The following is a 72089-nucleotide window of genomic DNA, read 5'->3' as shown; positions in this document are numbered from 1 at the left end:
AAAGTTGTTTGAAGACAAGCAAGATATGGTTGTTGACAAATGACATCAACAAGAATTACCAACACATACACAATTAATGAAATACATTGCATTGATAGAGAAATTCCAATTACTTCTAAGATTTATGTGGCATCCAGGTATATTAAAATACACATGTTTCACACTATTCTAATATTTTGTGTTATCTACATCACCATTCCATGGTAATACATAGTTAAAAACCATTGTGTTTTTCACATGACCAGACTAGATATATGCAAAACACTCAGGATTCCTACCAAGCCAATCCATATATGTACAAAATCGTCATGGGTTTTCCCAAAACACCCGATACTACATTGTGCAAAAGCTATGTGCCTTTTAACATTCCTCGTTCTGACAAGTGCTCTAAAAATGCATATACACAAAACAAACATACAGACTAGGTAGAATTCAAAATTTCCAAATTTTTTCAGTGTTCACAAAAAACCTACTCCGCTCCCCAAGTTTATTACAATCCCTAGAAGCAATTTGAAACATTACAGAAACCATCGTGAAATTTATTGCAATCCCTAGAAACAATTCAAAACATTACAAAAACTGTCATGATTTTTAACAACCCACACTAGATATTGCACTCTGAAAAAACTTCCATGTCCTTTAGCATTCCCAGTCCTGACAAGTGGTCCAAATCCACGCAAAATAGACATACAAACTGAGCATAACTCAAAATTTCCAATTTTTTATAATAGCTATAAAACCCTAGTCTACTCCCCAAATTTATTACAGACTCTAAAGACATTAGACAACTAAACATTCCTCTTCCATAGTCCCTACCAACATGACAAAATGGCAAAAAGTATTGTAAAATTTACATACCTCCTAGGACTCGGCCTTGCTTCAAATCCTCCATGACTTGGCCTCCAAAACCCCAAAGCCAACTTTGTTTCCCTGCACTGCGAACAACACAAAACAATGGTGTAATTACATAAAGCAAGCCAAGCCAATGCATTTTTGAAAAAGAAATTGATTAAACAATTATTTTGCACACTTACCGCACGTTTCTGTAGAAACCGTGAAAGATATTAAAATTTCCCAAAGATTGGAAATATTCAACAAGATTCTCTAATTGCATGGAGAAATTTTCCAAGTCCAACTATCTAAAGACTCTCTAGCCACCACCAACTATGATATAAAAGCTTTGGTCTAGAACTAATCCTTAACCAGTTGGAATACATGCAAATCGACCACGCACCGTGTATTTATCCCTCCTCTTTTCGTTGTGGCTTTTCTTTACCCCATTCACAAAATCCAAAAAACAGATTCTCTTTTCAAAAAAGTTTCAAAATTGTTTTACGTTGTCGTATGATGCCCCGATTGGAAACTCACATACTGTCGGTCACTGCCCCATTCGTCATTTTCTCATCATCGCCACCTCATGCTTCTTATCTGTGGGCTCACTATGCTATGTCATGTAATCTACTACATACCACGAACGTGCCATTTTATGTGGAGAATATTTAGAGCCGAGGATAATTATTCTATTTAGCAATTTTCATCCCATCAAAATGACCATTACCACATTACACATTCCAAGTCACATTGTCTGACGCTGACCACATAGCATATCTTCGCTCATTCAATACAAGGGAAAGAAATGGATTGGGTAAACTTATTTGTTCTATGGAAATATCTTACAAGAGGAGCAAAGATTTTATGAGATTTTATAATCCTTGCCTGCTGACAATGATTCCTCTACTGTGCTTCCAATTTTCCCATTCTAGCCTTTAACAAATATGTGGGGGCATTCAAAGAACCCTTGAGAAAAAAGAATGCAAACCTCTCATTAACATCCACTCCATTACTCTTCGAAGAAATAAACCCTTCTCCAAAACAAAAATTGCAATAGTCCAAGTAATAATTTACATCTATTACATCGAGGTGACTTTTTGACAAATTCAACATCACTTTCCCCTTTCCTCCTTGCGCTCCTCACTCATCCATTACATCACCTCCTAATTTACACAATCAACACATAAGGGTCATTGTTCACTAGGGGAGAGGTGTCAATACATGCACATCCTAACTTCGGAGGTCCATGTGGCTTGCCACGTGGACCACATAACCTTTGTTTTGCCCTCCAACTGGATAGTTGATTTGACCAACGAAAAAAATTGATTTTTTCCCTTGTCGAATTCATACACCAAGTGTTCCCATCCCATTCATCCTACATGTCCAAAAATGCTCCAAATTGTCTGCTAACTGAAACGTGGGAGGCCCCACATTGACAACTTGCCCCTAAAATATCCCATATCAAATAGGGTGGCTGAGTTGAATCCGATACCATGGCCACCTTATTCACCAACTTGCCTATTTTTACTACCTCTCACCACCTTACATTCCTTCTCTCTCTCGCATTAACTTCATGTCACTTCACCTTACTACCATTGCATAGTTGAACCTTCCCGATCAAGATGACATTGAATACACCTGCTTTTACTCCTTTCCTTCAGTTTTCTCTCGCTTCTTCTCGAGTCTTCAAGAGTTTATAGACTAGAATGTGTTCATCCAACATACCAAAACATGCTCACCTTAGAAACTGCTCTGCTTTCTTCATTGGCATTGGCTACCACTTTCCCTGCATGTCCAATGACTCCACTCTATGACATTTCTTTCATAGGGCTTGGAAGTATTGAGGTAACCAAGTAAAAGTGCTTTCCCTTAAACATTTTTTTTGATGGGTTTTTTGGATTGTAATACTTGCAAGTGTGTGGTTACTTCCCTATCTCACCTTGCAGGTAGTCACAAAGGGGCTTGAACGCGGTCGTGGAGCTCAGAGGGGTGGATTTTGGGTCTTCATAGTTCGACCCAGGTGAGGAATAATCCTCACTAAGGCCTTCCATTGACCAATGTTTTCTTTTTTTTTGTTGTTTATGTGTTTTACGTGGTTGTGGTTTCTTGTTCTTCATCTTTTATGTGGTCTGTGGTTTCCGTAAAGTGTAAAGATGCATAATGTATAACAATGTTAGTAGCTTGTGCCCTACGTTATCATAACGTGATCTATATTTTTTGATTCTTCCTTTGTTAATTGTAAAGGCACAAGTTATCATATTGTGATTTATATTTGTGGATTCTTCATCTGTAAAATGTAAAGTTGTAGGTTGATTATTGTATTCAATCGTAGTGATGATTAATCCTCCCTAGAACCTTCCATTAGCAATTATTCAATTCAGAGGGTTTTTTTATTGCAGCCTTTAATGCATATTTTTTTTATTGTAAATTGTAATGCACTCTATATTTATGGGTACTTTGTCTTTAAAATGTTATGATGCATAATATTTAACGTTTTCATGTTTCCTTTGTTGTGGCTCGATATTGGTCAATTTTTTTCGAGGGATTGTGTTTTTGAATAGTAAATATGTGTTCATGAACACAAATATCTCCAAAAGGGAAATGTAGTCTTTGGTTCAACCTTCTTTGGTGTTTCGCAAATGTATCTAATTTTTAGACAGAGTCTCAAATGTATAAAATTGTATAAATGTTCCCTTGACTCTGTAGAGGGGTTTCATTTTATTATCTTCTCAAAAAATGACCTATTTTTTATTTGTTGTATCTATGTGGCATAATTTCAAGCGATCGAATACAACAACCAACCACATATTTTACATGATGTGGGAAAATTTATGTTCAATTAGTATATGAAATTTAAGTGCATTTTAATTTCTTGTTAAACATTTTAACTTTTAACAAATTGAATTGTTATGGTTAATTGTTATATGAACCGAATCATATAAGTTAACTGTAACAGTTAAATTATAATGATACCATGACCATATAGACACAGTTATAATGGTTAACTATTATGGTTAACTATTGTAGTAACATGAAAATTACTATAACTGTAAACCATAAACATTGTTCAACATTCAGCCTACGCATATCCTGTCATTAATTATTGAGCTTGGATGTGAACTAAAAATGTTTTATTTTGGTGCTTAAGGGTTGAAGGCTTTAATTGGATATATTGCAAGCACAAGCATGTATTGAGTCATGTGGTAAGGGTTTAAGGGCCTACATAATTTGTTAATATTGCAACCATAAACATATATCTACCATACACTCTAATAATTTGAGAAGCCATACATTTCACAACCTACAAAAATTGTTAATATTGTCTTCATAAACTGTTAATAGTGCAAGCATAAACATATAAATAACATATAGTCTAACAGTTTAAAAAAGTCATCGACTTGATCTTGCAAGCATAAACATGTATTGAGCCATGTGGTAAGGGTTTAATGGCATGCAAAAATTGTTAATATTGCAACCATAAACATATTTCAACCAGTCTAACAGTTTAAGAAGCCATACACTTCAAAGCCTACAAAAAGTGTTAATATTGCCTTCATAAATTATTCATAGTGCAAGCATGAACATATAACTACCATATTATCATACAAATTAAAAAGCCATACACTTAATAGTGCAAGAATAAACATATAACTATCGATAAGTCTAATAAATAGGGATTTTAGTAATAGAGGTATTTAATACCCTCCCCTATTTCTTTCAGTCTATCTACTATTTCTTCAAGGAGAACATCCTTGTTTTCCTGAATGAAAGCATCGAACTCATCCAGACTGTACATTTTCCCCACTCCATTTTTAAATAGCCTCCAAGCCTTTGGCATTTTTGTTTTTTGCCCTTCGGCATTGAGATCAAAATATCCCACCATTACACTTGATTTGGGGATGGTTTCTAAAGTCTCTAAGGCCATCTTAATGCCCTCAATATTTTCCTGTCTAACCACACAATCGACAATGACATATGCATACAGAACATTTTCTAGAATTTGAACTATGAGATCAAATAGTCTCATATAGTTGCCCATCATGGGCGTGCCCATTTGACCAGAAATCTGGTCCCAAAATCTCGATCACTGTCGTTTTCTCCTTCTCCTGTGCTTTTTGAAATAGTCTTTCCACCTGCTCCTTAGGTGTCTCATTAGTTACCCCTCGTGATGCACATATGCACTTCACTCTATCATTTCTATGTTATGGGCTTCTTCACAGTTACCCTTGCATAAACTTATGTTTCTTTCCTCTACTTGTTTCCTTCAAATTTATAGACATGTCATCACTCCCCTGCCTTTTCTGCACATTTACCTAAAGATGATGTGGAAGGATAACATTTTGATCCATTGTCCACACAAATCTCAAATTGGATTCAGTCAGGATTGTTTTCACATCACTTGTTATTTTTTTAGTTATGCCTCTCATGTTTCTAATCATAGCCTTTTTTGTGGGACTTCAACTTTGACCTTCCATCATGCCTTATTATTCTTATTATCCTAGGTGTCCTATATTCTTGTTTTCTTCAAAGAAATTGTGCAGTTTTACATCCCTCTCTCAGCATATTTTCATTTGATATTGAGGTTCACGTGTTATGTTTTTTTAGTCATCCCACCCCCGCTTTATTTGTGTTTTGGATTTGCAAATGATCACATGTGATTATCTCTAATTATCTTATTTCAAGGAATTAGAATCGAAAATCATCATCTGCAATTCTCTTCACACCGCTGATTCTGTTACATTACAATCAGAAATGTCATCATTGTCGATTGTTTATAAACTATTGAGTCTGTTGCATCCAAAATGGAAATGTTATCATGTGTGGATCACACACACACACAAGTGTATGTGTGTGTGTATGCATGTATATATATGTATATGTATACATATATATGCATATATGTATATGTATGTGTATAGCCATATACGTATATGTATATACATATACATACATATATATATATATATATATATATATATACATATATATATATATATATATATATATATATATATATATATAGGTATATGTATATATACGTAGATTCCATTTCTAAACCCAATTCTAATTGGAATTCCAATTGTAATTCTAATTCTAATTTGTGTGGTTATAAAGGTGGCCATGTGTTCGGATACCATGCGGCCACCCTATCAACTACGAGATGTTTTAGGGGCAAGTTGTTGAGGTGGGGCCTCCCACATTTTGGTCTGTGCACAATTTGGGTTTTTTTTTGGACATGTAGGATGAATGGGATCAAAACATGTGGTGAATGCGTTTGACAAGGAAAAAAATCAATGTTTTCCGTTGGTCCAGTCATCTGTGCAGTTGGAGAGCAAAAAAAACCAGTTTACATGTATAAGTATTTGTATTTGTATATGTGTGTGTACATATCTGTAAAGCAGAAAATCGCGGTCGAACCCTAGTTGGTCTCCCCTCTTCCAACTTCGAGGAGAGAGAAGGGAGGTTCACTAGGATTCGATGGGTTTTCACTTAGGGGGAAGACTTTACATTCAAAAGAGGGGTTGAAACTCATAAGATTCAATCCCACACAATGTAAGATTGGATGCTAAATGAATTTCAAGGGTTTGGAAAGCAAAGCTACCCTCTTTTGTAAAGAATGTTGATTAAGGAAATTAAGCTAAGGATGCATAGAAAGTCATAAAGATTCGCTTATAAACTGAGTTTAGGTTATAGGATGAAGCTGCGGACCTGGAATTAGCAGTAGAATGTCGATACGGCGCTGTCCTGCAAATTTGAGAAAAAGTTGTCGGGACGATGGCGTCCGGCGCCACGGTCCTCCAAAAAATCCGCGAAACGAAGTGGGATCGGTTCGTCTCTGCACAAGGATTCCAAATCTTCGATCTCAGCCGCGTACCTGCAACCTACACACAGAAAAGCGAAGACGATTGGGGGGTTAGGGATTAGGGGTTTGCCTTTAGGTCAAACCCCGGTTTTGGAATTAACCAAGAAATGAGCAAGAGCTGTAAATGTAAATGACTGTAAAACAAGTACTAATACCTTGTTCTAAGGATGTTTGTATCCTTATGTGCGAAGGTTTAGATGTTGTATGTTGTAGTAGCATGTAGTAAGTGATCTCCTCTTCAATGGTTGAATCCTTGACTTGAATGCAACACTTAGCCTTGAATGGAGACTTGAAATGATCAATTGCTTGAAGGAATGCTTGAATGCTTGAGTGTTTGAGTATAGTTTCCACGCTTTGTACACATATCCTCTTCATGCCAAATGAGAGAGAAAAAATGTAGTTTATATACTTGTCAATTAGGGCTGATAGACTGATTTTCCCGACCTTAGGCCAACCAAGGAAGTATATTTCCAAATTGCAATAAAAAAAGACCCGATATCACTTAGGAAACCGGGCCCAAAATAGGACCCAGGGACCAGGGCGCTGGGCGCTCTAGTCCCACCTCCAGGACAGCGGGGTGCAAGGGGGTTCAGGCCAATGGTGCTTGAAAAATGCAGTTTTTAGTGTCGTGAGCAAGTTTTGGGGTCTCCATTCAGGTTGCGTGTTGCGTCGCCATCGTGAAGACCGAAATGCAGTCGAAATTGCAAGTGTCACAATTTTAGGACGCTACATTTAGCCCCCACTTTAGTGGGAGTATGTATGCTCATACTTCCGGTAAAGTACAAGGAAACAACATTGAAAGACTTTCACCACGTCAAGGAGGCAAGACACACCGAGCCCCCAGTGGACTAAGGATCTTACGACTTCGATTGACAAAGTAAAAGGGAAGATCACGAGGGAGAACCATGACTGTCAGTAGTAAGGTTCCCTCGCTATGAGTCATGCAAAAGAAAAACCAAAAATTTTCAAGACAAAGCTAAGTTTGCCAAGAAATTTTCAAGTATCTTTGAAAGGATAGACAGGGTGTATGCCCCCCTACGTTAAAGCGATCACACACGCCTCAACGGGGGTGATTGTTTTAACGTAGTGATACACATAAGAAATGAGAAGGGAAAGGAGCACGTTATCGCAAAGATTTAGCCCCCAAGTATGAGATAAACCTAAGGATAATAAACACAAACACAAAGCACGAGGTGACTTCGCTTTCCTCGGGGTCAGTATGCTGTATGATAAGTCATGTATATATCATATGTATGTATGCATAATTGTTCTTCATTCCCCAATCAAGGAAGGTCACCTAGAAGAAGGGAACACATGTGTCTTTTGAGTCAACATGAGAGAGACCAAAAGAGATCTCAATGCTTTGCATCGTCCTCAAGTAGACAACACTAAGGATGACAAATAGAAGAATGAGAATAACATATAGAAGAAGTAACAAAAGAGAGGGGGAGAGAATCTGCCATGCTAATGTAACTAGTCTAGCATGTCATCTACCCCCCGATCTTGCTGATCAATGTTTCGGGAAGGCAGGGAACACGCTAGAGGAGGAACATCCAACACAGCAGATGGAGCTATCACAAGATCCAAACAAGGGCTATGTTCATGTTCCAAGCCACGTTGTTCTTGTCTAGGAGCGAGGATGAGTGCTTTTGAAAATTCATTAGATAAATGGTTATCAACATCAACAAGTTCATATTCGCTATCAGAAGCAAGAGGAGTAACATTTTCATCATGAATAACATTTTCATCTATATCATCATCAAGATTTATAAAAATAGGATCTTTAACTCGCACAGGATCAAGACCATCATGCATCTTACGTTTAGGAGATTTAGGCTCAATATCCGGCTGAGGAGAAAATGGAATAATGCTTGTTGAAGGTGTTTTTGGAGATTGCAAAGTTTGAGAAGCAACTGCTTGAGCTCTAAGACGACGCTTTCATCGACGTTCGCGTGCAGAACGATTACGTCTAGTCTTAGTAGGAAGTGTAGAAGATAGAGGAGGAGGAATGTTCTCATCCTTATCACTTGGGTGTTTAGGTTGTGGTCTCTTAGGCTGGATAATAGGAGAAGAAGAAGGTCTCTTCTCTCTATAAAAGGAAGGAGGAGGAACTGCTCCATATAAAGGAGGAATTTTTGGTTTAGGGAGAAGACCAAGTCCATCATGACGAGGAGGTATAGATCTACTCTTAGAAGATTTATTAGGCATAGACATAGTCACATCCATGGGGACGGGTTGGGAATCTTCTTGGGGAAAGACATTAGTTTTGTCTTTCAAAGGAAGAATTTCCTTCTCAAGAATGATAGGAATGTCAAGTGTAGGTGTTCTAGGTTCACTTAGAGATAGGATCATATCTGTTTTCCACTTTTGATAAGATTTAAAAAGATGATCACTTCGCGGAGGAAGAGATTGGAATTGTTTAGGCCAAAAGTAATCAATAGGAACACTAGAGGTTCGTTCGGCTGGTTTAAAGAGACTATGATTGACAGTAACAACTTCACCATTATGGGGAAATTTTAAACACTTATGAATAGGAGAAGCAATAGCTTTCATGGAAGATAGCCAAGGATAGCCAAGCTTCACACGAAATTGTTCGGAAGAAGGAATAATAGCAAAGTTCACATCAAGGGATTTGTTATGGACTTCAATAGGCAATGTAATAGAACCAATTGCAGGAGAAGAAAATGCATCAAATAGTTTCACAATCACATCTGTTTTGTCATAGATTACTTGATTCAATTGCAAAGTAAAAAGAAATTCTTCAGTAATAACATTAACCATGCACGAAGGATCAATAAGCACTCCATGGCAAGGTGTATTCTTGATTTTTGCAACTATGTATAAAGGACCATCAGGTGCTCTAATGGTTTCACTGGAATCAAATGTGATGGAAGGTTCTTTAGGGACTTCTTGCTGCTCTACAAAGTTAATCACATTCAGAGTCATAGACACAAGACCATCAGATGAGAAAGAGGAATCATTAGCCTCAATCGCATTAGAGGTATGAGAGGTATGAGAAGGTAATGGATCAGTAAAAATCTGAAGATTTTGGTTAGGAGGAGCTACAGATGTGTTGCCTTTATCATTCACTCCAGAAATAGAAATAGTATTATTATCAATCAAATCTTGAATTTTACCCTTTAAAGAAAAACATTTTTCAGTATCATGCCCAGGCTGATGATGAAAATGACAAAAGGCTTTGTGATCAAAATAAGGTGAAGTAATCTTTGCAGGATCAATTTGTCGTACAGGAGGAAGAGTAAGCACATTTTGTCCCAATAACTTATTCATAATATCATGCAATGATTCATTCAAAGGAGTATACTTTCTTTCTTTCCTGAAAAATTTAGAAATAGGAGGCACACCTGATGCTGCATTCACATTGTTGTTGATGATGTTTTCATTGAATTTGATGGAATCTCTGTTCGGTTTAAACTTCCCAAATGGTTGTTGACTGCTATCACCCTTATCACTCGGAGCCATAGGATGCGATTGTTCCATTTGACTCACAGTCAGTTGATAATTGTGAAGAGTGGCACACAACTTTTGGCAACATCAAATGTGGGCACACTAAACTTAGATTGATTCATAGAGGCAATTTGTTGCTGTAAAGAAGAGACAGTTTGTGCAAGATTGTTAATGGTAGCTTCAGTCGAAGAATTCATATTAGGTGTGTTAGATTGAGATGGAGGTGTTATGTTATTGAAAGAAGGTAAAGAGTAAGGTGGTGGGACCCTATGATAGTCAACCATAGGGGATGATTGGATAGGAGGAACACTACAAGGAGGAATGGAATGGTTAAATGAATTGCCCCCTTGCGTCATGTTCATTTGTGAAGATGTAATAGGAACACTCATTGAAGGAATGTACGAAGAAGTTGGATTGAATGAAGGAAGAGGATTAATTGAAGAAGGAGGATTGCCCCCATGACTGGTAATCATAGGAGGAATGTCTTGTATAGAGGTAGCCATGATGTTTGATGTAAAGGTAGGTATACTAGCAATAGGAGTGGTCAAAGGAATAGAATGATTGACCTGTGTAGGAGGTTGTGTATAACCTAAAGATTCAGCACAACTCTTCATAGGCATCACATTCGAATCCACAATGTGTGCAATACCATGCAAAACATCAATTCCATTCTTATCACTTTGAAGCATGCGTTTTAGACCCTCAATTAAAGGAAGAGCTTGACTATCGGGATACTCATGAGACATCCATTGGTGAAAATCGTCAAATTGGTTATCCAATTTGGAAATTTGTTCAACAGAAATTTCATGGGGAGCTTCTTCATCATTAGGAGGATTAGAGGGATTACCCATGTCCTCGTTAAAAAGGCTACTCAAATTAGGTTCCGTCTCCTCGGTAGTTAAACCTCGGACAGACTTAATTCTACGGCTTCGTCTAACAGGAATAGTGTAAGTAGGGCTTATTGTTGTAAAACTCATGCACTAGAGAGAGAGAAAAGATTTTGATCTTAGAGGTAGCAATTTTCAGTAAAACCAGCCAATCTTCCAGATTTAAGCTGTTAAATGCAATCACGACAGTCTCCCGAAATTTCGGAAAAAATGTTCGGGACCGTGGCGCTCGGAGTGCAACACGGTCCTTGCAACTTTTTTCGAAATTTGCAGGGATGAAAGGTATGATGATTTTAGAGCTAATCTGAAAAAATTGAGTGATTTTACGATCTGTAGATAGGCCAAATTAAAGTTGCAATCTCAAAATTGAACCCTATCAAGATTGTCGAAAAATGCAAAATTTTGAATTTTGAAAAAGAGAGGAAAACTGAAATTTTGAATTTTATGATTTTAGAGGGAATGTCAAAAGCAGTGCAAGTTTTGAATTTTAAAAATTGACTCAATTTCACGCAAAATTCAATTTTGAAAGCGGAAATCAAGGTTGTTGTAATTAAGCACTTAATTTCAAAAGTCACAAATTGCAAGGATTTGAATAAAGCACTGAAATTTTGAATGAATGCAAACACAATTTTCAGATTTAGGACAGTAAGAACACAATTTTGACACAAAATTTCAATTTCCACAATTTTTGAATGATTAGGAGCCTTAAACCAAGCAATCACAAGACCAACTTTGACTGTAATTTTGAAAGTGTTATAATTGACAAAATCAGCCAAAATTCTGGATTTTAGCAGGAAAATACAGCAAGATCTCGCTCCCGAAATTTTGGAAAAAATGTCGGGGACGATGGCGCTCGGAGTGCAACATGGTCCTCGCAACTTTTTTCCAAATTTTCAGGGATGAAAGATATTGTGATTTTATTACAGAATCCAAAGTTACAGCTGATTTGGAGATGTTTTGATCGGTCAAATTGTCGGACAAAGGTTGAATTAAGAGGGTTTCAAAAATTAGGGTTTTGACATTTAACCACTTAATTTTCAAAATTAAAGCATAGATATGAATTGATAATTTATAATAGAAAAGTAGATCTGAAGCAAGCATTAATAATTAAACATTTCGCAAGTTCAATGTTCAAAAAAGAAAATTTAGGGTTTTTATGCAATTACCTCTAAAATTTTGCAAAAGATCAAACATGGAAATGTAATCAAGGAATCAATTTTCAGATCTAATCATGAATAATCAGAAAGGATGTTCACGTCAGGTTCACCAAAATGTAAAGCGGAAAATCGTGGTTGAACCCTAGTTGGTCTCCCCTCTTCCAACTCCGAGGAGAGAGAAGGGAGGTTCGCTAGGATTCGATGGGTTTTCACTTAGGGGGAAGACTTTACATTCAAAAGAGGGGTTGAAACTCATAAGATTCAATCCCACACAATGTAAGATTGGATGCTAAATGAATTTCAAGGGTTTGGAAAGCAAAGCTACCCTCTTTTGTAAAGAATGTTGATTAAGGAAATTAAGCTAAGGATGCATAGAAAGTCATAAAGATTCGCTTATAAACTGAGTTTAGGTTATAGGATGAAGCTGCGGACCTGGAATTAGCAGTAGAATGTCGATACGGCGTTGTCCTGCAAATTTGAGAAAAAGTTGTCGGGACGATGGCGCCCGGCGCCACGGTCCTCCGAAAAATCCGCGAAACGAAGTGGGATCGGTTCGTCTCTGCACAAGGATTCCAAATCTTCGATCTCAGCCGCGTACCTGCAACCTACACACAGAAAAGTGAAGACGATTGGGGGGTTAGGGATTAGGGGTTTGCCTTTAGGTCAAACCCCGGTTTTGGAATTAACCAAGAAATGAGCAAGAGCTGTAAATGTAAATGACTGTAAAACAAGTACTAATACCTTGTTCTAAGGATGTTTGTATCCTTATGTGCGAAGGTTTAGATGTTGTATGTTGTAGTAGCATGTAGTAAGTGATCTCCTCTTCAATGGTTGAATCCTTGACTTGAATGCAACACTTAGCCTTGAATGGAGACTTGAAATGATCAATTGCTTGAAGGAATGCTTGAATGCTTGAGTGTTTGAGTATAGTTTCCACGCTTTGTACACATATCCTCTTCATGCCAAATGAGAGAGAAAAAATGTAGTTTATATACTTGTCAATTAGGGCTGATAGACTGATTTTCCCGACCTTAGGCCGACCAGGGAAGTATATTTCCAAATTGCAATAAAAAAAGACCCGATATCACTTAGGAAACCGGGCCCAAAATAGGACCCAGGGACCAGGGCGCTGGGCGCCCTGGTCCTGAGGGACCAGGGCGCTGGGCGCTCTGGTCCCACCTCCAGGACAGCGGGGTGCAAGGGGGTTCAGGCCAATGGTGCTTGAAAAATGCAGTTTTCAGTGTCGTGAGCAAGTTTTGGGGTCTCCATTCAGGTTGCGTGTTGCGTCGCCATCGTGAAGACCGAAATGCAGTCGAAATTGCAAGTGTCACAATTTTAGGACGCTACAATATCATACATACATACATACATATATATATATATGTATGTATGTAGATGAGCTTGCTTATATAGGCAAGGCTAGGGATATGTGAGCACACAAACATGACATGTGGCTCAATAAGAAACAAGGGTAGGTAGGAAATAGGTGTGGGTAGGTAGGAGAAATAATATAATAGTCCACATGAGGTGGATCACCCACTGAATGTGGAGTGTAACAACAAGAGTGGAGTGTAACAACAAGATCAACACCATAAAAGGTGGAATTTCTCCTACACACACTATCCCAATGTGGCACAAACACCCAAGTGTCTCATACCCAAACAACTATGAAATGCATTATCCTAAGTAAACTTAAGTAAGTGTAATAATATCCATGATGAATAATTATTTACACCAACACCCCCCCTTAAGTGCAACTTAGGGGAATGCACTTAAGTTTACAATGCAACTAAGCAATGCAAGATGGGTCCTGGCTACGAGGCCAGTTAGGTACCCATGTACAAATGCAAATGCATGCAAACCAATGCAATGAAATCTCTCACAAAGTGGGGAAAGAGAGAAAAACCCAATGAGAAAAAACCCTCCCCCAAAAGAGAGATGAAAAACATACAAGAGAACTCTCATAGAAGAATGTGAAGGACAAAACCCCATGTGAGGAAAAAGTCCCCCCCATATGAGAGAAGAAGAGAAGCTAGGAAGCCCCCCCTCAATGTGGAATCTGCACCAATGATAGAAGCTCGATGTATGAAGAAACTGCTCCACGAACGTCGAACAACTTTCCTCCCCTTAGGAAGAAACAAAACCAAAGGTGTATCCATGAAGTCTCCTCAATCATGAAGGGAAGATGTATGAAGAAAACTCATGATGAAAGGAATATCTGAAAACTGCTCAAGTGTCCCCATGTCGATGCTGAAAGATACCCCCTCCAAAGGTGGTAAACTGTGCCACACTGCTGAAAAAGGCACTCCAAGATCTAGTGGAGATGGATGTAGAACATGTTCCAAAGACTCACATGTCTCCTCAAAACATAAAGAGACCTCCTCCAACTGCTATACATAAGTATCCACAATCATGTCAACCTCTAAAGAATGATCATGTAGAGAATGAACAAGAGGGTCAGAGTGTGCCCTCGCAACAATCGAAGAAGGATCACCTTCATCAAAGAGAAGATGAATGTCATCAATGATGTCTCCCAAATCTGCAATGTAGGATTCCACAAACAAACCTGTAATATCTGTCAAGTAATCATCCCATGAATTTGAAGCTGGAAGATAATGAATATCCTGCTGCACTGAATCACATGAAGGCAAAACTGTCGCACTATCCGCATCATCAGGTGCAATAGGTGATGTGATATCAATATGAGGAGATGAAGACTCAAGAACGGGGTCACATGTGAGAATCCCCATGTTCAAGTGTCCAAAGTTTTCCTCAAAAACTGAACCATCACAAGAAGTGTGATCATAATGTGTAGAATCATCAAATGTGAACTCATCAACATCAACAAAATCTGAAAAGGAGTATAATCGAGATGCATGATCAACCACCCCAGTCCCAATGATAGCTCTAGTCTCCATGTCTCTAATGAAAATTGAGTCAGGTGTGAACTCCACAACTCTCTTAGTTGCGCCATGTGTGATTTGATAGATAGAGAGGAGATTGTTTGTCAAGTGGGGTACACACAACACATCATTGAAGGAGTTATCCCCAATGTCAATAGATCCTTTCCCAATCACATCCATGTATGTATGATTGCCCATCAAAATCTGTGGCATGGTGCAAGGCTCAAATGTAGAGAATGTAGACTGCGAAGATGCCATATGATGAGAAGCCCCTGAATCTAGAAGCCATCTCTCTGAATCATGACTGATAGTAGCACATAGAGATTTTCCTTTTCTTGTTCCAAAAGAGTGAGTCTTTCCACTTGTAGAAGCCATGAATGCTTTCCCTTTTCCTTTTGAATGTGAGGAAGTGGAAGTTGATGAATCATCCTTCTTGTAGACTTTAGGCAAATCAATGTTATGCTTTTTGATGATATGTGTGAGCTCATCAATCTTCTTAGAATGGCAACGATGCTCCTCATGACCAATCTTTTTACAATAAGCACAAGTAGGTCTCTCCCTCTTTGGTGAATTATCTCTCTTGGAAGAGGATGAATCTCCTTGTTGTGGAGAAGATGATGCTTTGTCCTTAGGCTTTGATTGCCATTTCTTCTTGTTTGAGTTGTCCTTTCCTTGATTTCCTTTGTTCCCTTGATTTGCCACTAATGCTTGAGACTTAGAAGCCTTAAGAATGCCCATGCTTATCAACTTAGTTTGTTCCATCATCAACATTTCATTGAAAGCATCAAATGTAGGCATTTTGTAGCTTGAACCCATTGTCATCCTATGGGTTTGGAAACTAGAAACAAATGTTGCATATTCTTGTGGAAGCTTGCCTATCAAGTTGAATATCAATTGAGTATCCTTTTTATCAATGCCACAATCTTTGAGTTGTGCCCTCAACTCATTTGCCTTAGTGACATAATCTTGTATAGTATCAAAGTTCTTGGGATCTAACATGGTGAGATCACTATCAATTTGATATCCCCTAATCTCATCAACTTGACCATACAAGTCTTGAAACTTTTGTCAAACATCCTTGATTAGAGTACATTTCTCAATATGAAAAATGAGATCCTTTGATACATACTTTCTTAAGGTACCAATTGCCATGATATTTTTAGTGAGCCAATCTAAGTGACCAACTGGATCAACCTTAGGATCAGCGAGAGCAACAATAGTTCCATCAATGTAATGAGTGAGTCCTTTTTCCATAAGTTTACTCCATGCATCAATTTTCCAAGTAGCATAATTATGTGGAGTTAAGAGAGGAAACTTAGAAGAACCCATAGCAGCAAAAAGGAAGGAACACAAGAGCACAAAGCACAAGAGACACCCCCCGAAATTCACTCAATCAAAGTACCCCCCCAAAGTGATGATTTTGGCACTTTATACTTAGTGCGATTACAATGAGCCACTTGCAAAACAAGGCAAAGTGGACTTATGATGCAAATTTTACAACTTCTCAAATGAGATACAAGAGACTTCAATCAATAGTGCAATGAATCTAACTGAGATTCAAGCAAATATACAAGTACCAAGAGAGCCAAAATGGCCAAAATCTGAAAGTACAATTTCTACTTACAATGGCATCAATCTGATAGCATCATGTGAAAGTAGAAGAAAAAATACGCACTTTCAAAAAAAAACGGCACCTGAAAAGCAGGTCGTATGACCCCAAATGAAGCCTCTGAAATTGCAAAAACTGGGATTACTCAGGTATAGTCACCAAAAACTGCATTTTCTAAAAAATCCGTGCATCAAAATCAAAAAATTTCTTCACCACTGCGGAGAGCACAAAATTCTAGTCCATTTCAAAAAAAATTGCTTTAAAAAAGGAGCAAAAATGAGCAAGTTATGGCCATTTGAAGTTGAACTGCAAAATCAAAAATGCAAATGAGAGGGGCCTGCCAAATTTTTAAAAAATGCTGACGTGGCGCTGATGTCAGCAATTCACTGTGTTAAATTTTATGGTCGTATGACCGTTGCAAAAACTTCGCCCACTGCTGACTGGGCGTCCGTACTGTACGGACAGGTGACGTGGCACTGTACGATGGCATACGGGAAAGCTGACTGTGCAGGTTTGCGTGGCATATGACGTGGCAGCCGTACCGATGACTGAGCTATACAGTTGTACCCATGAGCCAATGGCCGCTTGCCACATGGCGGGCGCGGGTTCGCCGGTCTGTGTCAGTTGCCGGTGATGGGGCAGTGGGGCCCGCCAAGGTGGACGCGTGGTGCTTTTTACGGGGCCCGGGAGAGCAAGATCCCGGCTGGCCGGGAGCCGAGGTCGCCGGGAGATCTCTGCTGGCGGCGTGCAGGTGAAGCGACCGGTGGGAGGTGACCCAGATGCCGGTGACTGTGGGTGTCGGTGGGGACAAAACGGCCGGTGGTGGCGTCATGGCGGCGACGGGCGCCGGACGAGGCGCAGGATGGGATGCAGTGCGCAGACCTGCAACACAGACTGCAGGTACGGGGTACAGCAGACCTGCAGGGTACGGCAGGTCACGGGGGGGGCTGCGGACCCCCCAAAAAACTTGCTTTTTGATTTATTTTTTCTTTCGACTTTTCAATAAAAATTTTGATTTTTTTGATTTTTGATTTTTTTTTTTCGACGAAATTTTTTTTTTCAGAAAAATGAATTTTTTTTTTCGAACAATATATAAAAAATTTCGAAAATCCATACGATTATGGTAAAATTGGAGAAATTTTTTTTCTCACCAAAATAGGTCGACTTTATAACCAAAATCCATGGAAACGGCCTTCTGGACGCAATGGCGGGGTCGGATCTGGTCTAGGACGCCTCCAAAAGATGCTGCTCCTCAGATCTGCCTCTTGACGTCGCAATAATGCGTCTTCAAGATGAATCAATGAAGCCCCAATGGCTTTGATACCATGTGAGATTTTGCCAAGATCAAGAGCTCAATGAAATGTACAAAATAGAGACACAATATGGGACAAGAATAAACTGTATTCCCATCAATAGAAAATGATCAATAATAATGATTCAATAGTTACATACAATGTAGATGAGCTTGCTTATATAGGCAAGGCTAGGGATATGTGAGCACACAAACATGACATGTGGCTCAATAAGAAACAAGGGTAGGTAGGAAATAGGTGTGGGTAGGTAGGAGAAATAATATAATAGTCCATATGAGGTGGATCACCCACTGAATGTGGAGTGTAACAACAAGATCAACACCATAAAAGGTGGAATTTCTCCTACACACACTATCCCAATGTGGCACAAACACCCAAGTGTCTCATACCCAAACTACTATGAAATGCATTATCCTAAGTAAACTTAAGTAAGTGTAATAATATCCATGATGAATAGTTATTTACACCAACACATATATATGTATGTATGTATGTATGTATACATACATACATACATACATACATACATATGTATGTATGTATGTATATACATACATACATATGTATGTATGTATGTATATACATACATATGTATGTATGTATATACATACATACATATACCTACATATATATATATATATATACATACATACATATATATATATATATGTATGTATGTATGTATGTATGTATATACATACATACATACATACATATATACATACATACATACATAGATACATATATACATATATATGTATGTATGTATGTATGTATGTATATTGTATATATGTATCTATGTATGTATGTATGTATATATATGTATATGTATACACACACACACACACACACACACACACACACACACACACACACATATATATATATATATGTATGTATGTATGTATATGTATGTATGCATATATATATACATACATGTATGTATGTATGTATGTATGTATGTGTAGTTGTGAACATCGTAGGAAACCTTTTATAGTATTCAATTATGTAGCATTCTTCCAAGTTAGACAAAATTGTAGATATGAGACAAAATTTAATTGCAATATTGACATTGCATTATAAGAAACTATCGTAGTATTTACATCATATGAAACCATTTTTAGTATTGAATTATGTTGCATTCTACCAATTCAAACTGAATTGTAGATATGCAACATAATTTAATACTGAAAATGCTTTCACAGAATGTAGTTACTTCCATAATATAAAATGGTTTGTATGATCTGGGAGCCTTTATGTGCACACCCTATCTTGAAAAGTCCAAAATAACCCACAAATATAGAGAACCGTATTGCTTCACATCGTCATGGTTTATTTAGTTTCTTATAAATTATACATTTATACGTACATATTTATGTACATTTACATATATGTGTATGTTTATGTTTGTATATGTATCATACATGTACATGAACATGTTTATGTATACATATGCATACATGTACATCCTTGTGATTCTATATGTGTACATTTCAAATTAACTTACACTGCAATTTCCATTCTTTTACAATTGAACCCCTTGCACACAATATTATACCAAAACCTTGCAGTGGCATTACAACCTTTAGATCAATTGAGAACACCATACCTGCATCTGAAATGCAAATATGTATGCCCATATCTGATTTATTATTGTTCTTCATGTTAACATCTTCAGTGTCATAAAGGTATGATGTGATGGGATCTTTTTTCTTTTTAGGTGTCAAGCATGGTGCTTTCAGACCATCTACAGATTGTGTCCTACAATTGTTTTTATGGGATTGGTATATTTATATGTATATGTATATGTGTAATTGTAATTTGGAAATGTTTAAGGTGACTGTAATTTGGCAGTGTTGTTCGCATTGTATGTATGTATTATGTTCAATTTGGTTAACACTCTTACTTTCTTATTGTCTTGTTGTATTGAGAAATTATAATTTATATTGTTTCCTTAATGTTCATTTCCTTCTCAGTTTTCTCAGTATTCAGTGTTGTTGCATCATGTAGAATGTAGAATGTAGAATGTAGAATGTAGAATGTAGAATGTAGAATGTAGAATGTAGAATATAGAATGTAGTGTCTCTCTTGCAATTCACATTATATGGGTGTATGCAAACCTACTCATAGTTTATGAGACCCTTATGGCTTTACATTGTAATGGTTTGTGAGACCCTTACTACTTTACATATTCAATTATGTTACATCATGTAGAATAATGTTTTACATCCTTACATCATACCAAATCTTTTATAGTATTCAATTATGTTGCATTCTACCAATTTAGATTGAATTGTAGAAATGCAACATAATTTAGTACTATAAAAGCTTTCACAGAATGTAGTGACCCTTCTAGACCACATTATAGGGGTGTATGTAAACCTAGTCATAGGTTGTGAGACCCTTAGTACTTACATCCTAATGGTTTGTGAGACCCTTAATACTTTACATATTAAGTTATGTCTCATCATGTACATTAATGTTTTACATCCTTACATCATATGAAATCTTTTATAGTATTCAATTATGTTGCATTCTACCAATTCAAACTGAATTGTAGAAATGCAAAATAGTTTAATTAGTTTGGGTGACATTCATAGTTTATTAATTTTATATGTATCTATATCTATATATATAATATCTATACATATTTATATGTTTTTGTATACATATACATCCATATTTGTTTGTTAAGTTGATTTACATTGTCATGGTATATTTACATGTTTCATTTCTTTCCTTTTCCTAAACATGTCAACGTCTCAATCAAATTGATTTGTAGTTTGATACATTTCATAGACATGGCTCTGCAAATGCCTAGGGGAGTGGGGTAATTTTATTTATAAATGGAACCAACTTGCTCTTACACACACAGTCTCAGCCAAAATTTTCAAAAATTTAAATTTTTGAAGTATTACAGTGCTCTGCAATATGGAAAACGGTTCTTGTGGAGGATGCAGGAAAATTCATTGGGAGTATATGCCATGGAATGACTAGGTCCCAATGCAAATTCCAGAACCCTCAGGGGCTTTTCACGGACACATCACTGACAGGGACCTCGACCATCTTTTTCTGCTACACAATCCAAAATTGAGAAGGGTTGTCAAAGACTTTATCGGCGAGGAGATGTTATCCCCACAAGCTAAAAGGATTTTGGATCCCCATCAAATTCTCAGTTCCTTTCTATCAATTGCTCTAGACCTCCTGCAATCTATTCCTCTACTGGAATTAGTATTCTCCAAGCTGGTAAGACAAGATGTGCTCCCCTCGGCTTCATTCCAGGAAGCTCTGGCAAAATACAATCTATGGCAGGGGTCAGCTCTCCTCGGGGGCCTCTTTCCGCACCACTTCATTCAATCTAGCCATGCTTACATGGTTCTCTACGACCGAATTAAGCATGGCCTTGAACGGCAAAATTTTGACATGTGAAGAACGACCTGCATCAATTTGGCAGACAATTAGATGACCACATTGTACACAGGGTCAAAGTTAAAGCTAGGGCTCTAATGGAAATCCTGAAATTAGAAAATGTTGACCCCTTCTTGCAAATATTGCAACCTGTGGAAAGGGGTCGGATCACAGATAGGGTTCCTAACCTCGATGTACCGGCGCAGGAAGAAGCCACGGGATGGACATTCTCCTTTATGCCCATTTTCGATGCCCCTGCAAATCAGACCCAGGAAACCACCACCATGGAAGAGTAAAGTCATTCTGGCTTTGTTTTTTGCTATCCAGTAACTGCTTCTTTTTTATGGATGGAAAGTCTAACGACAACTAGTATGACACTATGTTATGTCTGCCCTTACCTTTCCAGTGATTAGCTCTTGTTTTATTCCCACTGGTATTTCAGAACCGGTAGAGGAATCATTTTTGCTTGTCGACTAACACCGGTATTAGAGGCTTTCTTTTTATGAACCAGTCATCAGGACTTCATACTGACATCAAAACACTAGTATAACAAAATCGACAATCGGTTGTCGCAACTCTCCAATGCTCCGATATTCAGAGCCACGCTTCCCAGTCGCCACGGTAACCGGTTAAGGGGGACGGTTATTTATGATTTCCTCCGGTCTCGCCCCGACTGGTTATTCTACTTTTGGCCCCTAAGCGACTCATTCTATGAGAAGTCCTTATTTATCTCTCTGGATTGTGTGGCTTCATTTTTGTGCCTCCTTCCCTTTTTTTCATTGTATTTGAGCAAGGATATAGGGTTTTCTTCATGTTTCTTTCCCTATTGAGCTCTTGAATCAGTTTTCTTCTTATTAATATATATATCAGTGGCTTGCCACTTTCCCAAAAAAAATATATATATATGTGTGTGGGGTCCTAAACATGTCAAGTGTAACTGAGTTCAATTACAAGTATAGGCATTCTAACAACACTGCTAACTGAATTTGTCACTTATAAAAAAATCACTTACCACCCTGATATTCGATCTTAGCAATGAGGGCATGTTGCTATGTGAATCCCTTTTGCTGTTGAATTGTGTTGCACTCAACCATTCAAAGTGAATAGGTGATCCCTACAACACAAATCAACACCAAGAGAGCTTCAAATGGTTGTGTGTTCTCGTTGCACTATTGATTCATAGTGGAATAGAGAGTGGTAGCCATCCTCGATGTTGAAGGGAGAGTTGTACCCAAAGCGAGCATGTTTTGATAAGACGGGTAAACACGTTATGGTCTATAAACTCTCGAAGACTCGAGAAGAAGAGGGAGAAAACTAAAGGAAAGTTGACAAAGAAAGGCGTGAAAATAGGTGCATTCAATGCCTTTGTGATTAGAAAAGCTAAGCTATGCGGTGCCAGTAAGGAGAAGCGACACAAAGTTAATGCAAGTGGGAGGAGGAATGTAGGGTGGTGGTAGGTAGTAAATGAAGGCAAGTTGGTGAATAAGGTGTCCATGCATTATTGTAATATTGAAAAGACAACATTGCACTATTGCAGTATTGGTAACACATAATTGCATGAGATGCAATATTAATGTTGCATTATTGCACTATTACAGTAGTGCGGTATTGATAGCACGTAATTGCATTATTGCAACATTCAAAACACATTATTCGCACTATTGCAGTATTGATAACACATAATTGCACTATTTATTTCACTTGATGCAGTACACATATGCTACTATATGTTAATAAAACCAGCAAAAATAAGGATGGATCCATTGTCCACTATCCACAATATAAATCAACTGGTACAAAACAAACTATCGATAATTGTAGCGTTGATTACAATTGATGCAACTCACATCTGCTAGTATAAGTCTTAGACCCATCAAAAAAATATATGGATCAATTGTCCATTGTCCACTGTAAATATCATTTAAACCAAATAGGAAAAGCAACAGTGGGTGATGCAGGTTAGACCCTTGGGGATGCAATGGGAACCATGTTCTCAGCCCCCGATGTTGGTAGTTGAGTGCTAGTCACTTGAGTTGGGGTTGGACTACCATATCCACTGCTACTGTGTTGACTTGCAGATGATGTGCAATATGCACTTCTCAGAATCGGTGGTGGGATGCCTACAACAAAACTCATAGGAGCAAATAAGTCAAGGGGCAATGAGCTAGCTGGATAGTTCATTGCATGTGTAAATTTGGGGAGGTTTATGTTAATCAAATCCTGCAATATACCATGGTTTTCGGGCAAGGGATTAGTTGGAGTTGATGTACTAGTTAACCACCTTTTTATTTCCAAATCCCTTTCCTTATCCTAGATGGCCCTTTCCTCTACCTCTTGTTCCTTGAGTGCCTTCTCTTTCTCTTTCCTGGCCTCCTTCTCCCTCTTCTGCTGCTCTCTTTTCTTTTTCTTTTCTTGACGTGCAATTTCCCTTTCTATTCTATCATGTTCCTTCTTTTCCTTGCTAAAAGACAAGCTACCTTATTCTCCTTACTTTGTTCTTTCTTTCAGATTTTGATATCCTCAAGCTTTTTCTTCCTCTGCTCATGTTCCATTGCAAGGTTCATGTAGTCATCCGATGTTAGTAGCAAATATTGGCAGCTCAATCAAATACCATTATCAATCCCCTTATGACGTTTTTGGTTGATAGTGTGCACGAGAAGTTTTAAGAATCTGCTGATTAATGGGCCTAATTAAGAACATTGTGTGTCATTATCTTGGGAACCTATGTTGGCCTCCACATCATTGGCACATAATTTTGTTTTTTGTGTACATTCTGCATCAAATGCACAATCAATATTGTAATGCACCAACTCAGATGGTAGGGTTGGTGGTGGTGATGGGAAACTAAAAGTCTCATGTTCATCCTAGCCCTCAATGTCAATACCTATAACGATGGTCCCTTCTACTACCCAAGAAGGTGGTATTGGCTCAAAGGGAAGACTAATACCATCCTCAGTATTGTCCACCTAACTTTTGACCATTTATTGAGGTGGTTCATTAGTGTCTGTTTGTGCATTTGATTCAAATTGGGTGTTGTGAATAATGTTTTATACAACCTCTTCTATTGAAACAACAATGTCTGATAGGCTAAGTATGTTTTGCATTATAGAAGCTTCCTCACCATCATTTTTTTTGAACGTGTTGCTAGGCTGCATGTCCTCAATGAGTGCATGGGGGTTGAGGGGCCATATCGTAGTCCTCTTGAATCTTGCTTTTATGTTTGAGACCGTCAGTGCTTTTGACAATGATTTGTTGCCTAGTTCAACAAGTTATGCCCTCTTGATTTTCACATTGGGGTATGTTGCTCGCCATGATGCCCATTCATGTTTGAAGTATGTCTTGAAAGGAGAAAAGACGATGACATCTAGGGGCTGAAGTCTATGAGATGTGTGAGCCGACAATGTTAGTAGATCAATGCCTGCCATTCTTGCCTCTTGGATTGTTGTGAGTGCAACATGATTGCCATGACCATCAAAGATCAGCAAGTGCCTATTGGTGGTTGAGACACTCCCTGGCACAGAGCATGCAAAATGGTGAAGCCAATTGAGGAAGAGTTCCTTTGTCATCCAAGCATGTGGTTGAGCTACCATGCAAGCATCTGGTTCGCACTTAGAGATGTAATTTTGTAACTGCCTCTTCCCCTTAAACAAGTAGAAGCTTGGAATGCTTTGGCCAACAACATTAACACAACATAGAATGGCAATCCATTCTCGACTCCTAGGAATGACGTAAGATGCACTCCTACTTCCTCTTCTAGCCAACACCCTCGTGTCCTCATTTTTGCCTACTTGGACACCTGTTTCATCGCAATTCCATATGTGAGCAGGACCATATGGATTTGGAAAATATGCTTTCGAGAGTGTCTTGTAGAAAGAAGAGACAACAACAAGTCTATGGTTCAGTGCCTTGTCTTTGTCAAGCCCTTCAGTAGTTGGAAAAGTGAGTTCTAGATGTTGGCCCTTAAAACTTGACCACCAAGACTTCGTCGGAAGCCTATTCTTGAAAGGGTTGGATCTAGTTTCACAAATTTGAGTGACCTTTGCCTTCAAATTGACAATCTCCAGTCCATGTCCAACTTATGCCATCTCCTTGTACCATTCGAGTATCTGATCCTCGTCATGACTTGTGAGGATTGTTGGAGGACCTATCTTGGAGGTGGTTATGAGACCATCCAACCATTTGGAGAGTGTGGTTGTTGGGGTGCCCCATTTTTTAGATATTGCCCTGACGGACATGTCATCCTCGACATCTTTTAGTGCCCCTTTCATGTCATCTACAGACCACCGCTTCTACAACAACGTAACTATTGGCAACTTCTGAGATGCAATATTCTCTTGCTGAGATGGAGTAACCTCCTCTATCGATGCTACAAGATGTGGACTTGTCACTATTGGGTCGACATCTTCAATGGATGGGGGGAATTTGACTCCTCTTTTATGGCTCGACCATCTTGTTGATGCCCTTTTCTTTAGAGTAGGCTTCGTCCTCCGATCTCCCTTCTTCATTTGCAGACAATAAGTAGAATCAGTATGTGGAGTATGAGAAACTTTGAAATGGCACAATTAACAAATATGAGTAACTACTATGAATGTGGCAAATAAACCAAAAGGGATGAAGGTGGCAAATAAACCATGAGGATGCAAAACAGTAAGGGTTTTAAATACTATAAAAGAAACAAGTAAACATAGATGAAAATATTGGAATTAAAGTATAAACATGAAAATAGTAAGGGTGCAGAGAACTGAAAATAAACTAAACATGAAGGAAAGGAAAAAATTGAAATTTTGTTGAAATAGTAAGAAAATAATCCATGACAAAGAAAAAAAATGGAGACTATTGTGGATGAAGGAAGTGAATAAACCATGGGGATGCTAAACAAAAAGGGATTGAAAAGGTAAATAAACCATGAGGATGCCAAACAGTAAGGGTTTTAAATACTATAAAGAAAACAATAGAACACAAATGAAAATATTGGAATGAATGTGTAAACATGAAAACAATAAGGGAAACTTGAGAAGAGAAAATATAATGTACATACATAGGATTCAATACAAATGAAATAGTAAAGGTTAAATACAATAAATAAAACATGACCCATTAAGAAAATGAAGGCCTTAATTTGTTAAGTTGAAGGGAACAAAAGGAAACTGTAAGTATTGGGTGAAGGGATCTAAATAAAACATTGCGATATAAAACAGTTAGGGTAACCATAAACTATTCAAGAAATGAAATTGAAGGAAACAATGGAACATGAAATTAACGTGTAGGAAAGAACATCAAAACTTGAAAATATATAGGGTTTACAAAAATGAATATAAGGGTTTGGAAACAATGAAAACAGTAAGGGTTTGTAAAAAAAAGTGAGGGTTTGTAAAACTGAAAAGGAAATGAAGAGGAAGGAAACAATAGAACATCAAATGAACATGAAAACAACTTGGGAAACTTGAGAACAAAAAATATAATTAACATAGGATTCAATACAAATGAAGTAGTGAAGGTTAGATGCAATAAATAAAACATGACCAGTCAAGAAAATGAAGGCCTTAATTTGTTAAGTTGATAGGAACAAAATGAAACTGTAAGTATTGGTTGAAGAGAACTAAATAAAACATTATGATGTAAAACAGTAAGGGTAAGCATAATTTGTACATGAAATCAAATCGAAAGAAACAATGGAACATGAAATTAACATGTAGGAAAGAACATCAAAAGAAGAAAACAGTTAGGGTTTACAAAAATGAATATAACATTTGTCATGAACATTTCATTGGAACAACGAGGGTTTAAGGCACTAAATAAACCATGGGTAAGTAAGAAGAATGAATACTGTAAAACAAAAAGTAATAGATGAAGGGAACTAAATAAAGCAAAAAATCAACCATGACGATGTAAAATAGTAAGGGTTTAAGGGGAAAGAAAGAGTTTAACAATAAGAGTAGTTATAAATTGGAAGGAAAAAAACTCTTGGATGCTTGTTGTGTCTTCTTTGAATCCTTTTGTGTCTTCCTACTCATCTTCAATGCCTTCTTTGTCTTCTTTGTGACTCAAATGATATAATTTTATTTCTCTTTGTATGATTTAAACATAATACTTGTTTGTGTGGCCTCTTTAATGTTTGTACTCTTGCCATTTCAAATTTTGAATCTGGATTGCATTTGCAGTGCCCATTTGATATCGCCATTTATGTCTAAGTTGATTGGCTCTTAATGGAAAATGGTGGCCCTATGCAAATTTTGTTGTGGATGTAGGTGGGAGAGGTGGTGAAGTGACCTATAGATATGTGTTGAGGTGACTAGTTGGTGTGTTGTAGAGCTAGACAGATGGGATAGAGGGCCCAAAACCGTGTGGACTTGGACATATTATCGTAGGCATACATGGTCTTAGTTGTAGGGTGTAGTTACCTATGGTGGCCCTGTTTTGTGTCGATGGTCGTTTGCGTGGCAATCTATTTTTGGGACATTGGTTTGTAAGTAGGGTGGTAGGCCTTAGATGAGCGTAAATCTTATACTTACATTTTGTTCATATAGGCACACATAAGTTTTGCATGGGCCCCACTGTTGTGCTTGTCAAAATCTATCATTGTTATAAACAACTAGGGAATGATATAGTTGTACTTGTTTGACTCCTTTGTTTGGTACTTAATGTTTTCATTTAATATATATATTTCAATCAAACTTTAACCAAAATGTGGCCAAATTAATGCTAATTCATTACTAGGTTTAAAAAAATTGATTATCAATCAAAATTTGGACACATAATGGATGATTAGGTGCATCTCAATGGGACCCTAACCCCCATGTACTGTAGCACATTTAGGACCCCACGCACATATTGACTCCTCTCCCCTACATTGAATCTAAATTTCATGAAGATTTTTTCACGTGATATGACATGTTATTTTTATGTAATTGTTTGTCCTCTTTATATAAGCTCCAATCACTATAAATGAGACTTGTATTATAGAAAATACTACATTTCATTGACTGATCCGAGCAATATAAGGTATATAAATCTACCGATCATTCAAATCCAAAGAGTATGACAAAAAGAAATCAAAGTTGTTGGGCAGGTTACACAAGGTGCAAGGGCAAAATTATAAAGGCACAATATTGCATTACTATCAAATTTTATATAAATAATTCAAATAAATTTTCCATACAATTAAATTTAATAATTTTTTATGCAGCTTAAATATTTAATCAATTTTTTTTATAATTGTCTAAATTACTCACATTTTATATTTTATCTTCTTTTTAAAATTTACGAGCTCTTAATTCTATATATACTATTTTAAAATGAGACATAATATTGTGTTGTATCCTAATGTTTTTAATTAAGGTGACTGCTTTTGATCAGAGCTATGGATCAAAGGGTTTTGAAAAGACCGCAAAACCTTGTACATCAGAAAAAGGCTCCAACATGTTGAAACTAGACCCACAATGAAAAAATGCCCCTGGCAAACCAAACACAGCACTACAGCGAAAAAATGGCCAACACAATGAAAGAGGTTTGAAACCAAACCTCTCCAAAGAGCTCTGAAGCGAAGTCTGACCCGATTGGGTCGCCCTATATTTCTTTGAAGAACCATATCTCAACAAGAGAAGCCTCTGATTTACTTTTATCCTTGAAGGGGGATCCCCAATGTTAGTACTATTGGTTAAGACAAATATATAGCAGAGATCACAATGTAAATTCCTTGGACTGTTGTCCGATTCGTTTCAGTAGTTCATCCATGCATAGTTTGCATTCTTGACGAGTTAGTCACCATAATTTGCACTCGAGATTTGGTTAAATTTTCCATGACTCACCAAAAAAATGGGGAAGTTTTTCCATTTAACTCACAACGCCAGCAAAGTGTCAAAATTTAGGGAAAAAACATGTCTGAGACATTGCAAATAGCTCTGGTTTTTTGGCTTTATAGGCAATGTTTTTGGCCTTCTAAATAATTATGAAAATGGTGTGCCTTCAACCCCATTGGGGTGCTGCCCCCGGACCCCCACCAAACTCATTCAACATAATTATATTGCTATATTTTGCAATTAATTTATATTTTTTCAAAATATTTAAGTGTTTTAAAAGGCGCCAACCTTTGTTGAGTACTCTCGTTTGTGAACTATGCATCTATGTATACCCTACTGTTTTCAATCTCTCAACACATCACATCATATAGTAGGTTTATCAAAATCTCTCAAGGATTATAAATTGTATTTTTGTAATTTAATAATGAGAGAAATCTAGAATTCAATAGTAATTAGGATGGATTGAAATATAAAAAATATCAATTATTTCCCTTTTATTTTATTTTTCTACAATTTTTGGGTTCCCAATATTTTTCCAAGTTTTACCCAGAAATTAGAAATGTTGTCTTTCGGATTGCCAAAAACTTCCCTAGACAGATATCTTCTACGAGTACAACAATGCATAATTGTGCAATGAATTGCCATTTTTCATTTTCAAATCTCTTGTATGCTGCAATTATTCTGCAGCTTGTGAAGGTGAAAGTGGTTCTGAAATAGCAGCATTCATTTCAGCTCTATGTGCACGTACTCTTTCTTTCATTCTCTTGCTTTCTTCAAAATTGGCCTTCCTTTTAATTGCTTTCTGTCGATCCAGAAACATCAATCGTAATTATCATGTGAATGACAACCCCATCAGAAAGAACCTTTAAAAATAAACATAATTACAGCAAAAGCAAACACTGTAACTCACTTCTTCACGGAAACAACGGTCAAGTTTAATCTTCAATTCAGTGCATTCACCCCAAAATTTTCCAATGGGATGGTCAACATGGCATTGCTGGAAAAGTTCTATAATCTGCCAAACATTTCACCAAAATTAGCATGTACGAGGTAAAAAATAATAACTGCAACATGTTTTTTGTTATCAACCCATCTTTATAATTTCGACATTTCATCCAGGAAGATACAAACATAGTATTTCCCTCAACTAATTTTATTTTCTTATTCCTCCAAAGTCAAAATAAATATTCCCAACCGAATGGTTTACAAGCACACATAAATAACATGCGATGTTGTGTCCTGAAAATCAATCTACAAAGCATGGGTCAGTTAATAAATTAACTGTAGTAAATTAACCAGATTCACTAAGAAACACAGCCATCAAAAGTTACAAGGGATCATGAGCAATTGGTTGAGACAAAAGATCCTCATTTCTAAGCAGCCACACTCGCTAGTAAATACCACCATGCCAAAGTGACAAATTGTTTTTGGAAAGGGAATGGTCACACATTACACACTAAAGGAATATAGAAAAACAATAACCAAGGAAAACGAACAACTCTAGGCATTGGTTGGAGAGAAAAACAGAGTTCTCTGGAATAGAAAGAGAGGTCATAAAAATAAAATAACTTGTAATTTGTAGATCCATACCATATTGTTGGGGCATGTGAATTATAGATCTATAGAAGCAGCGAGATCATGTATGATACAATATGGGAAGATCATCTATGCATTGTAAAGGCTACCTATAGTTTTCTAGAATACAATCTTCAAATGAATAACCTCTGTTAAACACATCTTGTGGGGTAAAACACAGAATCTGCAAAAAATAGACATCAGGAGAGAGAGAGATGACACAAGAAAGAATGAACATGTTCAAATGAGTTTCAATTTAAAAAATGCAAAATCTTTACAACCTATCCTACTTGTTGGACAACAATGTAGGTGCAGCAAATGAGCCTTGCTGTGAATGATTGATTCCATCTCCCAGAACTCCCCCACAATCTTCTTGTTTCATTCTTGAACCACTACTTCCAAATAAATAGATCAAAGAGGTTACTTTAATCAAAATAAAATCAAATAATCTGGTCCATGCCTCTGTTAGAACTAATAACATAACTACTAACTTCTTCAAACTGTATTCATACCGAAGGGGGGAAAATCTGCATTTCCAAAATTCAAAATATGTTTAAAATTTTCAGTTCGGAGGAAAAAAAATTGCATGTGCATATGTTAAAAAAAAAAAAAAAGCATAAACTTGTAAAAATTTTAAGAAGTGAGGATGTAACTTTAAATTTAAAAATATAAAATTACAATTAAAAACTGTTCAGGTCAGACTGGAAAGATTAGTACGTACGAAAAATCTAGATCCAACAGGATATTTTACTATAATTAACAGGGCGTCCTTTTGGCTAAAATCAAGAAGCCTACAAGTTTTTGAACTCTACGCTAAACTCTCATCTTTAACATTGTCTCTAGATGTACAGATTTTACAGGCAACTAAACAAGTCTCAGTAATGCACTCAGGCCCAACAAGAAGACCATTGCCGCCATTCTTCTAGATTGTACACATTGTTTACTGAATTGAACTATATAGGAGTGGTCTGAATCCTTGTTATACCTTACATAAATGGTACATCTCCTCACCAGGAATTTCCAAATGATTGACTGCAATAACAACATCAGCATCACCGAGACATGATAGCATATTTTAGAACCCTCAGATCTCCAACTTTGTTCCTATAATGATGAAGGGGTATATCACACAGCACACAACACACATTTACACATGAAAATATGAATTCTTTACGGAAAATATCACTGTTTACATCACAGAAATATGAAAACGAACAGAGGATCACATCATCAACAGACTACAACACATTACAGCTTCATTCCCAGGTTTCTAGAACCTTCTTCCTTACTGTATCTTCAAATCTGCTTTCGTTTCCTTCTTTCCCTCCTTTCTCACGATTCAACACCTTCCCATCATCACACCACTACCTAAAAATTGCCCAAAAATGATCATAAATAGACCTAGATGCCTTCAAACATATTTTGGGAATTGTAACTCCAAACCCCCAAAACAGGCCAACTTTCGTGAGGCATAACTTCTGATTCAGGCAACCTATTGAGCCTGCCTTTTTTTTTAAAACTTAAGTATTCAGGGTGCTCTAAGTTTTTGAAAATCCCCAACTTCCAAGGCTAGAAAGGTCATTTGAAGCCTCAAACTCAATTTTAAAGAATTCTCTAAGGATTTTTAAAACTAAAATAATTAATATCTTCAATTCTAAAGCTAATCTGGTTTGAAACTCACCCACAATGTACAATTTACCATTCTAGAGCATTGGGGAAAATTTCAAGTCCCTACATGCTCATATGCAAACTTACTAAATATAGAAAGACTGTTATTGATAGCCCTTTTTAAAATTTGAAAGTTATAAACCATTCTCAAAGACTTTAAGGAAATAAGCTTCATGATCATTCACCAAACCAAACAAAAAAAAAAAAAAAAAAACATTTTATTTGGGTGATGCAAGATTGCTCTTACACCTTGATGCTCCTACATCAAGCATTCGGGGTAATTTGAAAAATCGCATTGTCACATCTCTAGTGTTAGAGGAAAACCAAGATGGTCAACCTCTACCTTGGATAACCATGATGAATCTTTGTACCTTCCTTCTCACTTAACCAAGCATTCTTCATATTGCCTGTTTCTTGTACTTATGCCCACACATCTACTTACGATTTCCTCTATTTCATTCTTTTTTGGAGTAGATGCTGAAATATTCCGTTGTTTTCTGTTGGTCCATCCTCCATGCCTCCTTCATGACACAAGTACAATGTTAATTCCACTTTGCAACTCCGCCTCATATGCATTTTTTGAATCATGTCTCTTTAGGATCCTACACAATCCAAACCTTTTCATTTTTAACTTGTTTTATGTTCCTATAGGGAACCTTTATTTTCTCAGATGAACCATAACTTCATCTCCAACTTTGAGTTCATTAAAATTTTGTTACAGGTCTGCCTTAGCCTTCCATTGAATATTCATCTAATTAATGTGCTTCCTTACCTCTTCGTGCAAATTCTTCTAGTGCTCTACAAACTCCATGGCATCACCATTGCTCTTTTCTCCTTTGTCCATCTTTCTCAACTTAGAAACATTCCTTAGACTAATCCCATATACAATCTAGAATGGGTATTTGCTAGTCAAAATTGTCGTATGCAAACTCATCCTGTGGTAAAATCAAATCACATCCCTTGGGTTTGTCTCCTACTAAGCATCTCAATAAGTTGCCCAAACTTCTATTCACCACCTCTATTTGTCTATCAATTTGTGGGTGGTGTGTAGAATTGAACTTCAAACTAGCCTTCAATTTTTTTCATAAGGTCCTTTAGAAATACCCAACAAACTTGATATCTTTGTTTGAAACTATACTTCTTGGTAGACCATGAAGTCTAAGCATCTCTTTTAAAAAAAAACTCAACAATGTGAGCATCATTTATCTTTTGACATGGAATGAAATGTGCTATCTTTGAAAATCTATCAACCACCAAAAATATTCAATCATGTCCTCTCTGTGTCCTTGATAAACTAAAAACAAAGTCCATGCTAATATCTTCCCATGGCCTCTCTAGTACAACGGCTAATATAGCACAACTAACTTCCTCTAAACAACATAGCATCTTGGATTATGAAATCTAACCACCTCATCCTATCCATAGCAACAAGTTCCAAAAAAGCTTGCATGATTTCTCAAGATATGCAACGGGAGCATGGTAACAATGATGGTTTTAAGACAAGCAAACTCATCCTTGAACATAGAAAAGTAGGCTCTCACAATGCAAGTTCCATACTCAAACAACTCCTCACACAAGATAATTAATTGGGGTAACTCATGGGGACCATGATCTGCCCAAATGCAAGTTGTTTCCCAAAACCCCCATAGTCAGATTCATAATAACTTTCAAAACTAGGATTAAGGAAAGAGACAACCAAACATTGTCCGTGCTCAAATAGAAATTCTCGCTCGACATCCACAAATTCATCGTCGAAAGAGAGACTAGCAGTTGCCTCGGGAGGTTGCCATTGGTGACGGATCATTCCATTCACATCTTTGATATGCAAATTCTCACTTGCTGGTTCTTCTTGTGCCCTTAGGACTGGAGATAGTGCGACCTCGAATTGGCATTCGCTCTTCACTTCCGTGATGACGAGAGGTTCAATGTCTTGCATAAACCATGCATCCTTATGAAACTCCATAAGCATGTCTTCGAAAATGAGGTTCTCCTTGATAAACCGATCTTCAAAAATTTCTTAGAATTGCTTCTAGCATATGATCTCAAGTGACAGCGCCCCATCGAATTGTTCATCATTTTCTAGTTCTATCTCAATAATGTTCGTGGTCTCTTCCTTCAGGACGGCTTGACATTCTTCATTTGACTCTTCTTCTTGCAAAACTAAATGCTCATCACAAATAATTTCCTCTTGAATAGGTGTTAAATGTTTATTTCCTTGTCCCTGAGATGGTGAAGTATCGAATGGTAGCTGATCATGATACTATCCGAGGCCCTCATGCTTTCTACTATGTTTTCCCTCTCAATCTCTTGATGATCTTCACAAGTATCCATGTTTTATTGAACTTCATTCCTTAGTGCCTTTGCACATTGATCTTCATTTGCTAGCACCTTGCTAAGTTGAACCTCTATTTGTTTTCTCAACTTCCTTGGACACCAAATCATTCTCAACTGCAACATCCTGATTAATTAGCTCACCCATACCATCTCCTTGCAACCCATTCAACAATACTTCGGGAGGTCGAAGTTAGTGATGAATCATGCCATTTGCATCAATTCGTTTGTTCTAGAATAATGTCGGCAGTGACTCTTGTACTTTTTCCTTAAGATCTTTCAAGGCCCCCTCCAATTGTTTTTCATATTTGGGCTCACTTGTAATAATTTCTAGTTCTTCATTTAGTATCTCTATATGGTTATCTTCCTCTCCAAGGATGCTTGATATTTCTTGCAATTCACGGACCTTCAAGTATTCTTCAAGGTATTTCTCCACTTGCAATGGGCGTGAATCACACTCTTCTTTGATTGCTCGATCAACATCTTAATCACCACCCATCACTACCTCTTCAACTTGGATATTCTCTTCTTCAACGTACTCCCCCTTGGGTATAAGATACGGAAAGCTATCTACTACAATACATTGATCATCAGGTGGACTTGTGTCATTGGCTTGCAACTGGCTTCCTTCACCATCAGACAATGTAGCAACGCCTTCTTCTCGTGTTCTTCTATAATCTTCAACTGCGAGGTATACACCCCAAGATCTATTCACTATACACTTTTCCCTAGATAGGATTGGCAGTTCGAAATGGCATCTGGCCTAGTTGATAGCTTCTTCACATATTAGACAAGTGAATTTTGAGTGAAGTGCATTGTGAATTTGACACTAGCAGAGAAGCAACACGCCTTCAAGTCGTATATTACCCATCTCAATCCGACTTTGAACTCTTAACTTGAATCTTGAGAAAGGATCATTCCCATGGACATCATTGTTGGGCCTTGTGCACAACTTTGGCTTGGGAACATCCCAAAAGAAGAATTTTCCTTGTAGAACCAATTCTATACTTGACAAGAATGTCAAGCAATGGATTTCATCGTGTTCATTTGTCTCATGGATTCTACATTGTCTTGGCTTTGCAAACTCGGACAAGCTATGCGGATGATGTTGTGCATTTAGTCTCCACCAAAGTTGAAGGATATCAACTTCATGCTCATTTTGGTGATGCCACTCCATTGAGAAATCTTTTTTTTTATTTTCGAATTTTTTTATTTTTTTTATTTTACACTTTTTTTTTGCATTTTTGACATAAGATAGATCTATTAAATCTCAAATTTAACTTTAAAACTCATTCTAGTTCCAGCCGTGTGACGTGCTTCCTTTCTTTTGCAAGTCAGGTTGATAGTCCAATGATCACCTTCTTTAATTGTTCATGCATGTATTCACTGTCATGCCCTCCTTCTAGCACTAATTGTGTTGATGTGTTTTTTATGCACCTCAAACACTGAATAACATACCAAGGTATCTTATCCTCTCTTGAACAAAGCCTCTCAAATGTTATGCTTCGCGAGCAAATGAGACAACTCCAAGGTTACGCATTGTTTGGTCTTGACGTGTGAATAAGCTCAATGGTTGATGTGATAATGCTAGAATCACAAGGGGACTTACATTGTACATGAATGCTTGAATCCTTGGACGTTGTTGGAACGTGGGACTAACTCATCTAACAAAGAAAGATCAAAAGGAAAGGGTTTAGAGAATCTAATCTAATCCTAGGAATGTAGGATGTAGTGGATGACTTGGTGAGACTCTACTAGACTTTGCTTTGACATCAATGAACAACTCCACAAAGCTAGTGCAATCTTCTAAGGTAAATGTATGATGTTCCAATTACCACCAACAACATGGACACCATATCTTATAAGGCTTATATTGTATTAAATAATTATTAATTAGTATTTATTTCATTAATCATTAACACATGCGATTACCTTAATCACTGTATTTATATGTAATTTTAATAATTAGTAAACAATTTACATGTTATTATTATTACTGAGAGAAGACAGTTATTATAATTACTAATAAATAATCAATTACACATTAATAATCAATTGCTATTTTTGGATAGAGATATACATTGCATAAATATTAGAACACAGTTATATAGACATATCTGATATATTCATCATGGGGACATGACACATATGCAATAATATCATAATACATCATTCTAATAAACTCCATTTGTATTTGTAAGCCATACAAATATAATTCACCAATCATGAGAAAGATTCTCAAGTTAACAGTGATGAATTCACTTATCTATTTTGAGCATATTATTGGCTGTTATTATTGTCAAAAGTTGAAGTTATGAGAGGGGTCAGGAGAGTTGATAGCACAAGTAGTATCAATGCATTGACTAATTTGACCAAAAAAAATGGCTTTTTGCATAACAAACAAAATAACGGGCTTTTGTCATTTACAACTTTTATTTTTTGTTCAATATATCCTAGTGACTGATCCCCTATGTTACATCATTAACTTAAAACCAAAAAAAATAAAAATAAAATGTCATATGCCTCCGATGGTTTGTGTAGTCTCAAGGTTTTGATTTGGTCTTGGTGGCATCTGCCCCTCAGCCCTGCCTTATATTGCAATGAGAAGCATGCCGAGAGCACTGCCCCCAAACCCCTACACCCCTTGACCTTGCTTACAATTTATTTAGTCAATCAAGAAGCACAGGATTACCTCTTGATGATCGAGGAAGTTTTGAAAATGCATAGTGCCTTGCAACTTCAAGATTGATAGATTCTTGAGTATCATTAGACTCCAACTACATGTTGGGATATTGATCCTAAAGATGTCAAATAGGTTGATGAGGAAAAGATAAAGGAGGGATCGGTTGGGGTAACATTGGATTTGGTAATCCTTCATAGCAGTAGTGACTCAAACTCAAACTTCTATTTTGATACGGAGAGCACACATTGATTAGAGGCAGCTGCATATTTTCTATGTTTTTGTCATTTTCCAGTTGAAACTTGCAGCCTCTGGACGTTTTGTTGTAATTTTTATATAATATATATGCAAATTGACAGTTAAAGCAAATTAGATTTCGTTAATTTTTTTGTCAACTCATGAACTATCGATTCAACTCTATATGTATTAAGGTTCTATAACATATACAATGAATGTTTTAACAATGTTATCATTTGAATATTTGAAATTTCCTATAATTTATCCACATTAGGTTCACAAAACAATTAAACCTTTATGTTGCAGGAAACTTTCAGCTGCGGTCTCCTAAAGACTCCCGCCATCTCTCACGCAAAGTGTCAACACCCACAAATAAAACAAAATAACATAAAACTTAAAACAGTTAAAAGTTAAGGCGCTGGTAAGCTCATAGAAAACACACCACAGAAGGTAAAGTAGGAGCCGATGCATGGCAGTTTGAATGGCTTAGTTCCCTTGTTGGAGGGAAAGTCAATCTGCTAGCCATGGGTACCAGGAAGAGACTAATCAACTCACATAATAACTCATAAAGTGCAAATTTCAGAGAAATATGCTATCATTGGACAGAGAATAGTGGCATAAGGGTTTCCTGGGTGTTTGGGTAACAAATATTAGCAATTTCATGATATTTTCTATAAATTATTAAATTATATTAAAAATTGGCATCTCCAGGTACCCCCATCTCCAATTTTCAAAAATAGATATACCGGTACTGGTACTAATACGGATCTCTTGGCAACCATGGAATAAATCATTATTGCATGCAACACAAGTTCTCCATCGATGGTAAGATGAATATAATGACCCTTGTTCTCACTATCTGAAATATTTCTGCACATAGAACTAGGGTGTGATTTTGCAATCATATCCTAATTCACACCTTTTGCAATTGGGAAAATAGAGCTTGCACTTTAGCTGCCAATGGGATTCCCATCCACATCTCGTTCTTTAATTTTGACCCACATTTGGTATTTGAGTAGATATCTTCTCTCATTGACTTTCACCCCAGTTCAGATCTACGTGAACAAATAGATTTTGTAGAGAAAATTTGCAATGCAGATTTAAGCAAAGAAAAACAATTAAAAAATAGCATACAAATTTACATGGAAAAACCTATTAACATTATACTAGGAAAAAATCACAGGCAAGGACCTTTCATATATTACTTCTCAAAAACTATCCACAATTACAACAATCTCAATTGTGCAGAAAACATGACTTTGCATAGCATATAACATTCAAGTTGCAGAGTCCTTATTGAACAAAACTTTCTAAAAATAGAAAGTATGACTCATTCAACTACATGTTGAACATATGTCATAATTACTGTATATAGTAATATCCGAAAAAAATCCAGCTTCTCCAAAACACACCTTCAATGTGGCAACGGGACTATGACAACCCCTGTCACTTCAACCTTCGGATGAGTTGTAGGTTTTCAACCACACTAGGCACATACCCAGAGTAGACTACCATGGTACTCAATGACTACTCGAGATGACTACTCCTTACCGCTGGAATAACAAGAAAATTGACTTTATATTCCAACAGGTTTCAGTGTAGAGGGTCTCAAATCCCTAATCATTTTGGTGATCAAGGTAAGCAATAAGGTGGTTTTGGTTATTTCTAATTTTCTATTGCACACAACCTTGTTCTTAGTATTCTAAACTAATCAATATGGTGATTAGAGCTAGTGCATGTATTTTGATTGTTGCTGTTCTAATAAATGCCTTTTTGGCTTTTATAGGCTTTTAGCTACTTTGTAATCGCTTTTTTTTCTACTGGAAGTGGACCCCTAGACCTGTCAAAAAAACATTAGTGCCACTTAAACTAATCACAAAATGATCAAACACAACCTCAAAATTCTGAACGGAATCATTGGTAATTTGTATTTCCATGTCAGGAAATGCTTTTAGCTCCTAGCTGGAGGCCTTTTGGAAATTGAAATAGAAAAACTACAAAATTTATAAAAATTCCTTAAACAAAAAGGTTCATTTGTTTTACAAAACCCAAATAAAATCGAAGTTTTAATAAAGATATATCATTGCTACATCAAACATGAGTTCAACAATAGTAAGATGAAATAATCATCCTTCCTCACACTATCTGAAATAAGATAATTATTATCCCAAGTCTTTGAGCTCTTATTTTTCTTCTTTTTCTATTTCTGCAAATCGAACCAGGGTGTGATCTTGCAATGATGTCTTAATTCCCACTATGGTACTAGCATTTTTTCTTTTAGCTGCCAAAAGGATCCCAATACGACCTTTCATTCTTTGATTTTGACCCACATTTGGTAGTTACCTCTCTTGTTGACCTTCACCCTAGTTCAAATGTACTTGAATTTACTGCGGGTTTCAGTAAAGAGGGTCTCAAACCCATTATCATTTTGGGGAGCAATGTAAGCAATAAGACGTTCTACTATTTTGTTATTTCTACCACACTCAACCTTGTTCTTAGTATTCCTAATTCACCAATATGGTGATTAATTGGACCATTCTTGTTGCTTCAAGCAAAGGAACCTTTGTTCGTGTTCTTCTAAACTGATTAATATAGTGGGCAATTGGCCTCTACCCTTTTAATCAATAATCTGAAAAACAAAACATCGCTAAAGGCATTCTAAGTAGCAGTTTAATCAATAAAATCTTTTATTGCTTATGATTTTAGGAACAGATTATATTATATATAAAACTATAATATCAATACTACATTAGTTATATTACATATCCCAAATGGGAAAGGTTGTTATAAACTGTTTAATAAATTGCTCAACTGCTTTGGCATTGTATTTATATGTTATCTCCAATATAAATAATCAATTCAGTGCAAAGCATTTTACCGTTTGGTATCACAGCTGTAAGGAAGGATTCAAGGAGAAGAGAGGAAAACCTTCAAGTGTTCCTCTGGTGACGCAAGCTTCATGCAGCACCACATACTCAAAGTTGTTTTCATACAGTTCATATGACAAAGAAAGGTGCAGCAAGAGTTTCATTTTTTTGCAGATATTGTTGGATGTTATGAGTGCAGTATTCTTCCCACTCAACGTTCTATTTCAGCAGCACAGGTAAGAGCGAGAATGACACAAAATTAATAAAAAGTGGATGTCCTATATTAAAATTTAGAATATATTGGTACTTTGGACATAAGAAACTCTTGCTGTTTGTGCCTTTATCTAGGCAATTTGACTGTGAGTCTTATTTTACCCTCCGAGAAATTCTAAGAGAAATGGAACCATTGAATTTTAATTATCTCATCTCATACAGAAAATTAGAATATTTGTTTTTCTATGCTTATGTTGCACACACCATGAAAAACAAAAGCGAAGAATTTGTTGTTCTCAGAGGCAAGTGCACTAAAATTTTGTTCATTGTTTGCATAAAATTTTGAAGGGAATTTTTGTACAATTGAATACAGAAAAATCAAGTAAATTTGTTGGTTCCTTGTCTAACAATTTCAGAAAAACATTTTGCACTACTCAATACTAATCCATAAATTCATAAAATTTGTACTCCAATTGCTAACAAAATTTTGTCCTCTAATTACTAAGGGAGGACAATTACTCCACCTAAAAGACAAAGGTCCAAACTCAATGTATAGCGAATCATCAAAAAAGAGGACAACTATCAATTAATATGCTACTGATGTGACACACAACATAAGAATGGCAATGCCAATAAAAAGGCCAAATTGATCATCCTATTCGGTTTTTCTGATGATGTCCAAGCACATATTTGAAGTTTTGAACTGCCACAAGTGCAAAGATGTATGCAATTGGCTCCAAACAATATACAAGGCAAAGAATCATAACTAGATTCTCCACCTCTGGAACCAAATTGCCTAAAACTGCAAAGCGAAAACAAAGTGTAGCTCTTTCTCCAAAGAGTAGCCAAATCACTAACATCACTACAAGCATTGAAGGAACCATTTCAGATGTCTCTCTTCCACCCGTTGTCTTGACTCCTTGAGAATACTAGATCCCACCTATAGAATGTATGTGACTTAATGTCACTAGCAAGAAGCCATCATTTGAAGAGTTGGTGATCTTGCTTCAACAGAAGGAAACAATTTGAGATGATACTAGCCCCCAACCTATAGAATGTTTGTGACTTAATGTCACCTGCTTGGGCCACCCAAACAAGAAATGCAAGAATTCTGCAGTCAAAAGAGGGTCAATTTTGAAGTAAACCGGCTAATTTGGTCAGTATGCTACCCTATAAAGCCAATACACTATGAGAAAATTGAATTGAAATTGCTTAGACTATGTCGAAACACATGCTAGCAATCTCCTAACAGGGCCTATCAAGTAGGTGATGAGGCTGTCCAAGAAGGTGACAAGGCTGCCTAAACATAGATAGGGCTGCCTAATTGTAACTTGCGAACAACAAATCTTAAGAAAACCAAATTTTGATTAATGATTAAAGGGATGTGGGTCCCATAGGGCGTGTTAAAAATGTATGCATGTGATTTTGAGCCTAAATAGAGTAATTAAAGCAATATTAACCTACTCCACTCGAAACACAAACAACACCTAGTTGAAGCATAAGGGTTAGCAAACATAAATAAAAACATGAAAGATTTCAACCCTTGTTGCACCAACTTATGGTGGTTGTGCTCATGAATGGTTATATGTGAGTGCTCTTGACAACAGCATAAGGTTGCATTTGAGGTCATATGATGAAATGGCTTGGATGAGGATCAATTAATAGAAAGAAACCAATGGATGCATGGGATTAAAAGATGAAATCAATGGCTCATATTGGTTGAAAGCAAGGAGAGATGATAGGAGGACATGTGTCCTTGTGAGATTGGAAGAAATGGAAGGAGAGGGATTAAAGGGAGAATCAATGGTGGAGATTCTCCTTGGAGGAAGTGGATGGACAAAATGGAAAGGGTACTTGGGAGTACCCAAGAGGGATGGGCAAGTACTTTGACACAAGTGACATGGTACCAAGACCATGTCGCATGTACAAAGGGCCATGCCTTAGTACACATGTGGGGATGTACATGATTTGAGAGGGCTTTGACTAGGATTAGGTTGTGAAAGTGGGTGATTAGACGATTAAATGCATTAGCCCACTAAATGGAATATAGAGGAAAATAGGAAATTTAATAAATAGAATATCTATTTAATTTTTGGGATGAGGATGGGGATTTAGACAAATAAATAATTGGATTTATTTACCTAAGTTAGACTATAGGAGGAATATGATTAAATGGTTTACGATTGAAATAGGAGCAAGTGAATAGCGATGAATAGTGAACTTATTAATTAAATAATAAAATATTATTTAATTAATAGAAGGATTGAAATGGGATAATTAATTGAATAATTAGAGTTGTTTTCAAACAATTATATGGGAAATAGTCAAGTAATGACAATGTGTCAATTTTAGGTGTCTACATACTTTATAGAACTTTATAAAAATATTACTTGATCATAAATTAATATTATATAATTTAATTGCAAATTACAAGTATAGAAAGATCTTCAAGACAACTTATTAAATATTTATCCTTCTTATTCACTGCATATAGTACAAGTAAACCAAATCTGCTTCTTTGGTAAAAAGTAAAAACTCTTCACATCCTACAACAATTACATAGCCACTTTCAATACAAGATAAAAATATTACATAACCACTTCCACTAGAAGATAAACATAATCTTACACAATAGGGGGGAGAAAATTATTACATATTTATACTTTTTATTCACTGCATATACAACTAAACCATATCTATGTCATTGGTAAAAACTCTTCACATCTTATAAAAATTACATAACAATTTCCAATAGAAGATAAAAAATAATCTTTACATTATGAAAATAAATTTTCCAAATCATTTTCCCAGTGTACCGAAAAAAGGACCATGAATTTAATATTTGTAACAGAATGAACACCAAAACATTGAAATAATCATAACTTAGAACCCAACAAAGCAATGCAACATTCGTTTTGTTTTTGTTTTTGGGTATGAGATTTATTTCCAAGTAAAATAAATACAATCCCGTTGATTTTCCATCCACATTCACAACACAACAATATTTGTTTTCAATTATAATGATAAGATATAATAATAACAACACTCATGGAAATAATGCAACTAAATAGCTACATGGATCCCTGTGCCTCCACCCTTGCCGAATACCAACTGATGGAGAATAAGAGGGGACCTTCATGAGAGATGGTAGTAGTTTTTTTGTGTTACTAGCTTGCTAATTCAATCAAATAGGCAATCACATATCAGAAATCTGGCCAGGAAGAGGACATTTCAAATTGAAATATCACAATTGCATTTACTTTGAATGTGTTTTTTGTTTTAACTCACTTTTTCCTGGGGTTCACCCAAGGCACTGCCCAAGTGACCCAGGTAAAACTATGAAATACCCAGGCCATCCAAGCCATGCCCCGAGAGAACCTGTCCCTGGACATGGACCCTGTTTAAGTCAGGTATGGAGGACTCCGGAGATGAAACTTAGTTTTATATTTTTTTTTTGTAAGGACATGGCCAAAACCAACACCAAGAAACAAATACCATACCAGCATACCCAAACCCAAACCAGTAACTTTGCTTGCAATCAATAACTTACACCTACAGTCTAATGTACTATCTCAATACATACTGGGCCAAATACAAACTCAGGGCAAAGGAAGTACAAAGATGGAATCAAAGTGCATATTATTCCAACATTAGGACTAACAAAACAGACAGCAAGAATAGCAATACTGATATTTTCCATGTCAAGGAATATGCAGGAGGATAATCTTGGAATGTGATCAGAAGTAGAAAATAAAACAATAAACGCTAGACTTACTTCTGCACACATTGGGTGCTTGTGCAATGTGAGTGGAGGATGCATTGCCACATCAATCTTAATAATCTGCAAGGCATAAACACAGATATTCAACTCAAGAAATTCGGGATATTAAAGTAAAAAAATAGCAAATATTACATTTACCCCATTTCCCAATAAAGATTAAATGTTTGTTAATTCATCAATTACAAAAATTATCCAAATATAATGAACTGGGTTGAAGAAAACATCATTATACAAAAAGTATCATTCCATGCTTTAAAATACCCCACATTGCCCCAGAAAACTGAAGGAGCTTTCTGCATAGATAACTATGTTAAAGAGAAGTGACAATCAAAGCAGGAGATGTATGTGCTTAATGGGGCATCCTAAGTGGATAGATCAAATCTGAAATGACAGGATGTAAAAGTGGCAACTGAAATACCCTGATTTGATTGCTACAATAAACTTAAACAAAAGAAATAGAAGTGACCATACAAAGGTTATGCATCTAATATAGATGATAAACGATTTTGTTTCTTGTAGTCTTAAGAAATTTTAATTTTGGGCAACATGGACAGCTGCCCTGTCTTGCTAGATTATCCTCAAGATGAAAGCCAATCTGTAAAGAATTCTAAAACTATACGAGAGAAAGCAAATCTGTTATTTTTAATTTCAAATCCTTGTCTTAATCTTATTTGCGTTGGACATTGCTGCTGCTAGGATATGTTGTTGTCATTGATGTCAACATATTTCTGTGACTTATTGCAACTACCGTTGTAGATTGGTTTATTGGGATCATGGTTCGGTGTATGGAGTATTTCTAGTATATCATTATATCTTTTTGTATTGGTTTTGGTGATCTGGAAGCTTAATTGATCATATCATATCATCCGGTTTGCAATTTGGTTTTTCTAATCAGTGTTTTGCAGAGTTCGGTATTTCCTCCAGTATATTCCAGTGTGAACAGATCTTGAGCTGAGATTTTGATGTTCATGTGTATCTTCATTTCAGATGGGTCGTGATTTGGTGCTCCGCAAGCTATCTTTCTAGTCCAGTTGATGTTGTTTAAGTGTTCTTGAGTTTCAGATGTTGATCGATGAAGATTTGGTAAGTGGTGTTGGTACAGCTATTGCAGATGATTCTAAAGTGCTTGCTGGTGTTTCCTAATCGTGTCCTATTTGTTTTGATGATCCACATTGATCGTTGTGCGAGTTGTTGGTGATTTCCATGAACCGGTGATATTCTTCGTGTTATGCGGTATTCTTGGTGGTGTAGCGTGTTGCGGTTGATCTTGGCGTGATTTCCGGTGGTGTTGCATGTTTGAAATTTTGATTTAGGTCCATGTTATATTATGTATATCATTATATTGGTCCGGTGGTCGATCTTTGTATCGTGTGATGTAATTTTGTAATTGTGAATTGAGGGTTTGGCTAACATTGTAGTCAAGGTTGATGAATGTATAAATAGGTGATATAGTCATGTAATTTAGGTATTGAGGTTGTGTCTACATTATCAGAGAGTGGTGTATGTGCGAACAAAAGAATTCGTCTTTCGGTGTGTTGTATTGAGCAGAGATTGGTGTAGAGCAGACAAATGTGCTTAACCGAAACTGTCATTGGGCATTAGCAAATGTTATTATTGCAGTTCATTCCTTCCAGATTGTAGTCCAAATCTTGTTGTAAGTCAGTGAGACTTCTCTGAGGGTTGTAGCCTTCCAGGTTATTGTATTTTGAGCTGTGAGCTCTAAGTAGCGTGCCTGAATGCTGGTACACTCCCCATTGTAATATTTTCACATACTACTGCAAAGTATCATCTTATTGTGGATAGGTTCCTACTGTGGTTTTTCCCTTAACCGGGTTTTCCATGTCAAAATCTTGGTGTTGTTGTGCTATCAATTTGTTTATCTTTGTTGTTGCTACAGTTTATCAGATTTGTATTTGTGGTTAAGTTTGTTAATCCGGTGAAAACTGATTCACCTCCCCCCCTCTCAATTTTCTTTCATTATTATTGCCAACAATTTGAATGTAGAAATGTAGAAATGAGTTTTTTATGGTGAGGAATTCAGCAATACAAGACAAAAAAAAAGAGGTAAACTTAGATCCAATTCAAAGTTTTCTTGATCAATCCCCTCCATACATTCCACATTGATCTACACATCGAATATTTGCCTAACACCCTAAAACTATATAACATATTGAACAACTGGATTTTGTGTTGATAATGTTGTCGTTTGCAGCAATCAAATCAGGGTAACTAAATTATTGTTATTACCACATCTTTGAAAAATGTATATGTGATAAAGGTTTGATCTTGTAAAACCCAAAATTTGCAAATGACTTGTATTTGCACTTGTTTTTTAGTACAGAAATTACATGTACTAGATGCTAGGGAAGGTTGCACACAAGAAATGAGATTTCCCTACGTATACACACATTTGATGTCTTTAAAATATTGATCTTTACAAGGGCAGGGTGACATGTAGTGGAGTTCCTATGAATGTTTGACATTGCAACTCCCTCGCATAAGGACACTTGTTTTGCAAATCGTGAAAAATAGGTTGGATTAACCATTTTGGAGCGTTTTCAAGGTAGCTTCTGTAAGCCAAACTACTGTGTGTTCCAGACAAATCTATGATATGTACTTCGATGCTCCTTTCCTCGAGCGATAGTTTGAATATAATTGTCAATAACAAAACAGCATTTAAAGTCGTCAAGTTTCCACAATCCATGTGATATTAATCTTGACTGTTTCCGTATTAAATTTTGTATGAGGTTTTGCATCAACGTTTCGGATCACACTCCGTGATCCATCGTCAGGATGATAGAGAGCAAGCAGAAGTGATGCTTGCTCTCTATTTGCTCTCTATCATTCTGACGATGGATCACGGAGTGTGATCCAAAACGTTGATGCAAAAACTCATACACAATCTAATCCGAAAACAGTCAAGATTACTAAAAGTCTAAAACAGCATTTCTTTGCTCTCATGCAAGTTTGACAATTCAAGGCCTTGAGCCATTGAATTGAGATCATTTTAATTTGTTTTGTTTATTTTTCCCTTTGGTCCTAGAATAAATTACACACATATCAAAGCAAGGTTTATTTTTGGTTAGACAAACTAGATACAATTTCCTGCTGAGACGCTTGAGTTAGGGTTTCCTGTGGTGACATTTTCAGTTAAGGTTTCCCCATGAGTGGAGTTTCGAACTAAACTTTTGAGCTGTGCCATCACCATGAAATTAAGCTCCTCCAGTTTAAACCAGGTCCCCAAGTCTGCACAGGTTTGTATTGTTTCGATACAAATTCTGCTGTGAGTGTTTTTCCCATATTGTTTTGCTTGTAAATTTGCATCCACGTGGATCACATTGCCTGAAACAAAATATGATAGCAATACAAGCCAAGACCGACCAAACTAAAATCCAGTTTGCGGAATATAAACTTATTCCCAAAAAGCCACTTTTCAACAATAACAGATATGATTTATACAGAATATGTCATTGTTTGTATTTCTCTCAATAACATATTTAAACAGCCCTTATAGATTTTTGCATAAAAGGTAGATTTAGTGGTACTCAAGCTAAAATTTATTTCCATTTAATATACTCCTAGCAGCAAGCTTGAGCGTTGAGGTGGTAAATTTGTTTGACTCCGATATGTTTGTATTCCTTGAAAAAACAAAAATCTACATAAAATGATAGTTGGCTCTGGTCTGAATTCTTGAATGAATTTTATGATTCTTTTTATTTAACTTTTCCAAGCGGAGAGAACCCAGATATTACCTTTGTATGGCTAGGAGATAATAACATCCTAATCCTATCGAACCTAATAAAGGCGATATACCACTAGGTATCAGTATTCGTTATAGACTTTGTTTCAGATGCTTTGACACTCAATTTACTAAGAGCATCTATCTATGCTGCTATTGATCTTTAATATTAGTTCAGACTCCTCAATGCCACTCTGGCCCTAATGATGCTTCATGCTTATCAGAGTTCTTTTGTCAATCACTTTATTGATTGAACGGTTTCCGTGTTGAATTATTACGATTGAGTTTTCTCAGACAGTAAGACCAATTGCGAAAATATCAGGCTAGAAGGTAGAAATCATTTTTATTACAGACATCTATAAAAGACAATCATTCATGAAGAAAACCACACAGAAAGAATTCCTGAGAAGTTTTGATCTACCTGGAATACAACGAACGACTCTTTACCCCAAACCCACAACACCAAAAAAAACGCTGAGGCAAACACTCACAATTTCAAATTGTAAATTGCATAAGAGCAAACTTGGCTAAGTCCTTTTTGACAACCCAAATAAGCTCACAGGAAAAATAGAATTCAAAATATTCAATGCATTTCCTTCGTTTATGTCTGCAAACAGAACACCAAGGTTTTGCTTGGCCCCAATACTCTACAGTCCTTAACAATGTTTAATTTTTTTAGCTGGCGCCCTTCCTGAATTCAGAATCTATTGCCACCATCCAGAGAAAATGCATCTGGTGCATTCCATGTCAAAACCAAAAAACCTCAACTTCCAAAACCCAGAATTTCCTATCTATTTGTCTATCAAAAATTTTATGCACTTTCCCGGAAAATAAAGCAGAGGAACACTACCTTAACTTGCTCTCCAAAAGAGTGAATTCCTCGTCAGAGAAAACACTTATTTATAAAGCGTCCGAAATCTTTTTCCCCGGATCTGCAGAAAAGATATTCTGTTTCCGAACCAAGCCTTCTTAAGGTTGGGGTTCCATGGAAGGGGCTTCCTAAAAAATAGATCTGTTGGAGTTGTGGAGGAATATTTTGATGTTGTTTGTTTATAAATTTTATAATAATATTCAGCTTAAAAAATTAAATTCTTAAATTTAAGAAAGTTGGTGGTCAAATGAAAACATAATTTTGTTTTCTATTCTCTTTGCTTGATAGAAACAAGAGACGCAAAGCGTCATGTTTCTGTCGAGAGTGAAGAATGTGGAAAGTAGAAGGGAAAAAGTAAGAATATGAACAAGTTGTGGAAAAAGCCAAAGGTGGATATCAAAAATTTGTTGAACAAGAGTAGGTGTTGAACAAGAGTAGGTGTTGAACATGGTAAGCATAAATCTAGTTTGTTAGTCACAAGTGGACTCCATTTAGCAGAGAGATATGTTGGATTATGTCACAAAGGCTTAGCCTGGATCGGATGTGGGCTTCGGTTCAATATGCACCACACAAGAAGTCTATGCTTGTGGAAGAGGACAGGTAATTCTAAGCTATTTTATGTGTCATCATTTATGTCAATAGTGACATCTAGTTTCATTTTTCTATTTGGTAAACTTGTAAACAATGGTACCACTTTTTGTTTGCTAAACTGGTAAGCACATTGACTGGGAAACATATATCATGGAGCCTGCACATCCCTGGAGTATAGCCAATTCAACTCGGAATATTTGTAAATGAAATCCTGCAAGGATTAAATGTTTTATTTGTAAAATTCAACTTTAATAAAAATTATTATTTTTTTAAACAATAATAAGAATAAAAGCCCAAGTTTCCTTCTTTCCCACATCATACATTTAATAATGACAAGGAATCATCTCAATTGACTAATACTAGCACACTATTTTATTAGTTTATATCATAGTTTTTATCAGCCGAGAGTTAGAAATGTGATGGTAGAGGAGAATAGGAAATGTATGGGTGGTAGAGGGGAGTTAGAGAAGGTTAATGCACATGCTAGGTATAATGGTAACGAACAACAATGTCGTTTATGAGGCAATTAAATTTAGTCGGTAGAAACCTAAATTTAGGACAATTGCCAAATCAACACGGTATATCAATTTGACCATTGCATTTTGTGAGCATGTTAAGGTGCATGTGAATCTTAGGAGGATCATGTATCTCAAAGCATGCAACAGTTACAAATATGTTGTACGTTTTTTTGTTAAAAAGGCAGCGTTAACTAGGGTGCTGACCCTTTACATAGCCAAAAGGCTATCAATTTTAAAGAGACCAAGCAGTGGTGCAAACCCCAAACAAACAAAGTCGGATAGGCCAAACAACCTGTCAAACCAGCAACAACCCAACCCAACTCAAGAGTGGGGAGAAATACCCAAAACTTGACGAAGGGGGGGCTAGGAAAGGGGGGTAGCTATCCCCTTTCGCCTGCGACAAACAACTGTAGGTTTGGGTAGAGCATTAGCACCCGAAGGAGGGTCATCAAGAGCATCACTAATCCTAGGAGACTCCCTAATAACTTGAGCATCACCAGCAACAGCTAGGGCATCCAAATCCAAAACCAGAATGGAGACACCAGTCGTGGGGAACCAGAACCCACTACTAAAGGAGCAATGCGCACAGACCCAGCAGCAAAAGGGGAGGGAAGGCAATGGACAAGAGCATCGAGAAGCAACCCCCACCACTACCCACAACAACAACGCCATTCGCAATGGCAGGGGCCAACGTAGGGGAGTCATTGTGAGCATGAGAGGAGGATTTTGAAAACGCCTGGGCAAGAGACATTCTTGAAGAAATAATACAAATATGTTGTATGTTTCAAAGAATGGGATGCAAATGAAATACTAACAAAATGAAACATGGATACAAAATTTAGAAACAAATTCAACTATATAAATAGAAGACATTTGCATATGAATATTATCATAATTCATGTCATAATTAGGTATTTGTATTTTAACTTATACAAATTGTGTGTTCCTTGGAATGTCAAGGGAAAAATACTAAAATTGAAATATATATAGACTAAATTAACAATAATAAGATAAATTATATATATGCATCAAGACTTAATATTTCTTTTATATATTTAGACATTATTCAAACATCAAATTAAATAGTAATAAAATTACAAAAAAAATCTTCAAGAAAAAAACATAATTTATTGTAAAGAATGTATTTAACTTATACAAATTGTGTGTACATTGAAATATACTTAGACTAATTTAACACAATAAGATAAATTATATATATGCATCAAAATTTAATATTTCTTTTATGTATTTAGACATTATTCAAACATCAAATTAAAGAGTAATAATGACAAAAGAAATCCTCAAGAATTTACACTAAAATTGAAGATTCCTGAATTTTTTAACATGTGTGTGTAATTTGAACATATCATTTAATTATTTTTGATATAAAATTCATGTCTTCCATATGTCGTTGACTAATCTGCATAGGTTATACTGGTACTTTCAAAGTGCGTTCAGTTTCAAGAATCAAATGTCACAAGTTGAGGCTATAACCATGTGCCAAAGGAAAAGTATGATCAAATATTTGAACTCAACTAATTTTTTAATATCTGGCTTACAAAGACGTGATTGTATTGGAAATAAAATGTAATTGTTCTTACTCACAGATCTGATCAATTTTTCATTTAAAAATAGAAACATTTATTTAATCAAAAATTAATAATAAAAATCTACCCTAATTTCTTTCATTTCAAGTACGGCATAAATTCACCACTTTAAACAGTTTACTATCAAAATCCACATGTACTCTCTACTAAACTACATTTTGCATGCATGCCTATTAGAACGGTGTCAAAAGGAACACTTGGCGAAAGCTTTCTGTGCATTAGGTTTTTAGCCTTGAAGGGAGACTTTGCAAAACGATATTTGGGGAGCCTTCAAAATCGGCAACTTGAATTTGTAGCTTACCCTACTACAAACAAGGAGTATCTGTCCAAATACCATGATTGGATGGTGTCCACATTGTTTTGGAATACAATCTAAATGAATTATCTCTAGTCTTCAAATATCACAACAGTCTGCAGATAAGGAGATCAGGAATGCCATCTAAAGTGTATATTCCACCAATGTTGAAGTAATGTGCAAGCTTGATTGGTGTACTAGGACGCAAGAAGCAAACGCCATTCACAGCATAATGGTGTTTCCCATTGATGAGTGGAGCAAAATTTCCAAGCTTGAAAGTTCTATCAATGGTGATGTTTCCATATTCTCCCCCTTCCAAATTGTGGATTTCTCTGAATTTGTCATAACAAGCTTTAGCTTTATCTAAATATCTGTATTGATTTTACCACCAAATACACTTCTTTTTATGGAATTTTTAGCTCACAATCCCCTTACGAGTACCCAAATATTTTTTCTTCTCAGATTATTTAGAGGCCACGTCCATGTTTTAAAAAAGTTATTCATTCCAGGCACTCAAAAGATAATGATGTACCGAAATATTCCTTTTTAAGAAGAAGAAGAATCAAAGTTGGACTAGAAAAATTATTCATAACCAGGTGACTGCCACAAATTTAATTAAACAAATTATATCAAATAAGATAAGATGGCTTTTAATGTTATATGTAGGCCAAATTCATGGAGTACCTAGAAAATTGTGCTTATTTAGATGATTTTCTACCATTCTTTTGTTCATATAGAATTTTCCAAAGTTCTGTTTGAGTTACTCAATTTAGGATTTTCATGTTTTAGGTCAATGACTGAAAATATATGTTTTGATTGAAGGTATTACTATCTGCAACTGTCACCTGTTTGGACAGTCAAGAATTGAAACCACTTGTGCCTGCTGCGCTGGGAAGAGGTTTCAATTGGTAGCTGAAGAGCCCTCCCGCAGCCAGCTGGTGATGAAAAACGAAAATTGAAATTAGCATTCTTTACAAGTCTTTCTGAAAATTTCTTAGCAAGGGTAGTTTATAAATTTGTTTTTAGTTTGAAATAGAAATAAATTATTTTTGTAAAGATTTTTAACTGTTAATAAAATGTGTGTAAAGATTTTTAACTATTATTGAAATATGTCAAATCCCAACTTCAAAGCGTAGTCAGAGTTGAAGCTTGGCTCAGGCTTTTAAGAATAAAAATCTGGTATAATCAAGTTTCATTGTTTGATTATCAACAAGTGAATGTTCAATTTACAGATCCTCAGATTGTTTGATATTTTTCTTCAAACGAGATTTGTCTGGAAAATTTTCTTGATATTTTTTCAAATAAGATTTGTCTGGAAAAATTTCTCCCATGGTTGTGGGAATCGCTTTGAGAAAAAGTCATAATAGAAGCTTAACAGTGAGTGCATTTACTGAATTGATGTGCTTTGTAAAAAGATCGAAAACCAATTAAATGGCAATGCTGATTTTTGGGTGTTTAATTGAAAGGAAATGGAGAGGGCGCTCTATTGGAGTTGTTGTCTTCTCATCCGGATCCCAAAGCGAGACAAAGCATGAGAAAAGTTCGGCATATGTTGAGATTAGAGCCTAAGGTACCCCATAATCCACTCATTGCTAAAAGAGACATTTTAGATATGTTTGTTCATCAAGAATGATATCAGACGGGATACCATTTGTAGGGAATCTAGAGTTTTCACGTGACAGATGTTAAACAATGGTTTCTTAGACCTCTTATAGGAGGATACAAGTTGAAATAGGAAGACTACAACTGTACATTTTTATATTTACCTGAGAAATAGATGAGTTATTTGTCTTATTTCCCCTGCTCCACAATGCATTTCTGGGTTCAAGTGGCATCTCTTGCTAATTTATGAACTCTATATTTATTATAATTTTATTTATGAAGATTTGCACAGGGTTAATTAGTTGCCAAAAAATTCTTCACATCAGATGCCCGAGCTCGTGGATTATTTAATAGGGCATTGCTATTTTGACATTTGCAGAGATAATTTCCTAGGTTCGTTCGCTTCATATCTTGTTCCATTTCGGGTGGTCTGCCTTATTACGACGAGTAAGTGTTTTAGAATTCGTTTTGCCCAATATTGATCTCTACAATTTTTTATATTTCTATTGATAATTTTTTTTTTGTCTGCCTCATTTGTTAGGTATTGCGTGGTTAAGGTTTCCTGGAAAAGCTCATTATTTTTAAGTTGCTTTTTCATCCATTTGATGCTCCTTTAATGTTTTTGTAATCTATATATATTTGTTTGAAGTTGCTATGATTACTAAGCGGGGAATGGTATAACAGAAACCCTTCACTCGCAATGTCGTGCTGCACCAAATAGATAATTTTGTGATTCCTCGGAAGCTTATATCTGAATGTCTGAATGTTCTAATTTCATTGATGTTAATATGTGTCATTACCTCAAAAAGTTTGCAGTAAAATTTTGGATTATTTGCTTCAATTTTGTTGAACACATGCGATGAAATTGGGGTTGTTGTTGTAGATTTTGATTTTTGTGAGGGCTTAGAAATAAGAAAGGTGCACTGACTAAATTCAGGTTTACAAATAAAAAGTAAAGACTGAACATAATACCTGTATATGTGTGCCCTGTCACTGTGGGTTCTCTAGGCTGTCAAATATATTGAACAAAATACCTGTCTATGTGTTCTGGCACTGGGTTCTCTTAGCTGTTATGGCACTGTGCGTTCTCTTGGTTGTTTTCTAGCATGGGTTTCATTATCTGATTACGGCAATGGGGAAGCTTTATTTAGATTTAGCTATGCTTCAAGTACCTTCCAGAACTTTGGGCAAGAAAAAATAAAAAGCTAAAAAATACTGTAACCTGATTGGATAGCCAAAAAAAGTTTCTTTTTTTATAAAAATAATTAACAACATCATCCAATCATAATTAAAAGAAAATGATTTACTATTAATTATCAAATATTTTTAATATTGAAACATTTGAAAAACAATAAAAAGCTAAAAAAATTTAATTTAATTTTTTTTTTTGGAGGACTTAAGAATGGGGGGACAGGCTCAGACTGGGGGGACAGGCTCAGACTGGAACCCAACAAAGTGGACGAGTTCAAAGCCAAACCGGCGGCCTGGTTTGTGTGCACCAAAGGCGGTATTGACAAATTCATGGAAAATATGAAGGGCAATGACGAGAGGCTCTCCAAACAATTTGTGACTTCTTGGGAGGACAGAAGGGTGACGATGGGGGAATCTCTTTTGTAATCAACAAAGAGGTTATTGCTCAGGCGACGGGCCTATCAATGGAGGGGAGAAAATGGAAAAAGTAGAGCTGAATCATGGATTCTACCAGCCTCAACTAATTTTTCCACCAAGGAGAGAACCCTATCAAGAGGGCTGGAGGTTTCAACAGGGAGGAGCTTCCCCACCCATGGGATGAAGTCTGCTACATTGTGATGAAATATTTTACTCTGAGGGCAAGTATGGCATTTTTTACTACTACCATCTTCCGTTCCTGAACCATTTGAGGAACAAAGACCTCATTTCCATTCTATTCTTTCTTCTGCATTCGATGGATGCTAACATTAAGGATATAGCCGAAGCTAAGAAGAAAGGGAAAGATTTTCCCATCCTACATCAGGGCCTCATGCTCTGCCTGTATAACTTTCACCTTGCCCTCTGCCCGCCCCATTCCATTTCTGTGCAGAATGTCAGCCCCTCGACCCAACCCCTGGTCAATATTAACTCAAGCCCTCAGTGCCCGAAATTTGGATCCTCCAGCAAGAAATCCAAGAATCATTCCCTGGAGGAGGTGAGGACCCCTAAAAGAGTCAAAATTCAAGAGATTGACTTGGACTTGGACATTACCGAAGAAGCCAACACCCCCCGCCGCTTGAGCAAATTGGCCACTAAACCCTCGGAGAAACCCTTGCGAGACCCCTCTTCCTCGCACGACACGGGCAAATCCATTCCGTATGTTAAAGCACCCCTAACCCAACACAAATAGACCCCCCATTCTGTGAGCTCCACCCAGGTTTCTGAAAGCCCTGTCTCCTCTATGAATCTAGAGCCAGCCAATTTCCCTTCCCCGACTTTTAGGATTGAAAAAATGTTGGTTGTTGAAGAGGCCAGTAGCATGAAGGAAGAAGAGCCCAACCTGACTGAGCTCGAAAAAAAGATAGAGGCCCTCTCTGATACTATGCAGGTGATTACCAGCAGAATGGAGGCGATGGAGTCCAATATGCACGATGTTTCCAAGTTCGCGTTGAATGTCATGAGATGCTCGACGATGACACTGTGCCTGTTGCAGGATACCATGACCAAAGGGAAAGGCAAAGAGGAGGACGACTACAAAGGCATGTTCAAGTTCCTCATGAAGGAATGGGCTCGAAAGTTGCTCCCTAAGAAGAGCTAAGGGAAAAAGAATTAACTGTCTGCATGTGGTGGTGTTTTTTGTCTATGTTGTGTAGTTGCGGGTTGGATAAGCCCAGTTTTGGCTTATGTTTATATTTTGTTGGTTATAGCCCTACGTGGCTTATGAACTATACTCTGACTGGGTTTTTTTTATTGCTGATAAACTCTCGTAATATGGTTTTTATTTTTGATAGAGGTAAAAGGCTGCTACTTTGCTATTAATGTGTGAACAATGGCCCTGCCACTGTTCTCTTAATTGTACCTATGGGTCAGCCCCCTCATTTTTGGCTGCTTTTATTATAAAAAACAAGTTAGTTTTTTTTATTTTACCTCCAAAATTATTTTCTAACATCAATTTAAATTTAGATGTATGACAAGTGGCAAGTATCATTCCTAAGTTAGTGGGGCAATTTCTAGCCCCACCCCAATTTCAATGACTTAAATATTTTGTCCTAAAAAGTAGGGGCTACTATCTTTTAGGAATAGATTCTAAATAATCCCATAGCATAATTTTTTTTCTTTTATGGGATCTCTTGCTCCATGAAAATAGAAGCTTAAGCCCCCTTATGGGATCACACTCTAATAGATGAAGGGGAAAGCATTGCAAGCAAGGGCAAGTGAAGGTTTCAAGGGCGTAGCAGATGTGAGGATAGAGGAAGGGCTCACACAATGATGACCTCGGATCCGACAGAGAGGGGAACCAACTTTACCACATAAGGAAACATATCCTTTTTCAGCTTTCAACGTGTTTGTTGGGCCCAGGCCGAGACAAAGTGTGCCAAAACCGGTCCCCCTATTTTCTTTTCTTCTATCTTCACTCTTTTTTTTTGCATTTTCTTCCAAAATGGGATAAAACAAAACTTGTACAACCGATATAACAACAATGCACAAAACTATACGGGGGTCTAATAGTGGTGAGTCAGAGGGAAACTTAGCAGTGGTATGTCAATATGAAGAAGTCCCATTTTTCAAGGGGAAACATTTTTTTATATCATTTGGGGTTAAAGGTGGGGTAGGTTTCAATACTAATCTTCAAGCTTAGTTGATGGGCTCAATGTTAAATTTTTTTGCCAAGAGGGCTGGAAGCATTCTGCAACCTTACCTAAAGGACATCAACCTATGACAAAATTTGAAGGTATAATAGGATCGTAGTAATCTATCATGACATATTTTCTCCAAAGACAAGCAGGCCCAACACAAACGAAAGATTGATACTCGTAAATGTAAACAGTACAAAGGCATTTTAAGTCGTAGACAGATTCAAAAACTAAAGCAAACACATATGAAACGATGTATAATGATTTTGTCGAGAGTGAACAATTTTATTTGGCAAGACTTGCCAAACCAGAGTGGAGCAATTGGTGCAGAAAGAGAATGAAAAATGAAGGGTTACAAGAACAAGTAGAAGTTAATGAGAATCCCAAAATAAATTTGTTCCATGCAGAAGTATGCATATCAAACAAAGATGACAATATGGAAGATAAACAAGGCAAAAAAATATTTTATAGTCCAACATCAACACCACTATTTTGGTCTTCTAAGTTATATGTGGAGGAGCTCATGGACGTAAAAAAGAGGCTTGAGACCCTAGAAGCAAGGAAATGGGAAGAGGAAAACAAAGTGTACGAAGCAATAGAGTATATGTGAGAGAGAGAGAGAGAGAGAGAGAGAGAGAGAGAGAGAGAGAGAGAGAGAGAGAGAGAGAGAGAGAGAGAGAGAATCTCAGACATGCAAATCAAAATGGAAATAGGACATCAAGAGTTGGAAGCCATAAAACGAGAACTAGAAAAATGGAAATCAAATAAGTATAAGGGATTGAATTGATAAAGGGAGAGGACATAACACAAGTAGAAGAAATTCAATTAGCTTTAGTTGACTTGGTAAAGAGTCTAAACTAAGGGAGCAAATAGAAGAGGCTAAATCTTGGTTACAAGTTGTAAACAGATTAACAAACAAACAAAAGGGAATCATTGAGCAACAAATCAAAATACAAATAAGGGAAGAACAAGGCAAACATGGCAAGGCTACAAATATCAAAGGATTGAAAGACTTCAAAGAAAAATAAAGAACCAACATTCTAGCTAAGGACTTTCTTAGAGATAAGTTGGAGTGGATAGGGGTTATTTGACAAGAAAATAGGATAGGAAAGAAGATAGACAAAGGAAGAGATAGGCATATAAGAGTTATTCTAAGAAACATAGAGGATGAGAATATGATCCTTAGAAATAGAAGGCTACTTAGAGGTTCATAATTCGACCTAGATGAAGATCTGACTTTTTCTTAATAGGAGGAACAAAGGAAGGAATGGGGTAATAAAGACAACAAGAAATGAGGGAAAGTGGGCATGATTGAAGAATGAGAAAGTTCAAATTAGGGAGCATTTCTCGAATAAGAAATGGGAAATAGGGGCCCCACGGGATTGCTTAAGTGTAGTGAGTTGGAACTGCATGGGCTATCCATGGAGAAGAGGTCCTAGGGTGGGGCCCATAGCAGAGGGGAAAGATATTATCATTTTTGTTGAAACACATGAGCATGACGGTTGCAAGATCTCGTATTTTCAAGGTTACAAGAAATTTTTAGTTCGAAACAAAGGGAATGGGATAGGTAAAGGACATGGTGGAGTCACATTGCTTTATAAATGAGAAGTGGTATGGAATCGTAAAAGTTGAAAAAGAGGACCCAAATAAACAATACATTTGGCTGCAAATAACAACGAATGAGATAATTTTCAGATTGGTTGCTTGTTACTTCGCTCCTAAAAAATCTAAGTTCTACAAGAGGTGGAACTTAGACAATGAAGACCCATATGCATCTTTAAAAAAATATATCTCCCTATTCAACACCTTAGGAAAAATAATGCTAATAGGCTACTTCAATGCAAGGACAACTAATGACCAATCTCTACAATTGAGTAGTGGTGAAAATGGGGAAAATAATCCTCTATGGTTGGAAAAAGGCGGGGGTGAATCTTGGGAAAGAGCTTCACAAGATAATAATGTGGATGTCTCACACCTTGGGATAAAATTATTGGGGATGTGCAGTTTGTTTGGTATGGTTATTTGCAATAGAATGAGAGGTTGGCCAACATCAGGGGGTATCACTTGCAAAACCTATAATGGTCAGAGTGTGGTAGATTACTTTATTTGTTCTCAGAACCTAACATCTAGAGTGTTGGAGTTTGACATTGGAGATTCTCCCATAGAAATGAAATCTAATCATATGCCTCTTTTTGTTAAGTTGGGCTTTGCCCCAAGCAACCCACAAAATAAACAAGTTCTCTACATGCAAAAGAAAACAACCGCTAAAGTCAAAATCCTCATAAATCAAGAAAATATGAACATCTTTAGTGTTGTTCTTAAGCAACAATTTTATGAAATAAATAATATTTTGGTTGATGAAAAGGTCAATAAGGAGGATGACCATGTTCATAGTAGTTTGTTGATTCTTATAATATGCAAGGCTTTGAGTGCTTATAAAAGGACTTGCAGTAGGTAGAGGGTTGCAAATACTTTTCCCGCAAAATCATGGTACGATGAAGAGTGTAAGGCAGCCAAGAGATCTTTGAAGGGGTAATATTTGAGCAAAGAAAAAAAGAAGTATGCAGAATTGATTCAAGCAAAAAAATAAGAATATGTAAATGCAAGAAGAAAGGAGTTAATCTCTCTTGGTAAACACAACCCCAAAGATATTTTGGAAGGAACTACAACAAAGGAGAAAACAAACTAAAAATAGTATTACATATGCTCAATGACTAGAATATTAAAAGCTTCTTTGTGAGTGGATACATGAGAAGAACTTCCCTCCCATAGTGAACACCTCACAGGAGCTATTCACAATGGATGGTATCAAACAAGAAATAAAGATTTTAGCAAATGGTAAGGTGATTGATATTGATGGGCTTCAAGCTAAAGTGTTTAAGTGGGGGTTGAGCTTCTCGCTCCTCACATAAAAGGAATCTTCAATAGTGTCATTTGAGATGGTTTCTCAGTGGATTGGACAACTTGTGTGGTTATTCCTCCCTTTAAAATTGGAAATATCAATAACCCATCTAACTACTACACTATTATCGTCAACCCCCTTCTAGGCAAACTTTTTGGGAGCATGGTGGAATGTAGAATTAGTAGTTGGGTAGAAGGTGAAGGAGAAAGGGCCAAAGGTCAAGTTGGTTTTAGACCTAAACATTCCACCATTGATCATTGCATCACCCTTTGACATTTGATAGAGAAAATACGAGACAATAAAGGAGAAGAAACATATTGTTGTTTTCTAGATTTTAAAAAAGCCTTTGACATGGTGCCTAGAGATAAGCTATGGAACAAAATGGAAGAATTGGGTATCCCTGACATGTATAAAGGGGCAGTGCATAGACTATATGAGAGAGTTAGAGCTAAAATCAAAACTCATGAAGGAATGTCAAAGTGTTTTGGTGGTGATTTTGGCATTAAGCAGGGATGCCCTCTATCCCCCACTTTGTTTGGTTTATACATTGTTAAATAAGAAACATGGTTGAACAAATTGGATGGAGAAGGTGTTCAACTTGTGGGCTATATGGTGAAATTACTTTTATATGCCGATGATCTTATCTTAATCTCTAAAACAATTCATGGTTTGAGATCACTTAAGGGCTCTAAAGCACTTTTGTCAGGAGGTAGGGATGTAGGTGAAAATTACCAAAACCAAGATCATGATTATCTCTTTAAAGAGGAAAGAAAAACAAATTGCCTTCCTTTTTGAAGGCAATCCCTTGGATATTGTGAAAGAATACAAATATCTTGGATTGACTTCCACTATAAGATTAGTTGGGAGACTTGTAGAGCCAAAAGGATGCAGGGGGATAGAAAGCATCATATCTACTCCAAAATAGCTGCAAAAAAGATAAAGGACTGGAAAACCAAGATAACTATTTTTAGTTTGTTGGTTTCGTCGATTGCTCTCTATGGTTGTGAAGTTTGGGAGGCAACATGTCAAATTATGGATGGAGGTAGTTAGAGAGAATTAAAAAACACCTAATCACAAGAAATATCAAAGTTAAAACATCAGTATCATATGAAATCCTTTTAGCGGAAGCAGGTACTTTTTCATTGGAGGCATCAATGATAACCCAGTTAATAAGTTATCTAAAGAAGGTTGAAAACATAGATAACCAATGGTGGTCCAAAATTGTGATGGAAGAGGGTCTTAACTGTAGGAAGAAAACCTGGATGAAACAAAACAAAAAGTGGTTGAACAAGTGGAACATCAAGCTGCATGAATGTCCTAATACCAATGAGGAAATAAAAAATTTTGTCATAGAAAAGTTTCAAATTGCCATGTGGACTAATCACATTGGATGTAAAAAGGCATATTACATCAAAGAGTTTAACCCAACTTGGGAACATAGAGAGAAAGCATATATAGGGGCAGTTATTAAAGGGATGGCAAGGTTGTTAGTGGTACAATTAATGACTAGTTTGCATCATCTCAGATGTGAAACGGGTAGGTGGAAAAGGCCCAAAGAGGTATAATTGCTTGTTCTACAAGATGGGTGCAATTGAGATAAAATGACATCTTCTAATTAAATGCATAATGTATGATGATATATAAGCTCAGTCTGAGATCATCTTGAAGACTGACAACATGCATCATGTTTATTTGACAAGGATAAGATCAACCAAATTGCTAGTTTTCTAGTCAAGATACATAGCAAAAGATTAGACATGGAAAGCAATATGCAGATGGTTTAGGGTTGTGATTTTCTTAGTCTCATAGACTGATTAGTCTCATGGATGTCAGTATAATCATTCATTCATTCAACAATAAAACTCAATGTCTAGAGCACCAGTAGTCAGTATATCATACATCTCCTGTACACCCAACTTTTCAATTACTAACTTAGAAAAAAAAGATAACTAAAAGTTTAATAATAATTTTCACATTTACTAATAGTTGCTTTTTTTTTAAACTCTTTTGGACCATAATTAGTCTATTTGTGCTCAACCATTAGGTCATTTGTACATATATATTGGTAATTTGAAATGCATGGTTATTGTAGCATCTTTGAGTAGGCATCAGGCGACACTTTGAAAATGTGTACTTTTTAAACTTTGCATGCGTAACAGATCCCACAACATGCATTGTTACTGCATAGACTTAAAAAAAGCTATAAATAGTTAAGTCACATACAAAGACCAAAAAAAATAATCTTGAAATCCAATGTACTCTTTAGGATCTATGAGTGCGTGAAGTTAGCTATAATGGCTATTGTACGCTTCTCTAACAATCACACCAATGGGTACATCAAAGAGATGTGGAAGTTGAAATAGGGGAAACACAAGAATAATGGAAAAACAATAATCTGTAAAGTGATCAATTTTTTTGTAAGTTCAACAAAAAACTCATTTATCATATAGAAATCAAGGATAGGAAAATGTATATGTTAGAATTTGTAGTGTATATATACATAAAAACATGATCAATGTCCAACGATGTTCTTAACAATTATCTATAATATAATCACAATACCTTTAGACAATTTCAATTACCTATCAAGTAAATTGCTAGATTGGAGTAAATTCTACAAAATGACATGATTTTGAACATTTCATATACTTACAAAACACCATAAATCTATCAAATAAAATTCTATAAAGTAACTTCTATATAATTACAAACACTATAGAATGAACACATGATTTACATTGTCTTTACTTGAATACAAGTAGTTTTTTATTAATTGTGTAAATGATCTAATTGCACAAAAGGTAGATGAAATAAATTGAAGAGAAATAAAGTTTCAAAAGAATAGGCAACATCAATATATTTGATATATCAAAAGAATTGTATAAACTTGATGTTTATATATGCAAAAGTATAAGAATTTAAAATATTTGTTAATATTCAATAATACATGCTTGGTAAGTTTTTGAAGAGTTAATTTGAAATGAACTATGTAAAGAGAATAATAATTTTTTTACATCTAATTGAATGTAATATTGAATACTTATGTTATTATAGACGTATAAATCTGACCACTGTCTTATATAAATATTTATTTTAACCCCATTCCTCCAATTAATTAAATCTTATTTAATTAAATTCTTCATTTTCATCTATTTGATTAAATAAATTATTCAATTTATTTAATTAAATTCACATAAACCTTTTCTAGCCTTTAATTAAATACATCACTTTATTTAATTAATTCCCCTTTCTCCCTTTTTAATTAAATTTACATTTAATTAAATTGATCCTTGCAAACAAATAAATCTAATTTATTTATTAAATCCCCCCACTTGTATTTATGCAAGTTGCATCTATTTTGGTTGAAATAAAGTAATTTTATTTTAATTAAAATCCTTTTCCCCCCACTTGCATTTTCCTACATCTCCCACTTGCCTCCTAAACCTCTTCTAAATTCTTCTAATCACTTCCAATTTAGCCTAATTCATCTCCTAATTATTGTCACATTCCTAAGCAGAGGGAAGTCACTTCTCAAAGCCTCGAAAGTCTTTGAAATGCATTAAAGGCTTTGTGTCTTCAAATGGTTAACCTCTAAAAGTCTTTCAAACCATTAAAGGCTCTTACATAACCATTTATGGTTAACTCATATTTGACCTCTAGTTAGAGACTTTCTTCTAACTTAACTATCCTTTTGACCCAAGGGTCTCATCAAGCATTCATGGCTTTAACCTTGGTTATCCTATTGACCCTTGCACAAGAGTTTACCCCTTGGGTAAAAGCTTTATCCATTGGATAACCCTAACCTAACCTTAACCCTTACCTCCTAGGGTAACCTTCATGTCTTCTCAGGCATTTAATGCTTCTTGCCTCTCCTCTCAAGCAACCTCTTGTTGACAATTGTCACCATTTCATTGGTGAGAATTGTAAACATGGATTGATTAACTTTCAATCCTAGCACTTGTTAAGATTATTCAATCTTAACCATCCATTGCCCTATTTTCCCTATAAATAGAGCTCTCATTCCTCATTTTCAATCAACAATCTTTCATGCATCTACATTATAGTCTAATTTACTAAACATTTTAGCTTCTCTTTGTTAGAACATCATCATAGCATTTAGAAATATTTTTAATATCATAAGATATTCATGCTAGGACAGTATATCATGCTAGGATAATTTGCTAATCTTTTATCATATCATCATCTTCATACTAGCTTAATCATCATAGTTTTAACATCATATATATCTTAGAATGCATTCATGCATATACATCAAACATCACTTGTTCTTGGAGTTGTCATTCCTAAATCACTCGCTTAACGATCTGAGAGCAAAACATTGGCTTTAGGGATCCTGTGAGATAAAGAACAATGGGAAACCCCTTGGGAAGTTGAGCTAATTGGATTAGTTCATATACTTGCACCAAGAGTCTCATTGGTGTGTGGGTCTTTAGGATTCGATTTATTCATTTTCATCACTGCATTTTCCCGCATACATTTCTGGCTCCCACCGTGGGGCATGTCCCCATAAATAATATCGTTTCTTGTGCAGGCTAAGTATTACAAGCATGCTGCAATGTACCCTTTTAGCGCATCTAGAGTATACTTTAGCGCATCTGTGGAAAACAATAGCTCATTCATCGCATTGTTTAGCACAGGACCCATATTCTAGCGCCTTGGAACTTCTTTTTAGCACATAACCTTCTTTGTTTCTTTCTTACGCATAGAAGTGTCAACGTAGCGCATTCTAAAATCAGAGTACATGTAGGAGTCATCCTTTAGCATTTTTATACCATTTTGTAGCGCATTTGTGCTGAATTTCAGTGCATAACTTTAACAGAGAAAAAGGACAGTTTGTAACAGAGTTAGAAAATTAGGCTTGTGTAAGCCCGCCTAAAGTTTTAATTTTTCACTAACTTCCTTTTATTGCAGGTTACTAATCATTTCTTGCAGGTTGGAGGAGTTAGATTTAGGAATTTGATTTCTTTCTAGCTTTTTAAGTGGGATTAAAAAGAACCTCATTTTATTTTGGGCTTAAAACAAATCAAATTTTCTTTTGGACTTAAAAGGAATCTCATTGCGAGTTTAAAAAGAGCAAAAAAATCAAACACATTTACTTTCTCACAAGATTAGGGAAAACACTTCATTTGGGCTATTAAAAGAACAACAAATTTTCATTTCCTTGCAAAAAAAGAGAAGCAAGTGATCTTTCCATTTATTTTGCAAAGCAATTTCCATTTCAAGTAAATGCGTTTTAATTTTTGTTGACCAGGATTTCAACTTCCTAGTTAGACAACAAATTGCTTTGTGGGGTAAAAAGAACACCATGTTTGTTGTAGCAACATCTCCAAATAGATCTTAGCTAATTTTTTTGCCTTGAAAGTTAAAAAGAATATTGTTTGCCTTGTCTCGAAAGTGGAAGGCATATTCTCTCCCCTTAATTGGGTGACCAAAAAACCAAACCACTCTTTCATGCTTTCTTTTACTTAAAGCACTAAAACCTTTAGAAGGCTTGCCCTCCCGAGTTGCCCTTAGGGCGCTATTATGGCCGGTGAGAGGGGAACAACCTAAGTGGGAAATGACTTTATCACCAAGTGTTCCAACCCACTATAATTAAATGTGGAGGTTGATTAAAGTCCCCTTCAATGGTTTTGCTCAGTGATTATTCTTCCCCCAGTATCTTTAAGATACGTAAAGCCTTTGTTCTAAAGGTTGGGAAGCCTCCCGAGGGAGTTTATCACTAAAGACCAAACAAAGGCCTGATTACGAACCTTAGCATTAGAAAATTTGAACCGAGTCAGTCACCAAACATTGGCATTATCATAGTGCAAGGGTGGGGAAGAATTCGCCCCCAAGATCACTCACCATATATCTCCCAAGATAACTACCCAATTGTGAAGCAATTCACTTTGGGTTAATTTCTGGCAAAAGGCAAAAAAAGGGCTCTCCCTAGGGGGTGACAAGGTTGTTTGAGATAACGGAGTATCGAGACTAGTAGTCTATGATATTGTTAATGATCTTTGAATAAAGAGTCTGCTTGATATGTCTTCTTTGTAATCCAAACTAGTGAAAACATCGAGGATTTGAAAAAATCCTCAAAAGAACATACACTACTTGTTTAGCATAGACAAATTGTTATCTCTTCTATATGTCGTGTTTTCAAGTCATTTTTAGAAAATCATCCATCAAATCACAAGTGTTATTTTTCAACATCACAACAAAAGCATCAAACAGAGAAAATGGGACAGTTAGCGCATAGGAGCAACATCCTAGCACATCGCAAACATTCAGTAGCGCATTCAAACCAAAACCTAGCGCTTTCATCACTCAAATTAGCGCATGACTAGTATCATATTGGTAAAAATTTAGATAGCACTTATCAACATCACTGTAGCGCATACAAGCATTAGCCTAGTGCACTCAAAGCATATTATAGCTCTTACATACCAAGCATCAACACATCATATGGACATATTAGCGCATAACCTATCCCACAATTTTATAATCCAACAGTCTACAATAGCACGTTGGAGAGGCAACATAGGGCATAGTGAACATTCTATAGCGCATTGAGAACATCCTTTAGCACATCAGGTCTTTGTCTTAGCGCATGGTCAAAATTTGTGAAAAACAAAGAGCAAACTAGTCACTTTGGAAAATTTTTATCAATAGTTTCAAATACCCTTTTGGGTCCTCTGACGAAGACAACAACAAAACTTTGAAAAAGGATCATAAGTGAGAAAATTTTGAGTCCAACAAAGCACTCTTAGAAATAGTTTTCTAATCATCAACTAGCTTGAGATCAAATTTCATCCAACAAAATTAAAGAGTATCAGAACAATGATCAAAGTTCCACCATCCAACTAATCCTATCAAAACAATACCTAGTTAGGTCCTCAAGTTGTCAAATTAAGTTTCTACATCAAGAAACTTGATTCATATCATTTGACACACTTTGTTGTGGAGGTGAATCGAACTAAACCTCTACTTGATAAGGTAAGATTGAGTTTTCAAACGAAGTATCCATATCCAACATCAACATCAACATCAACATCAACATTTGATCATTTGTGTATGACCACTCCTCATATTTTGAGAAGAAGTCTTCCTTCAAAAAACTAAGTTGAAGAAGAGAAAACCTAGTTGTAAGGCACTTATCAAAAGGAATAAATTTCTCTATATCAACCATCAACTCTTTGCATCACATCGCACATTCTTGCGTCATATGCGATTGTATATCCAAGGAAAAACAAAATAATTTGACAAAGAGCCTTTGAGAAGTAGGACTTACATTCAAAAAGTGACATTCAACCAATGCCTTAATAGTGGAGGAAGGATTAACCTTGCCTTGTTTCCAAAATTTCTTATCACTTACAACAAAGCTCGACCTGAGCTAGCAACTCCACCAAGAACCCCAATAGAAGAAACATAATTCATCAAGGTAGAGATATATTAATGCCCATTGTCACTTGATCTCAGAGAAACAAAAAGAAGGAATCACAACTAGAATCAAGTATGGGTCGTAGACTGTCCAATCCTTTTGATGAGTATGCAAATATGGAAGAAACAAAGATCACCGAAGAACTTCTCCAAGAATGTCAAGAGAATGCGTCTTTCCAAAAACTCGTGGAAAGACTTATAGAAGCAGATAAGAAAAAATATCTACTCATGCTAACTAGCAAAGGAGCCAACATTCCTGAGGATTTCGACACAAAAAACTTAAGGAATATAGATGAGAGAATTTCAAGAATGAGATCAAGAAACTATGCCTATCAAGATCAATGAACAAAAGAAGAGGCACATGATCAAGAAAACATACGCAACCAAGATCGCACCCATGAACAATACAACACCCACGAACAAGACCATACCCACAATTAGGACAATCTTAATGAACGAGGGGAAGCTCCCCATCGAAGGACAAATGCACCCATGGATGCTCTTACACAACAACTCCAAACACTGCAAAGACAAATGCAGGACATGCAACAAGGAACCATGGTACAATACTAATTGGATGAAATTTGTCCTTATCCTTTTGATAGGAGATTGAACATGGTACATTTTCCCCCAAATTTAGATATACCAAAGTACGACAAATATGATGGTAAGAGTGATCCCTGTGATCATGTTCAGGAATTTTGTACCATTAGCTTAGAGTTTGCTCACGACGAAACCTACTTAATGAGATTATTCCCAAGAAGTTTGGGAGGGAAAACAATGGAGTGGTTGTCTAAACTTACACCTCCCATCAAATCATTTGATGAGTTGGTAAACAAATTCATAAAAAAGTACTCCTATAACATTCAACATGCAATCACCATGATGGATGTGTGTAACACAAAACAAAAGAGCAATGAAACATTCATGGTGTTTCTGCAATGATGGAGGTTAATGGTCTCGAGATATCCTCGAGATGTGCCTAAAAAGGAAAAGATGGAAATCTTCATCGACAATCTGAATAGTGAGATGAGTTATCAACTCAAACTCCAATGCATGCCATCTTTTACAAAATTGATAGAAAATGGTATTCAAGTAGAGGAAGCTTGCATCAAGAAAGGAACATTGAAGTTATTTAAGGAATGTGTTAGTTCGTCAAACACTAACACCTTTAACAATCAAAACAATAGCAATAATTTAGACAAATCCAGATTTTGGACACGGAACAAAAACATTGTTAATGATGGGGCAATTGATGCCAACAATGTGAAATCTAAACAACCAGTGTTGACTTTATCAGACATCCCACCATCCAATAATGATCAAAAGAGTGCTAATCAAGGCATTAACACTTATTAGTGAAATACCAACCAAGGAGCTTCGACGTCAAACATCAACAAAATCCATCAAGGCAACAACAACACTAACCAAGGAAATAACACAAACCAAATAGCCAACTCTAATACTTTCTCGTATTGACACATATAAATGCCATTAGGACAAACCTTAGAATCAACGTTTCAAGAACTCTTGGTGAATAAAATCATCACGTTGCCAGCCACAAGCAACTTTGAACCCCAAGTCAAACCACCCTAGTGGAATGACTCATATTATTGTGATTTTCATCGAAACAAAGGGCATAACACAAATGATTGCATGAGGCTGAAGAACATAGTTCAAGACATGATAGACAAGGGTGATTTAATAGTTGATGGTCACAAAACAAATGGTGACCATGAAGCCTTCAAAATTCCTCTTCCAACTTATGACAAAGGAGGAACTTCAACATCAAACAATACCAAGGGAGCTCATATTAATCACATATATGAAAACACCATCAATCACATATTGACATATGACAATCAGGTAAGTGTCATAAAAATCAAAGACAAGCAATAACATGCATCGATAAACATGACAACCAGAGCACATGAATATGTCTTAAAAGGGAACACATCAACATCGACAACTCTCCCCAAGACTCAATATAACTTGGTTGATCAACTACAGAGAACTCCCGCTCAGATATCTATACTTGAGTTACTCAAAATTTTGCCAAAACAAAAGGATATATTAGAACAAGCACTTATCAAAACAACCATTCCAAATAATCTAGATATTGATCGATTCCAAGCCATGGTGGCCCATATGACGGTGCCACACAACATATCTTTTTCTGAACACGATGATGTCTCCTTGAATCATCTGCATAACACCCCGCCTTATATCGAAGTCTTAGTATATAAACATCGAGTAAAAAGAGTGTTAATAGATGGAGGAGTTGGTCTCAATATCTATACTCTAAAGCTTATCCATGCATTAGGCTTCTTTGAGCAGTCTATTGATCCCAAAAAGAAAATCACCATCAAAGCCTATGATGATGAAGAGAGATCATCCGAAGGAACTTTAATATTACCCATTCAGGTTGGTCTTGTATAAAGAGATACCATGTGCTAAGTCTTGGACATAGACTTGACATACAATATACTATTGGGTCATCCATGGATCCATGAAATGCAGGCAGTGCCCTCCACGTACCATCAATGTATCAATTTCCCCTACAATGGACAAGAAATTTCAATATCTACAGATAATAACCCTTTTTACTATTGCAATGCTATGGGAGCAACTCAAGATAGCTTGGTTCCACACAATAGGGAGGCCCAAGCTTCCTCAACATCCACTATGTTGGTGCCCAAAACCACAGATTGGAAAACCAAAAGACTTGCCAAATCCTCAAGTAGTCCAATCAGCCTTGGCCAATGAACAGGGATGGTCAAAGACCAAATCCCTCTGCACTCTAGGCTCCATTGAACCTAGGTGGATGTGCCTCTTCCTCTCAAGCACAAAAGAGGTTATTTATAGTGGATTTAAACCTTTTAGCAAGTTTACACAACTGACAAATTATTGTTATGCAACTATGCTTTATTATGTTCTTTAACTAAATGCTTTGAAAAGAAATGATTGTGAATGTATATTGAAAATGAAATTGCTTTCAAGACTTAAATAAAATCTGCATAGATCAGTTCATATAGGATTCAAGAAGAACGTTTCTCTCTATCAAGGACCTTGAATGCATACAAATCAAAACCTTAAAAGATCAATAACAGACTAGTGCCTCTATCCAGGGATATATATGACACTTTGTGGACAAAATATCTTATCAACTCAAGAGACAATTTCTCATCAACTATGAAGGTTCAGTATGCGTTACACAAACAATAAGAACTCAATCTTTCACTTAATGCAACGAAATGTGATTCACATCATAGAAAATCTATAAACAGATTTATCAAGAGGACAAAGATAACTCATCAACACAAAAGTGTAAATAATATTTGGAAAAAGAGATAGTGAACCTTGTATAATAATCTTCAGGAAATAATTGCATACACAAGGTGCACTTGTAAATACTTCATTAGAGATTGCTTGCACAAAATGATACTTCTTCTTCCTATAGACTTCTCTAATACAGAATGATATTCAATCCTTACAACATTATGATGTCCTTCTGACCCCTTTTGTCATCGATTTTGGTATCTCGTTATATACATAACTGAAGGGATGCGAACAAGCTTCAAACCGATGCATCTATTCCTAACAACTACCTAACTTGCAACTGAAGACATGTAATTACAACATGGCAAACAACTAAGATTACAGACTGAGATCTCAGGCATTCCCGTAGTTTCTTCTGCTTGTATACTCCTTAGTGCCATTATCTTCCCAATAAACAAATCCTACATGAGAAAAAGAAAATTATGTATTCATTAAGTCAAACAAAAAAACTTACCTTCGGCTGTATCGACATAAATCCTCCTGATGAGATCTCCTTCTTCGCAATCACCTTAACTTCCTCATCGGGTATCGACATGACATGAAAATACCCCTCCTCGATGACCTAAGATACCTCGATGGAACTGCCCTCTGTGGCATTCTAACCATCGGGCATTAGCATAACTTTAGAAATGTGTCTCCAGTATCATAAGCTATCCCGACGAGTCCTCTCATACTTTACTCTCCTTTTCGGGTTGCTTCAGTCCATTGGTGTAAGTTTTTTGGTTCCTTCAACATTATTCTTTCGGCCAAAATTCCTCATCGGCAAGCTATTCATAGGTCTTATCAATTATG

The 72089-nt window shown here is 36.3% G+C and overlaps 1 protein-coding gene across 1 annotated transcript; it reads right to left on the bottom strand.

Moving 5' to 3' along the window:
• Positions 1-29700: 29700 nt before the first annotated feature.
• On the bottom strand, positions 29701-49363 carry LOC131050158 (uncharacterized). Its single transcript, XM_057984336.2, has 4 exons — positions 49180-49363; positions 44585-44650; positions 30149-30253; positions 29701-30040 (listed from the first exon to the last, which is right to left on the bottom strand). The coding sequence occupies exons 2-4, from the start codon at positions 44627-44629 to the stop codon at positions 29915-29917; spliced, it is 276 nt and encodes a 91-aa protein (XP_057840319.1). The 5' UTR covers positions 44630-44650; positions 49180-49363; the 3' UTR covers positions 29701-29914.
• Between the last annotated feature and the right edge of the window lie 22726 nt (positions 49364-72089).

This window comes from Cryptomeria japonica, chromosome 3 (genome assembly GCF_030272615.1).
Source record: "Cryptomeria japonica chromosome 3, Sugi_1.0, whole genome shotgun sequence".
NCBI classification, from domain to species: domain Eukaryota; kingdom Viridiplantae; phylum Streptophyta; class Pinopsida; order Cupressales; family Cupressaceae; genus Cryptomeria; species Cryptomeria japonica.
The sequence above is the reverse complement of the archived record's forward strand: the minus strand, read 5'-3'. Positions and strand labels throughout refer to the sequence as shown.

Coding starts and splice junctions, on each gene's coding strand:
- LOC131050158 (XM_057984336.2), bottom strand. CDS start 44,629: ATGCATCCTCCACTCACATTGCACAAGCACCCAATGTGTGCAGAA. Junction 30,254..44,584: donor AGCACCCAATGTGTGCAGAA/GTAAGTCTAGCG, acceptor AATGTTTGGCAG/ATTATAGAACTTTTCCAGCA. Junction 30,041..30,148: donor ACCGTTGTTTCCGTGAAGAA/GTGAGTTACAGT, acceptor CTGGATCGACAG/AAAGCAATTAAAAGGAAGGC.